Below are 72,089 nucleotides of genomic sequence, written 5' to 3' on the forward strand. Positions count from 1 at the left end.
GTCGCACAGGCTCAGTGGCCATGGCTCACGGGCCCAGCCGCTCCGCAGCATGTGGGATCTTCCTGGACAGGGGCACGAACCCACGTCCCCTGCATCGGCAGGCGGACTCTCAACCACTACGCCACCAGGGAAGCCCACCAATGGCATTTTTTAACTAGAACAAAAAATCTTAAAATTTGTATGGAGACAAAAAAGACCCCAAATAGCCAAAGCATGTTTGAGAGAAAAAAATGGAGCTGGAGGAATCAGACTCCCTGACTTCATTCTATACTACAAAGCTACGGTCATCAAGACAATATGGTACTGGCACAAAAACAGAAATATAGATTAATGGAACAAGATAGAAAGCCCAGAGATAAACCCATGCACCTATGGTCAACTAATCTATGACAAAGGAGGCAAGGATATACAATGGAGAAAAGACAGTCTCTTCAATAAGTGGTGCTGGGAAAACTGGACAGCTACATTTAAAAGAATGAAATTAGAATACTCCCTAACACCATACACAAAAATAAACTCAAAATGGATTAGAGACCTAAATGTAAGACCGGGCACTATAAAACTCCTAGAGGAAAACATAGGAAGAACACTCTTTGACATAAATCACAGCAAGATGTTTTTTGATCCACCTCCTAGAGTAATGGAAATAAAAACAAAAATAAACAAATGGGCCCTAATGAAATTTCAAAGCTTTTGCACAGCAAAGGAAACCATAAACAAGACGAAAGACAACCCTCAGAATGGGAGAAAAGATTTGCAAATGAAGCAATGGACAAAAGATTAATCTCCAAAATATATAAACAGCTCATGCAGCTCAATATTAAAAAAACAAACAACTCAATCCAAAAATGGGCAGAAGACCTAAATAGACATTTCTCCAAAGAAGACATAGAGATGGCCAAGAAGCAAATGAAAAGCTAGTCAACATCACTAATTATTAGAGAAATGCAAATCAAAACTACAGTGAGGTATCACCTCACACCAGTTAGAATGGGCATCATCAGAAAATCTACAAACAACAAATGCTGGAGAGGGTGTGAAGGAAAGGGAACCCTCTTGCACTGTTGGTGGGAATGTAAATTGATACAGCCAGTATGGAGAACAGTATGGAGGTTCCTTAAAAAACTAAACATAGAATTACCATATGATCCAGCAATCCCACTACTGGGCATATACCCAGAGAAAACCATAATTCAAAAAGAGACATGCACCCCCATGTTCACTGCAGCACTATTTACAATAGCCAGGACATGGAAGTAACCTAAATGCCCATCGACAGACGAATGGATAAAGAAGATGTGGTACAGGGCTTCCCTGGTGGCGCAGTGGTTGAGAGTCCGCCTGCTGATGCTGGTTCATGCCCCAGTCCGGGAAGATCCCACATGCTGTGGAGCAGCTGGGCCCATGAGCTATGGCCGCTGAGCCTGCGCATCTGGAGCCTGTGCTCCGCAGCGGGAGAGGCCACAACAGTGAGAGGCCCGCGTACCACAAAAAAAAAAAAATAAGAAGACGTGGTACATATATACAATGGAATATTACTCAGCCATAAAAAGGAACGCAGTTGGGTCACTTGTAGAGACGTGGATGCATCTAGAGACTGTCATACAGAGTGAAGTAAGTCAGAAAGAGAAAAACAAATATCGTATATTAACGCATATACGTGGAACATAGAAAATGGTACAGATGAACCGGTTTGCAGGGCAGAAATTGAGACACAGATGTAGAGAACAAACGTATGGACACCAAGGGGTGAAGTGGTGGGGGTGGTAGTGGGATAAATTGGGAGATTGGGATTGACATGTATACACTGATGTGTATAAAATGGATGACTAACAAGAACCTGCTGTATAAAAAATAAATTTAAAAAAAGATAACTAAATTTTCTGTTTAAAGAAAAAGGGCCTGTTTTTTGCATTATATGTGTACTATCATTCCACTTGTGTAAACATGTAGACTTTTATAAATGTTTACAATACAAAATATATTAACGTATGGTTTTACATAAATATAATTTTATAAATATATATGCTAAATGTATGTTATATATGTATACACATGAACAAATACATGCATTTGCTTATGCATAGAAAGTTCTCAAGCCGATGTGTTACATCTTTTTCAAGTTATGACTCACATAGCAAAAAAATTGTCCTATGCTCTGAGACAAACTAGAGAGGATTTAGAAGCATCTATGTGGAAGTTGGTAAAAAAAAAAACATGATGTCTTCTTTATAGTACAAAATTATTATAAAATCTATACAGTATTTGGAATGACATTAAATGCTAAATTTAAGCTTCCAAAAGTATTTTCAAATATTTAATGTACTTCTAAGTTTTTTCCTGCTAATATAATTTTTTAATACAGGACTTCATACTTGAAATGTCTATATGCAATCCCTGATCAAGACCTTTAAAAATGGTTGAAGCTAATTCTTGATGACCACCATTGATAAAAAACATATTTACACTAATATACAAAATTTTTATTGCTTTACAACTATGCACAGATTTTAACATAAATGAAAGTCTGTTTTCAATTTTAATGTCTTTTTCTTTTCTTTCATTGATAAGTGTAATGATAAAATTTCTTTGGTGACATGAATGGATTTCCAACTTAAACATTTCCATAACAAGTATTTCACAATCTAAATAATCTCAAATTTGCAAAAAAGTGTGGGCCTGTTAGAGCAATCATCTTCGAAGTGGTGTGGATGCCTCTAAGAGGGCATGTCAGCCCCAGGTAGGCAGAATTATATATGTGGTGTACTGGGTTGAATAACGTCCCCCCAAAATTCACGTCTACCCTGAACCTCAGAATGTGACTTTATTTGGAATAAGGTCTTTGCAGATGTAATTAATGTGAGGTTCAAGATAAGATCATCCTGGATTAGGTGGTCCCACAATCCAGTAAGAGTATCCTTAGAAGAGACAGGAAAGGAGAGGACACAGGGACACAGAGAAGAAGGTGATGTGAGTACAAAGGCAGGGACTGGAGTGATGCACCTACAAGGCAAAGGACAGAGAGGACGGAGGGCCACTGCCGGAGGCTGGGAGAGAGGCGGGGAGTGGATTCTCCCTCAGGGCCGCCAGAAGGAACAACCCTGGGGACACCTTGATTTCTGGGCTCCAGAACCATGAGAATACATTTCTGTGATCGTAAGCCACTCAATTTGCAGTAATTTGTCATGGCAGCCCTGCGACACTGATGTACACGGGTGCCCACCGAGTGCCCCCCACTGGGATGGGACGGCGCCTGGCCAGGCTGCTCCCCAGCTCTCTGTGCTCCGGGGAAGATGGGATGCTGAGAAAAGCAGCCTGGATGACTTAGGGCTGGACTCCCCCCCGCCCCCGCCCAGGAGCTGGGGCTGTGGAGAAGGAAGCTCCCTTCCCTCGAGGTGAACCAAGATTGCAGTTTCAAGATGGAAAGTCCATGGGACTCAGCACCGCCCAGGCCTTAGCCGATTGATCTACGCCCCCAGCAGCAGTTCCAAAAGTGCCCTGTCACAGCACTGTAAATCAGCTCTACTCCAATTTTTTAAATAAATAAATAAGAATAAAAGGGGAAAAAAAGAAAGAAAGAAAACACCCTGCAAGTGAACCCTTGGAGGACCACCGAGGAAAACAAGGTCCTCCCTTCATACTCCTGTTACAGTGCAGTAAAACATCTGACACTCAAGAATGAAGAAAGCAATCAGACCTTTTCAGAGACACCAGCATCTTCAGCAGAGAAAGGTGTGTGAATTTCAAGAAAATGTTAAACACACAGTGAATGTGAAGAAAGGATATATGTGAAAAATACCTTCAAGAGTATCAGTGCATGGCAATCTCAGTCACTTGAAACTGGTCAGACCGTGGGCTCCAAAATGATTTTGTGTGAGAATCTTCCCAAACAAGGAGTAATTAATGAAGAAGTAGAGCAGCTGGTACCTCAGGTGTTGCAGTCAGGTATTCTGAGGAAACAAGAGACTCAGCCTTACTCACTTGATAGACTCCTGTGGGTTAGATGATAAATGCTACATTATAACTGAAAGGAAGATGAAGTTATAGGTGTTTAATTCATAATTGTTTCTCCAGAAGATCTTTGAGAATGACAGTTTAATTAAAAGGTACTTGTACATTTTAAAGGGAAGATATAAACCCAGGGCTTAGAGAAGGGTATCAATTTAGGGCACTCTGTAATATAAGTATAAACTAAGTTCTAAAATGAAATTTTGGTATCTGGGGTAAATTTGCCCTCTCCCCAAATTGACAGTTAAAGAAATGCGGGGGAAATTATGTGTTTAAAAAATAATTTGCACAATTCTGGAAGTCAGTTTTAATACACTGCTTTGTTCTTGTGGTAAAATGTTTTATGTTAAATGTTAAAAAATAGTCCAATCTGGTGAATGTCTAAACCTAAACTGGTCCACAAGTGTCTGCCTTGCTTCTAAGTTTACGACCCTTGTTTCCATTCCTTCACCGCGTTTTTCCATCTGGATGGTCTAGCAGGTAATTAAACTCCTCTGCCCAAAACTGTAGTAGTAGTAGTAGCAGTAATAATAATATACATGGAGACAAAACTGGGGCCACAGCATGAGCCAATAGCCTTCGCCTGCCCACGCACCCCTGCTCTGCGCATCCTGCATCAGGCCCTTTGGAAACAACTGCTGCAAATTTCACATCAGCAATTCTCTCTCTTTCTTTTACTAAACTCAACTTTATGTTCTACATAAAAAATAACCACAGTAATGTATTTAACCTTCTCTTAATGTATATACCTTATGTAACACTTGTATCCCTGAGAATTCCACCTTCTTTTGTCCGACAAAGATTGAGAGGAAGCTGGAGCCGGAATCTCAAGTTACAGCTCAAGTGTGTGGGCTGGTGCGCCCTCTGATGGACATTATTCGCGTTACACGTGCTTTTTTGTTTTGGGGTGTTTTTTGCACTGTTGTGTTTTTTTAAGGCAGGAGCACTTCATTTGCAGGCCAAGAAACATCTCGTAAAGCCAAGAGCAATCAGGAAGTCATCTCAAATGATCCCTGAATGATCCAAAACACACGAATCTTATTTAGCTGACTGGGTTCACCAGAGTTCTTGTCAGGGAACTTGTTTAACAGAGGTGGCTTGATAATAACTTGGAATGGCAGATAAACTGCAAGGGACTGATCAGCAAGAATTGTTTTTTAAAATGTGTGTTCTGATTGATAAAGGATGGGGAGTTTGCATTTGGGAATTGGAGAGGGAGAAATTGCACCCTCACCCTGGGGACGGGGGAGCACGGTAGAACAGACGCAGAAAATACATGCGAAATAAGGAGAGTTCGCTTTGAGAGATCTAAGATGCTGAGCTCCGACCCAGACCCTCCAAATCTTCAGCAAAGAAGATTGGTCGGCCTCTTGCGGAAAACGGTAAAGAAGCTGAATTCTATGTCCTGGGTGATTTGGGGGGCTGAGGGGGGCAGGAGCCCGCGAGACACAGACCCAGAGTCTGAAGGCACAGCTGAATGTAGAAACCCAGTGTTCCAGGAGAAGCACCGCGGTCCTTCACTGGAGGGCTGCGTAAATTCATAAAACTCAAACATCTCTGAGTCAACACTACAGCAGTGGTTGAAAAGCGACAAAAGCAGAGCTATAGGTCAGTGTTTCCCAGCAAGGTAAGCACAGCAAGTAGTGACATGTGCGTAGCTGGCTGACAGAGGTGCAGGGCCTCTGGCCACCCCAGAGCTTGTGCTGTTTCCCAAGAGTTCAGAGGTGTCAGTATCTCAACACCTGTGTGGCCTCCCGAGGGCCCACGGAGGAGGTTCTGCTGTAGGTAGGCTGCATATGGGCTGACGCAGTGCCCAAGACTGGTCAACAGGAGTGACGACCACCCCTAGACAAGGCCACGGTCTCAGGCCTGCACCTCGTCCTCCTGGATGTGTCGTCAGGTCATACTGGAATCTAGTCCTTCACTGAACGCTCCCCGGCTAGCCTCCGCAGAGCTGCTAACTTCTGTGCGTTTACTCAACTGCGCTATTTTTAGGCACAGGTGAACAGCACTTCACTGCTGCAATTTCAGTGGCTGTTACTCTCTAGTTTTATCCTTGCTCTACCTGGTGATGTTTCCCTGTCTAATTACTTCACTAACAAAGGCAGTAACGTATCGCAGAGCTGAGAACCGGGAAGGAAGCGTGAAGGGGGAGATGCCTGTGAAGAGCAGAGCCCGTGCGTGAGAGTGATGCTCTGTTCACATAATTCTGAAGCCACTATCTGAGAACAGGTCTAAGTTCTCTCACTGCGATGACAGAGGGAAGACCTCGGCGGCTTTAGACATAAAAAGAACAGCTTTCGGGGAATTGTGCAGTGATTATTACACCACTGCATTTTCTTAGTTACACTTACTAGTCCACTGTACTGTATCTCCGTTACAATTTCGGAATGAGATGAAAGGGACTGTTTACTCCCAGGACCAGTGCTTTAGAACCAGTGCAGGAAAGCCTTGGGTGCTCCCCTGCTCTTAACTTGTGAATCACACTCAAATAGTCATTCGTGTGATCACAGCTCCAGCTCTCCTGCATCCCCCAAGTCCTGGACAGTCAGGCAGGGCCTCCGGATTCGCTCTGGCCAAGGACACATGAATGGGAGCATCACGTGCCAGGTCCAGTCAAAAGCTTTAAGACCTGAGCATGATTTTCCAAATGTCCTTCCCCCTGTGTGACAGCAGAGACTGTCCCAGAGGGTGGAGGTGGCATCAGTCTGGGTCTCTGAGCGAAGCTATCATGAGACAGAGACCGTCCCTATTGACTCATTGTCACCCCGTGGTCTGTAAGCATCACTGAGACGTGTGGACACTTTGTCACCCGAGCAGTGCCTTTCCTGACTGATGCGTACACATATGCTAATTGTACATATAGAAGAACCCCCGTATCGATGGGTATTTTATCTTACATATAGTCATAAGAACTTAGATTATCTAATACTCAAGATTATAGTAAAATAAAAGGTTGTTACTTCTATAGGTAGATCTAATATTTGTCTTTAAAAGGAACAGCTGGGGGAAAAAAGAAACAGCTGGTAGATAAAGAGAATACAGCTGACCGTTGAACAACACAGCTTGAACTGCCCAGGACTGAACTTGGACGTGCATTTTTTTCAGCAAATATGTACTACAGTACTACACAATCTACGGTTGGTGCTCAGGTTCAGAACCACAGATACAGAGAGCTGACTGTAAGCTTCTGGCAGGTTTTCAACTATGCGGAGGGTCGGCGCCCCTAGCCCCCATGTTGTTCAAGCATCAATTATACATATAAACATAAAAAGCAGAGGAGAAGCAATGATACGATCGGGAGTTATTATCAGCAGGCCACCAGCCCCATCTACCACAGTCGTCTCCAAGGTGATCAGTGATGTCATCACGCTGCTCCTGGACCATCTGAACCCAAAATCTCCCATCAGCAAAACCCGTAGAGGTGACTTGACTTCTGTATTCTCTTAGGTCAACCACAAACATTTAGATTCCAGAACATATAAATGTCCAGTCATGCTTTTTGGAGATATTTTTTAGAAGATGCTCAACTTTGGGAACAGAAAAGAGAAGCAAATCGAACGACAGAAAAATAGAGGCCTTTACAATAAACCAAAGGAAACACAACAGACATACACTTAGAGCTTCGATGTGCACCTTCCTGACATTCTTGAGGAGAGCGGAGGGTGAGGTTAAGTCAAAGAGGCTGGCAGCATCTGCTTTGCATAAAGTCATTGTGGCGTTTAGAAAAACTCTTTTTATGTTTCTACAGAGTTGAAGGCTTCCTGAATACATTTAGTTGAAAAGATTGGATCCTGGGCTAAGAGTAAGTCCGGGAAGTGAATTCACAACTCTGTAGATGGTGAGAGATCCAGAGAGACAAGTCTGGAGGATCTCATGGTACCTGTCTACACAGGAAGGGAAACTGAGGCCCAGGACTGAGGAGACAGCTCTGTGATCTGTAATTTGAAAACTTCCATAAAGAAAAGTCTAACCCCAAATGCCTTAACTAATAAGTTCTACTCAGATTTAAAGAAGAAAAAACCACCAATGTAGGAGAAACTCCTCCATGGAATTAAAAAAAGTGGGAATACTTCTCCATACACTCAGTGAGGTCAGAATAAATTTGATCCCCAAACTTAACAAGGACATTACAAGAAAGAAAAATTATAGGCTCATATCATTCATGAACATAAATGCAAACTTCCCAACAATATTAGCAAACTGAGGTTCCATTTCCAGCAGTGACAGAATAGGTTGTATCAGACTGATCTCCTCCTAATATTAGTTAGAATTTCTGGACACAAGCATGACCAAACACAGGCAGATGTCACAGGCGATCTCAGCCTTAAAAGAGGGGAAGCAGGCTGGGTTGATCTAAATTTACTGACTTCTCATCTAACGGCTCCACTACCTGTGCTGCACACAGGAAATGGAGCTCAAGTAGAAAGGGACAGGTTCGTCAGGCCAAGGATTCAGAGGTCAGAGTTCGGGGCTGGGAATTAAGAGGAGGAATCCTAGCAACGAGGCAGCCAAAGGAAGGGGTCCCCAAATCTGTGCAAAACTCCTCTCAAATCCTTGACTAGCTCCTTAACTGTGCAGACCTAAGCTGAGAGTCCAAGAAACAGAGCAGAAAGCAGAAGGTAGAGCCTAAACGACCTGGGCAGAGATTTCAGCATCTTTCTCTTCTTGAGAGGCAGCGTTTGGAGTTCAAGTCATGCCAAATGAGAGGGAACTGGTAAATACCTTGGGTTTTCCATTGAGTACCAGAAGAGTCACCATACAATAAAGGGCCACATTTAAAACTAATGGCTATGTCTTAGGACTTACTGCCTACAACAAAAAAACAACACTTTTCAGAGAAAGATGAAAGAATTCAGAGCTCCTATAATGTAGCCTTTACAATACTCAATATACAAATAAAAAATATTAGCTATGCAAAGAAGCAAGAAAATGTGACCCGCAATTTCTGAACAGTTAAAAAGCAGTTATTATAAACAGGCCCTGCAATGACCAGATGTTAGAATCAGCAGTCAGGGATTCTTAAATAAATAAAAGAAATATGCTAAAGAATCTATAGGAAAAGAGGGATCTGATGGGTGAAGAGGTGAGGAATTTCAGAGAGAAAGGGAAATTCTACAAGTAAACCGATGGAGAGTTCCAGTCCAAGATGGCAACATAGGAAGTTCCTGAATTCACCTCCTCCCATGGACACCTCAAATCTGCAGCTCCACACGGAACAATTCCCTCTGAAAGAAATGCAAAAACTAGCTGGACAACTCCTCCACATCAGGCAAATGAGAAAAAAATCCACATCAAAATGGGTAGGAAAGGTTGAAACTTTCATCAGAAACCCCACCTCCGGTGCAGTGACATACAGTCAGGAGGGAACTCACAACTCCCAGCTTCTCCCTGGGGAGCAAGGGGTTTCGACCCAACATCTAGTGCCCTAGCTTTTAAAACGTCCACCTAAGGGATGGGCCCCCAAAACACCTAGCTCTAAAAGCCAACAGGGCTTATGGTACAAAGCGAAAGCAAAGACAGAAAGAGTTGTTAATGGGCTTGTGAGGACACTTCATGGCTGCCCCCCAGTGCTAAGTGCGGAAGCAGCAGACAGAAATGCCCACCTCCTCGTTTTTACCTAAAAGAGGTCTCTGCATTCCTTAAAATCTGCAGCCTGAGGGTCAGGCCCCTAATTTAGCACATGCCTAGGGGCCACCTGCTGCCCCCCATGGAGACTGGGGAGTCTGGTAGGGGCATCTCCACCAACTCCCTAGGTCTGCCTCCAAGTCACAGTTTTCTCCCTGGAAGGAGCCTGTACGCACATCTGACGCCTGGCTTTTGCAGATACAACCCAGGAGATGCACCCCTTGATTGTCTGGCTCTGGGGACCAGTGGGGCTTGCATTTGTAGGACCTATCAGACAGTAGCAAACAAAGAAACAGCTCCTAACTGGCTGTCACCCCAGGGCTCAGTGCAGAGGGAGCATACAGAAATGCCCATCTCCCAGTCTTTTCCCGGAAAGAGGTCTACTTACAGACTTCCAATTATAAGATAAGGTCTGAGGAGCTAATGTAAAATATGATGACTGTAGTTGACTGTGTTGCATAATTGAAATTTGAGACTCGAAGTTCTACTCTAAGAGAGTAGAAGTTAACTGTTCTCAGCAGAATAAAAGGAAATATGTGAAGTGATGGGTATGTTAAGTAACCAGATGGGGGGAATCCTTTCACAAGATTTACATGTATCAAATCATCACACTGTACACTTTAAATCTATTACAATTTTATTTCAATTAAAAGAAAAAGAATGTGTACCATGTCAGTGCAATGAGGGTGAAGAAGAGATATTTTGGAGGAGAAATCAAAAGATTTGGTAAACAATAAACTGTGAGGTTAAAGGAAAAAGAGGAATTAAAAATGACTCTGGGGACTTCCCTGGCGGCACAGCGGTTAAGAATCCACCTGCCAATGCAGGGGACACGGGTTCGAGCCCTGGTCCGGGAAGATCCCACAAGCCACGGAGCAACTAAGCCCGTGCACCACAACTACTGAGCCTGCGCTCTAGAGCCCGTGAGTCACAACTACTGAGCCCACGTGCCGCAACTACTGAAGCCTGTACTTCTAGAGCCCGTGCTCCACAGCAAGGGAAGCCACCGCAAAGAGAAGCCCGCGCACCGCAACGAAGAGTAGCCCCCGCTCGCTGCAACTAGAGAAAGCCCGCGCGCGGCAACAAAGACCCAACGCAGCCAAAAATAAATAAATCAATAAATAAAAAAGACTGATTTGTAGCTTATGGTAAACGGTAAGAAACTTTAGAATGAATAAGTTCCATGATTCTCAAACCCCCTCAATCACTTTGAGAATATAAAATAGTAAGAAATGGAGGGGAAGTGAGGTACTTGTGATCATTTCTTTGGAGAAGAATGGGAAGAGGTACTATAGCTTCCATCACAAGCTAAAAAGAGAGGGACTGCCTGTCATGAATGTCACCAATGTCGGTTGATACTTTCATTCAAGTTAAGATGTGAGTGAAACAACACAATATACATAGTAACTCAATGACATGACAAGAGCAGCTACTTCCTTCCTGTATCAGTCAGTCAGTTTCAAATACTGAAAGAATGCCCCTTTTTTACCCCTTTTGCTATTCCCAGTATAGCAGCTACAGACACAGAACACTTTTAAGTCTTAACTGCCTTGTAAACATTTTCTCCACCACATTCTTAAATTCAGAGTAGACAATGAACAAAATAATAAATCAAGGTCTTAAGTGTGGCATTTGCCAATTTCTGAGTTGTGAATACTCCCACCATGGTGAATTCCAAGCTACCAACATGTTGTCACTGAATGTGGAGTTGGGAAGAGGTATACCATAGCATGCCATTACATGGTATTTCCACCATGTAGATACAATAGCTGTATAGATAATAATAAAATATATTTAGAATAGGTAATAGATAATAAAATGTACGGCATAGATAATTATAAAATGTATTTAAATAATTTGGAATTGATTTTTAGTATTTATTACATTGGTTTTTAATATGACTTCATTGTAAGTTTATGTAACTTAACTTTTTTCTTTACTTTTTTATTGAAGTATAGTAGATTTACAACATTGTGTTAGTTTCAGGTGTACAGCAAAGTGGTTCGGTCATACATATACATATGTATATAGCTATATCCTTTTTTTTTAATTCTTTTCCATTGTAGGTTATTACAAGATAGTGAATATAGTTCCCTATGCTATACAGTAAATTCCTGTTGTTTATCTATGTATATGGTAGTGTGTATCTGTTAATCCCATACTCCTAATTTATCCTTCCCCCCTTCCCCTCCACTTTTAATAATGGCTGTGTTTAACATCTACCTGTAAAATTCCTGAAAATGTAACCACAGGCTCTCCCGAGCCAGGATAAGCCATGTCCTGCACACCTCTGACTTTAAGTACATCGAAAACACAGCTTTACTGTCCTAGCTGTCATTCTCAAACTGCTAAAATGTGGATTTTCCTCTCTATGAAATTCATAGTAAACTTGGTACAGCAGTCTCTGCTCTTAATCCAGTGGACACATTCCAGTCCTAATTTTTTTTTTTTTTTTTTGCCATACGCGAGGCTTGTGGGATCTTAGTTCCCCGACCAGGGATTGAACCCAGGCCCACGGCAGTGAAACCACTGAGTCCTAACCACTAGCCCACCAGAAAATCCTAATCTTGATTATCCATAGGAAACAACAGCATTGGTCTCCTGCTTGAAACCGCCATGTCGCTGGTTTGTCCAGTCTCTTGCCTTCACCCTCCCTCTCTGACTACTCCCTTAGGTCTAGTCTGAATGTTCTCCTTTCCCCACTGAGCCCTTCAGTGCTGGTTTTTCTAAGTATTCTTGGTGCTCACATCTTATCACATCTCACACTGTCCCAGGAAGCCTCATCTACCCTGCTATCGCTCATGGGCAGTCATCACCAAACCTATATCTCCAAACCAAGATTCTCTTACTTCCTAATATCTAGACCCACATTTGCAATTGCTCTGTGATGTATTTTCCCTCTAGTGTCCCACATAAATTTTGAATTCAAAATGTCATAACACTCTCTTCCCTTGTGATTTGATGACGATGTTTAGTGTTGTGTTTGGAGTCCTTTCTCTTTGTGTGCGTGTGTGTTTATCTATTGCAGAGTGTTGTTTCCCATGAGGTTTATATACAGCAACCTATAAATATACAGGATCATTTTAAGTTGATGATCTCCTAAATGATCTCTTTTATTATGTTTTGTATCTATACCATTTGATGGATGTTGACTAAACCTACTGGGGTAAACATTTCATGATGTATGTAAGTCAAATCATTATGCTGTACCCCTTAAACTTATATAGTGCTGTATGTCAGTTATAGCTCAATAAAACTGGAAGGAAATAAAGCAAAACGAAACCACAAAATGTCCACAGCAAACTCGTTTCTGTCTTTTCAGGTCTGCTTCTCCCTTTCAACTCAATAATTTATAGGAGGCGCCATTTGCCAAATCACCTAATGAAAACCCTCAACGTCAGCCTGGATTCCTCCTCCTTTCACATATTCCCCATGTAAGACTTCAGCGCCAGTTGGCTCTGGTCCTAATATCTCTACCAGTTACTGCTTCTCTCTTTACCCACTGTCACTGGTAAAACTTTATTCCTGGGAATTCCCTGGTGGTCCACTGGTTAGGGCCTGGTGCTTTCACTGCCACGGGCCTAGGTTCAATCCCTGGCTGGGGAACTAAGATTCCGCAAGCTGCACAGCGAAGGCAGAAAAAAAAACACAAAAAAACCTTAATCCTAATCACCCCACATTGTTGTAATAACCTTCTAATTTTGTAACTCTGATTCATCTTACACACTGATGCCTCTGTTATCTTTCTAAATCACAAATCACTTAATGCCTCCCGATTGCCTTAGACCAGTGGTTCTCAACCTTGGCTGCACAACAGAATTACCTGGGGAGGTTTTTTTCAACTAATTTTATAAATGTATGATTTACATATAATAAAGTACACCCATTTTAAGTATACAGCTCAATGTGTTTTTAACACATACATACACACACACAAAGTGTGTAATTATCACCATCAATAACAATGTAAAACATTTTCATCACTTCAAAAAGTTCCCACATATCCTTTTTCAAATTCCCCAAGCTTATCCTTCCCCCAAAGAGTTGACCCTAGGCAACCCCTGTCAGGAAAGATAAGTTTGGCCTGCTCTAGAATCTCGTATAAATTGAATCAGACAATATTTACTCTTTGACATCCGGCTTCTTTTACCCAAGATAATGTCTTTGAGATTCAGCCATGGTGTGTGAATCAGTAATTTCTTCCTTTTTACTGTTGAGTAGTATTCTGTGGTATGAATTTCTCGAAATGTTATCCATTCATTTGTTGATGGACATTTGGATTGTTTCCAGTTTGGGGCTATTATGAATAAAGCTTCTATGAACATTTGGGTACAAATATTTTTGTAAACATATGTTTTCATTCCTCTTGGGTCAGTATTTAGGAGTGTTATTGCTGGATCTTATGATAACTGAATATTTAACTTTAGAAGAAACTGTCTATTTTCCAAAGTAGCTGTACCATTCTCCATTCCCACCAGCATTGTAGGAGAGCTCCAGGCAGAAAGCCAGGACAAACATAGCTCATTTTGCTTGTTTCCCTTCTCTGGCATAGCACAGATCTGTACTGCCTGTAGTTCAATGTCTGAAAATAATCGTTTCATATATTTTGTCTAGTTTTTTCATTGTTGGGAGTGGAAGGGCAAATCCAGTACCAGGTACACTGTCATAGCCAGAAGCAAAGTCCACTTGGGGAGCAGCTTATCAAAACATGATGCTTGAGTGCAGCCCCATACTAATTAAATCTGAGTTCCTGCAGTGAAAGGATGGCAGGGGAGTTCTAATGTGCATCAGCCTTAAGTATCACTGGCCTGGAGCGTAATATTCAATCTCTTCACTAAGGCAAGACCGTTCAGCATCTGCCCTAAGCCTACATCTCCAGTCTAGATCCAAACCCACACTCTCCAACCCCCAACCATCTTTTGTCATTTCTCCTAAGGCTCTGCCATGCAGTACTTTATCGGGATAAACATGGTATTTCAAACCCATGCCTCTCCCGGTGGTCGCTTGTGGTCCAAAGTTTACCAGGGGTACTTATCCTTCAAGATTTGACCAAATGCCTTTGGCTTTATGGGTTATAAAGGAAAGCCCGGGATTTCTAGGGCAGAACGTTGTACTCAAAAGAATATCTGGACAACCAACAAATGCGAGGCTTAGGATCTGGTACCACCATTTACAACAGGGTGAGTTTAGTCGTTATTTGTCATCTGCTTTCCTCAGGTATGACACGGTAATAACAATACTTACCTGGCAGAAGAACAGACGAGATTACACATACAATTGAACGCACCTAGCATGGTGCACATAGCGGGTGCCAACAGAATACTCCCCTTCACACCCCACATGCCACTCATAACGTTTCCTGCAAAGCTCTACTGCAAATGGCACTTCATTATCTGTTTATACCTCTCCGTCTCCCAATAGACTGTGAGTTTTATAACGACCAGGACCACTTCTTTTTACCTTTGCATCCGGGGGTATAAAAGTGCTTGGGATAAGACAGGAGTTTGAATAAATCTCAGATGAATTTAGAAGTCTCTAGTTCTCATCGCAAAGAAAGTTTACAGGGTTCTTCCTCCTCAACGTCAATTCACGCTTTGGGGGCGACGTACCACCCAGTCCTTAGCAAGGAAATGAGAGAATGTGACCGAGACTGGAAAAGGACGGTGGCACTTTTCATCAGATGAAACATCCAGGGGACGTTTTCCCTGTGGGGTTAAAAGAACACGAAAGTCCGTGCTGCCCTCCAGGGCAGCGCCCAGCAGCCTCCGGGTTTACGCAAAGGCTTCTTGGCGGGGAAATTCTGAGCCAACTTCCTTTAAGGAAAGAAGCGGGACCGCACAGGTGGGCGGGTGCCGGAAGAAGCGCGCACGGGGGCCGGGGGAGGCGGGGACGCGCAGGGACCGCCCCGCCCCGCGGTTGCCAGGCAACCGGCCCCGGAAGTCGCGGGAGACGCTGCGGCGGCGGCGGCGGCGGCGGCGGTGCCGGGAGCGAGTGAAAGATGGCGGAGGGCGGCGGCGGCGGCGCGGCGGGCGAGGAGGGGCCGAGGGCGGTGGGGCCGCGGCCCCCGAGCGCGCGGGACTTGCAGGTGCGGCGAACGGCGGGGCGGGGGCGCGGCGTCGGGGACGGCGCGGCCGGGGGCGTGTGGAACCGCCCTGGCCGCGGCCGAGCTTCCCCAGACCGGCTCGGGGACCGAACTGTGATTCCGGCGCCGCGGGTCCGCCCCAGGCGGCGCGCCGGGCAGCGGCGTCGGTGAAAACAAGTGTCCGAGCCCGGCTGTCAGTGGTGCCCCTGCCTCGTTTCCCCTCCACCCCACTTGCAGTTTAAGAAGCAGCTGCTCATGTCGAATGGCGTTTGGGGGGTTAGGGGTCAGTTGAGTGCTTCACCGGTTGATGCTCCGGTCAGACTCACTGCAGAAGAAAGCTCTGCTGTGGCCGTGGGGAAATCGAGTCACAGCGTGGGCTGGTTTGATCTTGTTTGTCTTGGATGCTGTTTGTGGCTCGATTACTTACGTGTAAAGGGGTTCCTTTTTATCAGATAGCTTTTCCCTTTTAAAGGGGTGAACTAAAAAGTATTTCATCCTACGGCTGCGCAGCCTACTTGTAACAGATTACAGTCTAGAAAACATTGCACATAAGAAACAGAGAAATAAAACTGCGTAATGTTACAGGACATTGACATTAGTTAACTAAACACCAGCGCACCAAATCTTGCCCCGCCAGCTGCGTCACACTACTCATTTTAGAGGTGGTTTTTTTTTAACTGTCTCTTTGTAAGGTCATTGATAAAATTCAAAAAGTAAACATCTGTAGGGAGCTATAATTTAAAATAAATGACATTCAATCCACAAGCCTTGGTAGAAAAGTTCTATTACTTCATTGTTACACCTTCATTCTATTTCTTTGAACAAACATATAATGACCACCTGCCATGTAACATACTGCTAAGCTCGGGAATGCGGAGATAAATAGGACCTCAAATCCACAGTTGGTGCTGGGACACTGTTGAAGGGCATAGAAGTATAAAAGACATTTCTACCTATTTTTTGCAGAAATAAGATACACATATATTTAACAGAACATTTTGAGATGGAGTATGAATTAGTGCCAAAATAAGTAGGGCATAAAATGACAAATTTGGAGAATGGAGAGATTGGTGTCAGGTTAGGAGATGAACTCAATGTAGAATAGTTCCAGTGTTCATAGTCAGTTCAGATGCAGTAAACAGAATCAAGGGGCAGGAAGGTCTCATCCACCTCGTATTTTCTGCTGAAGACCGGTATCACTAAGAGGCAGCATGGACTGTCAGGGAAAAAGTGGAGTTTCTGGTCAGAACAACTTCGGTTTGCATCTCGACCCTGACACTTAATAGTTATGTGAATATCGGAAAAATGTCTTAACCTCTCTGATCCTCAGTGTCTTTATCTGTAAACTAGAGGTCGATGGTGGTGTCAAGGATGAAATAAAGAAATGTCTATAAAGTGTCTGTTCAATCCCATGTTATCCTGGATCAGACTTGCTTAGTAAATAGTTGGTTCTTTTTCCCTTAAAGGAGAAAAATACTATAACTTTCACTGGTTAGTCCATGCTAATGCTATTAAACTTAAAACTATGTGACTTAATATCCTTTCTCTAATTTAAATCTATTTTGTCTTTTTATGTGAAAAATGAGAACAGCTTGGCTAATGATCACCTGATACTTGACAAATTTATACTTCATCCACTGGATTAAGATATGATAAATTGTTGGAGATATTGTGGTAGATGTCGCCAATTGTGAAAATTCCTTCCTTTCCACCATCAATTAGAAAATAGGGTTTTTTGGGGTTTTTTTAATTCCATCCCCTGTCTACTTCCCGGTAGGTAGTTTCAAGCAGATAACTGATTTTTTATGAACATGATTTGGAATATCAAATACACTAAGTATTCATAGTGTTTCCCTTAGAATTTAATAAGAATGTGAAGAATTTGCAGAGAAACCTGAAAACAACCAAGTGATGGCATGTGAAGAAATAGAGTATCAAAGATTTAAAAGAATTGGATAATGTCTCCCCAGCTGGTTTCTTGGATATTGATTATTTGGGGATTATTTTATTGTTTAATCTAGCCATGTTTATTTTAAGACTTACCCACTTGGTTCAGTTTTCAGTAGATCCTCCTTAACTTTCCTGACAACTCGCTCTGAGAGTCTTTCACAGTATAATTGGAAATAGCAAAAGTACCACTGAGTACCTGTTTCTTAGCTGCCATGCGGCGTAGGGTTTGTCGGCATCTACGTTAGGAGAGATTTCCTCATTCACCTCAAGAGGAAAGATGGATCGTCATCTCCCAAAAAGCTTCCCAGCACCGTGAGCCTCTGACCCACAAATTCAGAAATCTCCCATGGATCTCAAACTGAGAGTAGATCTTAGGTCCTTTCCTCCTCCAAAATTGGGAACATTCAGTGGGAAAGTTTGGTATAGGATTGTTAGTGACAGTACTCACCCCCAAAACCTCAGTGTCCGTTAGTGTTTGTGAACATTTTCAGAGCCCTTTGTCTCTTCTCATGCCCCTCAGTCCATCCACACAACGGGGTTAACAGTTAAGGTATTTGATCGTATGCTTCTGCCCCAGGTTTCCTCCAGAATGATATCAAAAGAAAAAGATTTCTGTTTTTATTTCTTTGTTTCCATATAGGTTGGAGTTGAGGAGACTTGGGGCTAATAACTTCAGTACTTCCTAGGGTTCAGAGTGGGCTTTGGATGGGGCAAAGAGGGGAGTTCTATCAGTAAGAAAAGTGTACAGATGTCTGGCACTGTGTTGCACTTGTCACAAGTACCCTCGTCCTGTTGATGTCACCGTCCCGTATCGTTGGTTCTCAATTTTAACATACATCAGAGTCACCTGGAAGGCTTGTTTAAGCACAGACACCAGACCCCACCCCTGATTTTCTAAATCACTTGGTCTAGGTTGGGGTTTGAGCATCTGCAGTTTTCAAGGGTCCCCAGGTGATGCTGATGTTGCTTTTCTAGATTGAAACATCTGTGTTATACCTTCTGGCAGTTGTCCCTCTAAGACTGGGAATTCCAGTACTTTTAATCTTTTGCTGTATATTTGATGTTCTCACCCACAATTTCAGGTTCTTTTCTCACATTCTTCTCATTTCAAATTCTAGAGAAAAGATTATCAGGGCTTACATACTTTATTCTCTCTGTGTAATTGAAATATCTTCATAATCTAGTTGTTTAGCTCATGGAAGTCTGTCCTGGTAATTCACAGTGCATCTTTACTTCACAGTGCACACATTTTTATCTCTTTATTTGACTGAGATTTTGTTGTTGTTTTCTACTGGTTTTAACCAGTGCATCAGTTAATTTCCTCTCTGATGTGGTGTCATTTGCTATGTCAAATAATATAGATTAACTTTATTTAAAATATTTACTTATGAATTTATGCCATATGATGCTTCAGGTACATCATGGATCCTGGCATTAATTCCCTCTAAATAGCATTCATTTTCCTCTAAGTTAATGATGTACTGGTGATAACTTGGCCCTTTCAGCTAGGTGGGCTCCCTGCTGTAATGTAATTTTCTCCATATTCCTATTTTGTTAATATATATTCCGCATTCCATGGAGTCAAAAGGCATTGTTTGCATTATTCATTTATTTTATAGAAGAAGATTATTTGATTTACAGGGTTTATTCAAATCATCTTAAAGCAAAAAAACAAGGTCCAAAACTATAGCAAATACAATCTCAGTTTTTAAATCTGTAACATTATCTGTGTCTCTTTATGATTCATGTTGAGTTGTAGTCTACATAATTCAACAAGAATTTGTTGGGTGCCTGTCATGTGCTATGTTAAAAACAATTTGGGAAACCTAAATTATAGTAGGGGGGATGAAATAGTAAGAAAAGTACACAAGTGATGACAATGTAATGTTTAATATAAATGTGCTATGAGAATTTGGAAAAGAAATACCACTTTAGTTAAGAAAATTAGAAAAGGCTTCTTGAATGATGGCTGAAATGGCCCTTTGACATACAGATAACATTTTCATTGATGGGAATAGGAATAGTATAAAAGTAATTCATAGAGCAATATTATCAGCTTATGAGGAAATCCATAAAGGAATACGGTTTTGAAGAAATTTCAGGGAGGTAAAAATTTCTGAAAACTTTGGGCCGAAGTAGTCAGAGTGTCTGTCTGTCTCTGCCTCTGTCTCTTCTCATTTGTTTTGTGGTGGGTTTTTTGTTTTGTTTTGTTTTCTCCTTTTGGAGAGGATAAGTAGGAAAAGACCATAGGAGATATATAGATAACACTGCAGGAAGAAAAGAAACCTTGGGGAAAATGAAACACTGACACAATCATTGCTGAGCATTTTTTGATAATATCTTCTCGGAGCGCTTGCCTTGTGCTTCACATACATTATGTAACACCGCTAAGGTATTGTTTTAATAGGCATTAAAAGATGAGGGAACTGAGGCTCAGAGAAGTTAAATAATTTGCCCAAGCTCACACAGTAAGAGCCTAAGTTAGGATTTTAATAAGTCCTTTTAGGCTACATAGCACTTTTATAATTAGGATTTCCTGCAAAATTGCCATGTTAGAAATATGAAAGTTGACATATGTGTATGGGGTGGAGGTAAAAAATTAGGTGGGAAAAATAAAGACTCATTTTTGTTTTCTTGTATGCATATCTTGTATGCAAGAGGTTGATTAATGGAATCTTCAGAGAATTAACTTTTCCCCAGTTCCCTATTTTTCTTTTCCTACTGAGGAAAGAATCCCTGGAGATAGTTTTTATATTTCTCATGTTTCTAGAAGGAGCACTTCATCTGGGTTTTGGGGGGATTGGGGGATTTTTTTTGTCTTTTTTTTTTTTTAATTTTCCAAAGATTATGGTCATGCCAATTATAATTAAATAGCCACAAGGGGCATAAAGGAAAGTTTTTGAGTTGTCCAAGAAAGCCAGAACTGGGAACAAAATAACTTATATGATAATGAAATATTTTGATAATTTCTTAAAATTCCAGTTTCAAAAACCATGCTTTGTTTATTTCATTTTGAAGCTATCCAGCCATATATCTATAAAGCATAATTTGGTAATATTGCTTTCTGAAAGTTATGTAAACTGTATATATCATTCATTGAAATGAAGCTCATTTTCCTAAACTTGATGAAATTTATATGTCTGGTAAACTTTTAAGTAGAATAATTTTGGAATTGTTTCATGTACTCAGATTTTGAAAACTTGAACAGCTAAGTGAAATATTTTTATGGGATCTGATGAGAGCAAACTGACATTAGTGTGAAACATCTTCAAGTATTTTTAAAAGAATTGTAGGTCCAACTTTGAAAATGATCTGTTACCAAATAGTTTTTGAAACTGTTGAATAGTTCATTGAAAGTAATTAAACAATTATTGTAACTTTAATTTATTCTACTATATGTGGCATTTTTGGTTCGTTTTATAAATGAGAGATGCAGCAGTTTTATTTTGGAAGGGAGTCATCTTCTGAAATGGCAGCCTTCATTTTTCATTAGACATCTTCACTACTCAGTTACAAGTTAATTTTCTACTCATAACTTGTCATTGTGTAGAAGGGTTTATTTCTAGTGTTTTTATACTTTATGACAAATCTGTTATTCTATAGTTGGCCTTGGCAGAATTATATGAAGATGAAGTGAAATGCAAAGCTTCCAAATCTGATAGACCTCACGCTACAGCCTTTAAAAGCCCACGAACACCACCTCAAAGGTAAGTTTTGTTTTGGTTTTTAAACTTGTATCCCTTTTTAGTTCACTAATCCCACGTTATTTTAAATGGCCCTGGGAATTTATTTTTAACTATAACTTCTTAAAATAAATGTTTTTTAGATACTATTTCTGAAACTTTAATAGTCAGAAAGCCAGAAGAAACTTATGGGAAAATTATCTTAAATACTTAATATTTTGATAGACATTACATAGCATAGTATACTGAATAGTATTTTTCTTGGGCACTGTGGTTCTTTTTTGAGTCATTGGACTCATTGAGGATCTGATGAAAGCCATACCCCCTCTCCCCCAGAGCAAGACTTATGTACAATTTTGTCAGTCGTTTTTAAGGGTTTGTGTGTTTCTTAAAGCCCATCCATGGAGTCCTGCATTTAAGAATCTATAACTTCAGGAATCTGTCTTTCCTTCTGTTGGGTGATGACCCATCTAATAGTGATCTTCTAGATAGTATTTACTATTGTTAAAATCCCTGAACTATAAAAGCAACCAACAGTGAAGTCTTAAGAGCTGAGAACCAGGTATAGTTTATTGTCATGAGTTTTCTTGTTTCCAGGAATGTTTTCCTCAGTGTCCCTTCCGCACTGCAAATCTCATTACTGGGGAGAAACTTGAATTTTCCCATTATATCTCATTTTCAGAAAGTCTGTTCTTTTATCAAAAGTTGAAAAATTCACTGGAAGTTATTCTTTCTTTTTTCTTTGTCACTAGTCTACCTTCTTTCTTTCTGTAGGGGAGGTACAATGACATCCCTTTCTGGACCTGGATGGAAAGAAAGAATAATATTTATAATTTTCACCCCACCTTTTTATTTTACAAATTTTAAAATCCATAGATAATCAAAGATAAAGACAATGAATATATGCCGTGTCTGCTCCGATATTCACCAGTTGTTAACATGTTATATACAGCAGTACATTGGTGCACACGCTGTCTTTTACTCAACCATCTGGAAGTAAATTACAGCCATCATAGCATTTCATCCCGAGAGGCTTCAGCCTGCACCCCCTAAGAAGCCCACACTCCTTTATAACCTTGATAACATATCACACCTTAGAAAATGAGCACTAGTTGCGTAAGTCATTTAATCCGTAGTCTATAGTCAGGTACTCTTAGAGCCTTTCGGGTTTAGGATCCAGCCAAGGGCCATGCATTCCACTCATGATGCCTGTTTGGTATCTGAATCCAGAGCACTTTTCCCAGCCTTTCTGTTGTCTGCATTTAGCTCATCTATATAATCTAAAGCTTATTACATGGACTTTGAAGAGCCGGGGCCAGATGTCTTTTAAAATGTGCCACATTCAGGGTCATTGTTTCCTCACGATTAGATTCTTGTTAAACGTATTTGTTAAGAACACTAGTTAGTGATGTTTTCTGCTATGTATTATATCACATCAGGAGCCATATGGTTTCAGGTTTTCCCACTATTGGTGCTATGTTCACTTGGTTAAGGTGCTGACCACCACCCCACTCCGTCGGAAGATACAGTTTTTCCTTTATAATCTGCAGGTTGGTATCTTGGCACTGTTTGAATATCCTTCCCTTTCATTTAATTCTTATTTAATATGTATGTTTGTGTATGTGTGTATGCCTATACACACATACATAGACATATATATATAATATTTTGTATTTTAACTGCTTCCTTAATCTATACAGTCTCTGAAATTTTGAAAGAGCTCAAAATATTAATGTACCAAAGTTTTACTCATTAACTATTTGGCCACTGTTCCCCAGTTTGAACAGATTTTGAATGACTTAATTTGTTGGTATAACAAATCAAAATATTTGACTTCTTAAAATAAGATTAGTGTATTAATATTTTCCTTGCTCTTCGAATATAATCCTTAAGATATTTCAATGAGTGGTTTTTTCTCTTTTATTTTATGCTATCTGAAACACTGTTGCCATTAGCAGTTATAATTTGATAATGCAATTTTTAAGGACTTTGTGCCTCAGATTTGACTTCTAGAATTATTTACATATCCAAAAAGAGGAGCTGCCTTAAATATATTGGTTGATGCTTATACTATGTTCAATCTGCTTAAAATACAATGTGAAGCAGATTATTGGCAATGTTTTCTGCTTGCAAAGTGTGATATTTTCAAATGCTAAGTATGCAGTTCCCTTGACTTCACATTCAGCATTGACATCTGCCGGGTTTCATTGCATGTCTACCGCTCTGTCTGGTACAGAAAACAGTCTTAATTAATGGTCCACCTTCTTGGACAACATTAGATATCAAAACATTCATCTGTTCATTGTCATTTTAAGTCACTGTGTACATAATGTGAAACTTAAGTACTCTAGACGTAGTGTGACCTATTTTTAATTTACAAGAGGAGGGGCAGGATCTACAGAAAAACTCACAGAAGTTAGCCTGACAGCTGCTTTTACATATTCATCCACAGAAGCTTCTCTGTCACAAATAGAACTTTAAAAATGTGAGTCTTCTTGTCCAAAAATGTAAGAACTTAAAAAAAAATGTCCCCTACAAGTCATGAGACACTAGTATGGTTTTGAGAATCCAGTAAGTCTATCAGATGTCTAGCACAGTGTCGGTACCTAGCTGGGGCTTAAAAGGTTATTAGGATGTGGGTAGGCACAGAAGACAAGGAACAAAATAGGCCCAGAAGAAAAAATAATAAAAATGCCAAGAGCGAGCCAGAAAGGAGCAGCAGAACTTGAGTAGCCTCGCGGCAGGTGAGGCTGGGTGGGCGGGGTGCCGCCATGTGTGCTTCGTGCACGTGGAGCCCCAGCCTTCGCCCAGAGCCCCTCTCCGGGAAGGGCCGCGAGCTTGGTTTAACGCTCTGTATTACTGTCTTGAAATTCTCAATGCACTTTGAGCAAGGAGACTCCTACCTTCATTTTGCCGCCGGCCCACACATTATGCATCCAGCCCTGCATGCAGCCACATCACGGCCAGCCTTGACAGCCAAGGAGAGCTGCTCTTGTGCGCAAGGCGGGGGAAAGCCAGTGTATGTTTTTCACTGTAGCTTTTACCATAAAAACTATAGTAGAGCGGTAGAGCTTTGATTCTAGACATAGACACACCTCAGTTTTCTATCTTTTTTTCTCTCTGTTCTGATAAGGTTTTGCCTGTGGACAAGTGTTTTTAATTCCCTAAGCTTCAGTTTTCTTATTTGGAAGGTGGGGATAATGCCATTGTTATGAGGATTAAATGAGCAGTTGATAAATGTTGGTTATTATTATTATACTTCTGGTAAAGTAGGTCTGGCAGTACCGTATAAGATAAATAGCAATGGGAAGAACAAACTATGGAGACAAATCAAGAAGACAGCTGCAGTAATCCAGAGAATGTGGGCATGAAATTTGAGGTTAGGATGGTGTCAGTGGAATGGAGCAGAAAGGGGTGAAACTGGTGTGGGGTACTTTCAAGGAATTGATTGTAGAAACGTGATGACGTGGAATATAGAGAGTAAGTGAACGGGAAAGAGGGAAGACTGAAAGCTTCTTAATCTGGTATCCAGGGAAAATGTGATCATTAATGGGAAGAGATTAACTGGATTCAAGTAGGTGCTTTTCAGTTCAGCACCGGGCCGTAAGTAAGAAGGTCTAAAGACATACATTTGAGAGTCCTCTGTATAGAGGAGGTTGCTATCTATGGGAGTGGACAAACGTTGATGATCAGATGAATTTAAATAGAGAAGGAGAGTCAAGTATATAGGCATACTTATGAAAGAGGAGAAGGATGGATTGTGGAAAACAATAAAACTTCTAGAAGAAAATAGACCCTGAGGTAGGCAAAGATTTCTTATATCGGTAATAAAAAATCAGCGACCATAAAGAAGTTAGTAAATCTTTTCCTACGTCAGGTTTTGCCTGTAAGGTCTTTCTCACCAAGGCTGAGAAAAAGGAACTCTATCGTTGTACTTTGCCAGATCAGGGACAGGAGACAGGAGGGAAGGGGCTCCAACAGGAGGAGCTGCAGCAGGAAGCTTTGCTTCCCCTCCCCTCCCCTCCCCTCCCCTCCCCTTCCTTTCTCAGTGCTGCCATTTAAGGCGTCTGCTATCAGGCGCCTTCTAACGCTGACCCCTGTCGTAAGAGCCAGCCATGGCAGTGTTCGGCCTTGCTTGTCTGTACTGGGCCCTCTGAGTATCCGCTGGGCAGGAAGGCTTCCAGACGCTCCTGCTCTGGGTGAACTTAGTCCTCAGTGTACTTGACCAGAGCGCTAGCAGCTGGATCCATCCCACCCCACCCTCAGTAGTTGTGAGCTGGCCTGTTAGTGGAGTTCTGCTGGTGTCCATTGTTCTCCGTGTAGATCTTTCTTCCACTTACAGTGAATTGAGAGCTGAGCTGCCCTTCCCTTTCCTGTGTAGTTTTGCATATACTAATTTTGGGAAAGTCTTGAAGGTGACTTCTGTTCCTAGTCTCCAGTGCTGATATAATTTTCCCCCTTTGTTTTGTGAGTCAGTTCAGTGCAAACTAGGAACTGAATTGGAGGGTATCGGTAGTCAAGGATATGAGCTTTGATTGTCACCTTATTCTGGAAGTCTCCATGTTGATATTTCATTGGTTATATTTTCTGATATTCTTGATTGTAAAAAATCTTGAAAGATAAAATAGGTTACTAATTTATGTGAAGGCAATGTTTATATTCCCTAAGACCATTATGAAATAGAAAAGAAAAGAGAAATGATTCACTACATAGTTAACACTGAGAAAATTGTTTGTGGTCTAAGTTATTTACCTTTAACACAGGGAGGTTATAATTTTTCAACCAGAACTCTCTGAGGAGTAAACTCTATGTGTAGCCCTGTGGTCTAGATTTAGATATTTACAGCATCTAAATGTAGAAGTCTCTTCACTGACCAGGTCCTACTGAATGTGGATTCCTCCGGGGGGAGAGGCTTAGCTCCTGGTTGTCAGCTGTCAAAGAGATTCATGTGATAGATGAGCAGTTACAGAGGGTAAGTGAGGAAGAAACAAACTAGTTAGTGCTCAGGTGGGATGCTGAATTTGCTACCAAATCTCTGCAAACTGTTGATACTACTTAATTCCTTAATCCCATTTTTAAAATTAAATATTTCCACAAAGGCCTTAGAAATGGCTCTCTTTAAATAAAAGTCATTTCCTAAGACCGTGTAGCTTTTTGCCTTAAAGTAGTTTATGTTTGTATTCTGTCTTTATTCATGAACTGTAATGTTTAAAGGTTCTATTCAAGTGAACATGAATGCAGTGGATTACATATAGTTCGACCTTCAACTGGGAAAATTGTGAATGAACTTTTCAAAGAGGCAAGGGAACATGGGGCTGTCCCTCTGAATGAAGCCACAAGAGCTTCGAGTGATGACAAATCTAAGGTAAGGGCTGAATTTTTTAAACTAAATATGCTATTGGGACTTCCCTGGTGGTCCAGTGGTTGACTCCAAGCTTCCACTGCAGAGGGCATGGTCAGGGAACTAAGTTCCCACATGCCGCCCAGCGTGGCCAAGGAATAAAATAAATAAATAAAATATAAAAGCAATATAACATTAAAGTTTAAAAAAAAAACTAAATTTGCTGTTTATATATTTCATCTCCTAAAGATTTTTATATTAGTTGCAAACATTGTTTTTCTAACTGTATATTTGTTTCAAATATTTGTTTTATTTTTCTAAGTCTATATAATCTTTCTACTAATGGTCGAAAGTTGAGGCAGTTTCTTAACATTTCTATAAAACTTCTCTGTTTACCTTTTTATCTTGAAATAATTATAGAGTCACAGTAATTTGCCAAAGAATGAAGAGAGGTCTTATGCACCTTTCACCCAGTTTCCCCCAGCGGTTGTTACATGATTATAGTTCAGTCCCAAAGGTAGGAATTTAACCTCGGTGCAGGGTTTGTGTGTAGGTCTGTGTCATTTTATCACAGGTGTAGGTTTGTATAGTGACCTCCTCGATCTGGATGCTGTCCATCATCACGACAGTCTCCTCTTGGTGGCCCCCTTTAGAGTCACTGCCACCGACCCCACCCTCAATAGACCTCTGGCCACCACTAATCTGTTCTCCATCTCTGTAATTTTGTAATATCGAGAATGTTATACAAATAGAATCGTACAGTATGTGACCCTTTAGGAGTAGCTTTTTTTCCACTCTGCTTAAGCCCTTGAGATACATCAGTTATTGAGTGTATCAGTAGACCCTTCTTTCTTATTCCTGAGTAGCGCTCATGGCGTGGATGTACCACCGTTTGTTAACTCTTCACTTATTGAGGGAAATTTTAGGTGTTTCTAGTTTTTGGCCATTAGAAATATAGCTACTGGGACTTCCCTGGTGGCGCATTGGTTAGGACTCCGTGCTCCCAATGCAGGGGGCCCGGGTTCAATCCCTGGCTAGGAACTAGATCCCACATGCATGCCACAACTAAGAGATCGCATGCCTCAACTAAGGAGCTGGCACGCCGCAACTAAGGAGCCCACCTGCCATAACTAAGACCCGGCACAACTAACTAACGAAATGGATAGAAAGAAAGAGAGAGAGAAAAGGAAGGAAGGAAGGAAGGAAGGAAGGCAGACATATAGCTGCTGTGAGCACTCGTGTTTTGTATGTAAATTAGTTTTTATTTCTTTGGGATAAATGCCTAGAAGTGCAGCTGCCTGGTCGAAGGGTATGTATATGTTTATATATATACATACTGCCAAACCGTTTTCCACCGTGTAGGAGGGATCTGGTTTCTCCACATCCTTGCCAGCATTTGGTAATATCACTGTTTATAATTTTAGCCATTTTGATAGGTGTGTAGTGATAACTCACTGTGGTTTTGATTTGCATTTTCTTAATGGCTCATCATGTTCCTTTGCATTTTCCTAATGACTAGTGATATTGAACATCTTTTCATGTGTTTATTTGCCATTATCTTTATTATCCTCTTCAGTAAACGGACTTTTGCCCATTTTCTAGTTGGATTGTTTGTTACTGTTGACTTTTGAGAGTTCTGTATATATTTTAATAGGTATGAGTCTTTGGTCAGATATATGGTCTGCAGATAGTTTCTCCTGGACTGTAGCTTGTCTTTTCATCCTCTTACCAGGATTTGTTACGGAGCAAAAGTTTTCAATTTGATAAAGTCCAGTTTATCCTTTTTTTTTTCTTTTATGTATTTGGTATCTTGTCCAAGAACTCTTCATCTAACTATAGGTCCGGAAGATTTTCTTTCATGTTATCTAGAACATTTTTTATCGTTTTTCTTTTTACATTTAAACTTACGATTCATTTTGAGTTAACTTTCTATAAGGTTTACATCGAGGTTCATTATTCACCTTATGGAGGTCCAGTTGCTTCACCATTGTGTGTTGAAAGGCTCTCCTTTCTCGATTGAGTTGTTTTTGTGCCTTGAATTCCTATAAAACTTTTATACAGCTTTTATAACTATGTCAGCTGGCAGACTACTGGTATATCAAAGAAGACTTCAAGTATATTTTTGTGTATAATTGTCATATATTCTTATAATCATCATTTCCCAACCTGAGTTCCCTCATCAAAATCATTTGGGAGGTTTTCTAAACCACCATGCGGCCTCAGGGATCATGGCTCAGTAGGTGTCCAGTGTGCCTGGGGGGCCTGTCTGGTAATTGTGAGGGTCATCCACTGCTCAGAACCGCTTTTGTTAAATGAAACTTAAATTTTAGTTTTCATTTCGTTCTTTACCCACAGTTTGAAATTCTCTTTCAGTTAAGTCTCAGGTAATTTTGGTTCTTGCAAGTTCTCCAATGCTGTAAGAAAAATATAGGATTGATATAATTTAGTCTATAGAAAGGAAAGCAATGTGATGATTAATAGCTCATTTATGATATGAATGGTGATTAAAAGGAACAGCAGTTTTACCTCATAAGCTATATTACCTGAAAAATAGAAGACGTTGTAATTAGTATAACAAAACAAAAAGTACAGTCTAGTTGATTTGTCACAGTTGAATCAAAGCAGCTTAGAAGTATGGAGCTTTTCTTCAGGGTAATTTATACTCATTTATAAAATTCTTCCTTTCTCTATGAAACTCTTATTTACTTTGTGAAATAGGATTCAAGAATTATAATTATTATAAGACTTGTCATAAAATGTTAAAGGTGGGTTTTTAAAGTCTGTTTCTACTTGAAAATATTATTTCAGTGTATAAATGCATCTCTTAGTTTAAGATTGGCCTAAGTTATTTCAGCTTCTGAGTCACTAATGTTTTTGTGGGAAGAAATATAGTTTCTTACTAGAGTATACCTCTCTGTAATATAAGACCTTTATTTTAATATAAAAATTTCCTGCAAAGTATAAACCAGTTTGGCTAATTATAATTGATACAGTTTTAAAATATATTATCACACATTATCTTACCACTTTGCTTGATAAGCCTCAGTGGATTTTTAGCTCATTTGCTATGTGTGTGTTTTAGTCTTTTACAGGTGGAGGATACAGATTGGGTAATTCCTTTTGTAAGCGGTCTGAATACATCTATGGAGAAAATCAGTTGCAAGATGTACGTACAGAAAGAAAATGAAAAATTGTAGATTTTTGCCTCTAGTTACTACTGTTTGTTATAAAATTAATAATATAATCTCTTTTTGTTCTGTGATGTTTTGAAGCATGGATTAAAAGGACTTACAATCGTGTGTAAGTTTTCGTCCTTAAATTTTGTATTTTATATCTCAGTTGTGCCTTGCACTTAGAGATACGTCACTATTTGTTGAGAGAACGTATGACTCACTGTCAACATGAGCTTACATATATGTTACAATAATTATTATAAATGACGTACCATCATGATGTAGAATTAGCTGAGTTATAAACATAGAAATGCCTAAAGTCATTCTTTGTTTTTGCCTTTTGAAATTTCGGAGTTGTGTTTCATTTTAAACATGTATAGTTTAGCCTTGGAGGGTCTCTGGAGGTTCTGTCTGGCCCCCTGGCATAAATAGTTAAGCTCTGCAGCAGGAAAGAAGACGGGTAGACCAGCAATCCCACTACTGGGCATATACCCTGAGAAAACCATAATTCAAAAAGAGTCGTGTACCACAATGTTCATTGCAGCTCTATTAACAATAGCCAGGACATGGAAGCAACCTAAGTGTCCATCGACAGATGAATGGATAAAGAAGAGGTAGCACATCTATACAATGGAATATTACTCAGCCATAAAAAGGAACAAAACTGAGTTATTTGTAGTGAGGTGGATGGACCTAGAGTATGTCATACAGAGTCAAGTAAGTCAGAAAGAGAAAAACAAATACCATATTGCTAACACATATACATGGAATCTAAAACAAAACCAAAAAAAAGGTTCTGAAGAACCTAGGGTCGTCAGGACAGGAATAAAGACGCAGATGTAGAGAATGGACTTGAGGACATGGGGAGGGGAAGGGTAAGCTGGGACGAAGTGAGAGAGTGGCATGGACATATATACACTACCAAGTGTAAAATAGATAGCTAGTGGGAAGCAGCCACATATGTATATGTATAGCTGATTCACTTTGTTACAAAGCAGAAACTAATACACCATTGTAAAGCAATTATACTCCAATAAAGATGTTAAAAAAGAAAGAAGACAGAGATGATGGAGAAGGGTGGGTGTGGCGTGGCAGCTGGATGCTCTCAGGACTTTGGTCTTCTCAGTGAACCGGAAATAATTGTACTTCAAGGCGAGGGTCCAGCGATGGGACCTTTGCTATTTCAGCCATTGTCAGTTCATTAAGCTAAATATAGATCTCACACGTGGCTTCGTTTATACCTTTATTTCAGCTGAATAAAGAATGGTACAGGGCTTCCCTGGTGGCGCAGTGGTTGAGAGTCCGCCTGCCGATGCAGGGGACACGGGTTCATGCCCCGGTCCGGGAAGATCCCACATGCCGCGGAGCGGCTGGGCCCGTGAGCCATGGCCGCTGAGCCTGCGCGTCCGAAGCCTGTGCTCCGCAACGGGAGAGGCCACAGCAGTGAGAGGCCCGTGTACAGCAAAAAAAAAAAAAAAGAATAGGACAAATAACTCTATATTTTAAATAAAGTAAATCATAAATATCACATTTGAAAATTAAAATTGTTTAATGCAGACGCGTTCTTGTATTTCTTTTTTCCTACGCTCAAAAGGTTCAGATTTTGCTTAAACTGTGGAGCAATGGTTTCAGCTTAGACGATGGAGAATTGAGACCTTACAGTGACCCAACAAATGCTCAGTTTCTGGAGTCCGTTAAGAGAGGGTAAGATGTGTTACTTGGGTTCTATTTGCTACTGAGGGTGGAACTTCTTTTTCTTGTAAACAGAACGCTGTTCAGTAGTGCTCTACTGGTTTTTAAGAGTGAGATACTGGAATATATTCTGTAAGTGGTTGCTGGGGGGAAGGATATTTTTAAGTATATAAAGGACATGTTGCTATCTGTATGTCAGTGGTTCTTAACTTGCTGGGGGGGAGCAGTGGTCATTGGTCCCTTTTAAAATCCAGTGAAGCTATGGTCCCAATTCTGAGCAGAGGCATTGTAATAAATTAGTGAATTGATTAGCAGGTAGCTGCTCATCCACTAAGCCACTGTCCTGCTCACTACTGACAGGGGTGATTCATTGCATGTATGCCTGAATTTCAGCAACTTATGTTAGAAAGCTTTTAAAGTGGCATTACTGCTGGCAGAAGATTTCAAAAGGTTAGTTTGAAGTTATACTTTGTGAAAGTAAACCAGATTCACATCTAAAGAACATCATAACTCACCAGGCCTTCTGGCTAAAGGACGAGGAATCAAGTGATTTTGCTACGATTATAAAAGCTTTTCTGCATTGTGCTTTCACTAGCTGACAGTGTGATCATCCCTAAGTAGAAATACAACTGAAGAAAGGTGTCAGGCTGGCCATGAACTGGGAGATGTAAGTAGCAGTGAAGGGGCTGGAGCAGGAGGTTACACTCCATCCAGGAATTGAAGGTGGGGCTTTTGCAAGTGAGGAAATCTGTCCCAGGAAAGTGGCTGAAGTGGAGTGGAGATGGGAACTCATCGGAGTTGAGGTGGGCAAGGAACTCGAGAGGAAAGGCATTTTAGAACTAATTAGCATGGATTTTGTATTTGAATTCTACAAAAGTAATGTCAGAATACCAAAGAAAAGCAAGAAATGCTGTAAGCGGGAGGGAGGTCATTGAGAAAGGTGGGAAGCTGACCCGGGAAGCAGTGTATGCTGGTGGCAAATAGAAGGGTAAGAGTTGAAGTCAGTGCTGTGGACTTGGAAACCTGCAGAGTCACTGGGCAGAGCTTGGGAGCCACTGGGTGAGGGAAGTGCTCATCTACTGAGTAAAGGTCAACATGACTGCTGAAATGACGCTTACTTCCAGATGGAAGAAGAAAAGAACATGATGATGAATGTGCTATAATATAGATCAAAACTAATTTATTATTAAATGAAAATACTCGACGGACGTTGTAGGCTAGTGGTCAGTCATGGTACACTAAGAATTTTTTCATTTGAGCTACACCATATCCTCAAGTACAAATTATGATCAAGAACGATTTTAGAAACGACTCCTTGAAAAAAATGATCGTCAGATAGTGGATGTCAGCTGTATAATCATTGTTCCTTTTTTATAACAAATATTTTGTAACACTATCTTCACTATCCTCAAAGAAGAATTTATAGATAACATAATCTGTGCATATTATTTCTAAAAACATTCATATAATTCATCTAAAATATGGTAAAAAAGGAAGGTAATTTATCATAAAACTAAACATATTTCAACGTCTAATGCCTAGGTATGATTACACCAGAAGACATAACAAAGTAGACAGATAGACTGACCTAGACTGCACCTGTGTGCAGTCTAGCACTTTTCATATAGATACAACACACAAAAAACAGAATAATGAGGTGTGTGACTTTGGCAACTTAATTACTATAAGTGGCATTGCAGTCAGGCACTTGGTACAGTTCCAAACAAGACAAAGTGCAATGTTCCTTCTGTTTATATGGCAGATGAGTTCCTGAAAAGTTCAAAGCATATTTATACAATACCAAAAAAAAAAATTTTTTTTTTTTTTGCTTATATGTAAGATAGAGCCTAAGCCTTAGGTTTTAGGCTCGGGCGTTATAAACAGCCTTGTCATCCACATGACCCCCTGGTGGGACCCTCAGTGGTTCTGTGGAACCCCCGACAAGTCTTCATTGTGTAAGTTGAGACCCCGAGACAGAGCATCTCCTGCCCTGATCCTGACCCTAAGGGAGGGCAGCATGCGTGAATCACATGACAATCAAAATCACCCCTGTCAGATTTCCACACTTCCTCCAGGGTGTTTAGAAATGAATATTCACATTAACTGTTATGTCCTCATCCGGATTTTCTAACGCCGACTTAGGTGTAAATTGCTTCCCTACAGTTTGGCCTTCTGTCAGAAGCACTCCAGCCTCCCTGTGATGACAAAATCCCTATGTTGAGAATCACTAAGGAATAATATGAGGCACCTTTAAGGAAGAAAGATCTATGAGAAGCAGTCAATCATCACGGAAATTTTTAAATTATAAATTAAGCAAAAATTGCTGTTTTCAAGTTCACAGCTTAACTGTCACAATCTCAACAGTGTAGACTCATTTTTCAAAAGGTTTACTAAAACCTTTTTCCTTTTTTTTTATTTTTATTTTATTTTTATACAATTTTTAGAGGTTACCTTCCATTCACAGTTACTCCAAAATATTGGCTATATTCCCTGGGTTGTACAATACATCCCTGTAGCCTGTCTTACATCTAATAGTTTGTACCTCCCACTCCCCTAGCTCAATATTCCCCCCAACCCCACTGGTAACTACTAGTTTGTTCTCTATATCTGTGAGTCTGCTTCTTTTTTTGTTGTTATATTCACTAGATTGTTGTATTTTTTTAGATTACACATGTAAGTGACATCATACAGTATTTGTCTTTCTCTGACTTATTTGATTTAGCACAATGCCCTCTAAGTCCATGCGTATTGCTGCAAATGGCAAAATTTTATTCTTTTTTATGGCTGAGTAGTATTCCGTTGTATATATGTACCACATCTTCTTTATCCATTCTTCTGTTGATGGACACTTAGGTTGCTTCCATATCTTGGCAATTGTAAATAATGCTGCTATGAACCTTGGGGTGGATGCATCTTTTGGAATTAGTGCTTTTGTGGTTTTTTGGATATACACTCAAGAGCGGAATTGCTGGGTCATTTGGTAGTTCTATTTTTAGTTTTTTGAGAAACTTCCATACTGTTTTCCACAGTGGCGGCACCAATTTACATTCCCACCAACAGTGCACAAGGGTTCTCTTTTCTTCACATCCTCGCCGACATTGGTTAATTTGTGCTCCTTTTGATTAATGCCATTCTGACAGGTGTGAGGTGGTATCTCACTGTGGTTTTTCTTTTTTTAAGAGAGATTCCCCTGGAGCTTCAGCGGCTGGTTCACGGAGGCCACGTGAATCTGGATATGGAGGATCATCACGATGAAGAATACATAAAACCTAGACTGAGGTTCAAGGCTTTCAGTGGAGAAGGACAAAAACTTGGGAGGTAAAGCCCTAAAATGAGGAAAATGCTTGTCTTTGTTCAACATGAATTTGCTTTGAGATCAAGAAAAGCAAAGTAACCTGGGAAGTAAAAACTAAAATATAAACCGTGAAGACCTTGCTGATGGAATTAGATGTGCCAATCTGGTGATAATATTAATAGGTGATACTTAGATAGCAGTTACCACATTCCTGGCCCTCAGAGCACGTTTTTCCCCCCCTTTTTTTTTTTTTTTTTTTTGCGGTACGCGGGCCTCTCACCGTTGCGGCCTCTCCCGTTGCGGAGCACAGGCTCCGGACGCGCAGGCTCAGCGACCATGGCTCACGGGCCCAGCCGCACCGCGGCATGTGGGATCCTCCCGGACCAGGGCACGAACCCGCGTCCCCTGCATCGGCAGGCGGACTCTCAACCACTGCACCACCAGGGAAGCCCCCCTCAGAGCACTTTTACAGTCATTACCTCATTTCATCTTTACAACAGCTCCTTGGCGTAGACCCTGTTATCACTCCATTTGCAGATGCAGCAGTTTGCCCAGGGTGACTGAGCGAGGAAGTGGTTAGTGTGTGAGCTTCAAACTGGGCACTCTGGCCCCCAAGTCTGTGCTTTTTACCACTGTGCCATCCTGCCTCTTTCTGATTACGATTACGTGGGTTCACAGGGGGAATTGTTGATTAGATAAAACAGTAGGTATCTTAGATCACAGCTGTAAGCATCATTGTCTGCCATAGGTAATTGTTAAGCTGTTGAAGCCAAAGCAGTGGGCTTAAGTTGGTTATTTTCGATATATCTTAAGGAGCCAAACTCTTTCTTCAAGTTATGGGAACACATAGAGAACTCCTCTTATTGCAGGAAGAGGGAATTGCCTCAGACATTTCCAAAGAACCCTAGGACTTTGCCGAGCACAACTTAGAAACCAGTGTGCGTGGTATAATGTACGAGTGGACACCTTTATAATAGCCATGGCTTGCCTCTTCATAAAGCTTGTTACATGTGCTGGTAAACATGACCCTCCATTTGTCCACAGGTTACTGCAGGTGGCATGCTGAATTGCGGCCTTGGCCATGTTTCCAACATACCCTTTTGTGCACCCTTTGTTCCTTTTCATGTGATTCCTTCCCTTCTGAGTTCTTTTCAGTTGCCTTGTGCACACCGGTTCTCTCTTCCCCTCTCATTTCTCAACATAGGAAGGAATTCAGTATCAGCTCTCTGCACCTGTCTTTCATTTCTCAAGTCTCCCTTTCTGCATCCTCTTCTCCCATTAGAGGCTTATTTCTGAGACATGTGGAGAATACAGGAACATGTGTTGACCTTGCTCTTTTAAGGACAGGTCTGCTTGGAAATTCTCCCTCATCTCTCATTACTTTCAACACAGTCAGGCTTCTCCTGAATTGTCCTATTTCTTCCTGCCTTTTTTTTTTTATAACTACAACCCCCAGATAGTTTTTTAATATTTTCTAGCACTTCTCATTTTTTACTTAATATTTATTGAGATTATGATTTTTAATTAAAACACAGGTTAAATGCCCAGTCATCTCTTTGTTTCATATGCTTTCTTTTTCTATTATTTAAGTGTATGACCAAGAATTAAAGTTAGAATGCATATCTTTGTTAGTAGAAGTGCAGTTGACCCTTGAACAACACTGGGGTTTGGGGCGCCGACCCTCCAAGCGGTCGAAACTCCTCATATAATTGGCTCTCTGTATCCACGACTCCCCATCCTTGGATCGTGTAGTACTCTATATTATAGATCCTGTAATAGTGTTTGCTGTTGAAAATCCATGCGTAAGTGGACCTGCCCAGTTCAAACCCGTGTTTTTCAAGGGTCAGTTGTATAGTAAACCTAGAACTGAAATTGAAGAAGGTTGCCTAAAGGGAAGATAGCTAAGAAGACCCAGTGATTATAATTGGCAGTTTGAACTCGTGAAAATAATGATTTATTATCTGATTGATCATAGTATCTTACAAAGGCCAGCCTTTTTACTTATAAGGGAAATAACTAGAGAAAATGACAATAAAAAAAGGAGAAGATGATGAAGGAAGAATGGCAAAGATAAGTGGTGATAATGCTGTGTTAATCATTAGCCATATTGGTCAGGGTTTTCGATTATGGAAAACAGAATCCATTTGCTAGATTAAATAGTAAGGGTTTTCTTACAGAGCCTTGAATAATTTATAGAATTTCTGGAAGAGATAGCAAACCAAGCTTTCCTTAGACAGGAGAAACAAACAGAACTTTCTAGAGAAAACACCTCCTGTGCCCCATCAGTTGCTCAGAGCCTGTGGAGCTGGGGCCCAGAGCTAGAACACCCCATCATGACTGCACTGGGAGAGTCAGATGCCTCCAGGACCTTGGGGACCAGAAGAGCTGCATCATCTCCACGCCATGGTCTTAACTTTCACCGTACAAGTATGTATTTATTTGCTTGATGGAAGGGTGGAATCCTACAAAATCCTAGCTGCAAGGGAGTCTGAGAAATGTAGTCTTTAGAGTTTCCAGCTTCTGACGCACAGAAAATTTACACAGGAGATGAGCGTGGTGGTGTGAGCCTGTGTGATGTACATGGGTCCAGATGCGGAATATTTGGCTATGTATATTCTAGAAGGTGAAGGATTGCACAGAGCATTTTAGAGGGCTTCACGTTAAGAAACATATTAAAACATAAAAGTTCTAACAGTCAGCCTTTTTCTATTCAGAAAGTAACTTTATAAAATGGCTTGTTTCCCAAGAGCTCCAGACAACTATTTACTGAACAGAGAAGTAATTAAAAAGAAGTAAACAAAACAGAATGAGAAATGATTCCATTGTCTTCCATAGTTGGCAGTCTAATTGCAAACAAAACTTTACATAGGTGGAAATTGACTTATTTGTAGACCACAATAAAACGGGGTAAACCTACATGCGATAGAAATATTACCCAGTACCTTCACGTAATACTATAGGAGCAAGCAAGCCGTAGGTGTAAAACCACAAATTTTTGATGGTAGAGCAGCAAGTTATTTACTGAAAGTGAGCTGGCGAGCCAGGCAGAGCCAGGAAACCTCAGCAGCGCTTCTGACGGCAGGGCCGGCACTTCTGACACACGCTCACGGTAGGCTTCTGAGCTGGCGTGTGTGATGATACGGATCGTGAAATGAAGTAAATCTCTCTCTGCTTCAGCACAGTCACTGCCTGTCTGGCACACTGCATCCACGAGCTGCCGTTTGCCCCGAGTCCGGCCACTACGCCTGAGGTGTGCCTGCGCCTTGGTCCCTGGGCCCTGGAGGGCCCTCTTCTCTAAGGTCTCACAGCCCCTTCCTTCCTGCCTCTGCTTCATTCTCTGACCAGCGGTTCTGCAGCCCCTTGCCTGACTGCACAGCCACTGGATCTGTCTGCCCTGTGCAGTCGGTGCTTCTGGGGACGCCCGCGCGCCCGTGGTGGGCAGGCGGGCTGCCCCTCTCCTGCCCCCGGACGGCTGAGCCCGGACGTGCCCGGCTTTCCCACAGCGCCCGTTCTACCCCTGCCCCTCACTCGCAGCAGCTCTGCTGGCAAAACAGAGCCTGACAAGAATTAGCTTTCTTAATACATTCCTCTTAGCCTCTGAGTTTATTACATCCATCCCCACCACCCTCCTTTAAGTCTGAAGAAGATGGGTCTGAGGGAATCACTCCCCTTACAAGCTACATCCTTTCCTCCAGTTTGCCTAGAAAGCTTGTTTTGTCAATTAACTTTCTTCTTTTCCTTTTTAAAAAATTTTTCTTTTTAATGTTAATTCTTGAAACATACATACAGTATATTAAAAATGTCACTATGGCTTGAATTGAATGATGAGGAGAAAGTTTGAAATAACACGCAGCCGTGACTTTGAGAGCTAAATGTTAAAGTTAATATGACTTCTTGTTTTCATTATTCCAAATTTTTTTTATTTCAAATTCATTGAAAGAAATAAAATTATATTTTAAAAAATGGAGTGATCTCACAAACTGAGGAGAGCCAGGGACAAAAAGAACAGGTTGAGTACTTTTTCCTGAGAGGCAGATCTAACAGCTATAGAATGGTCTTTCTTCCTTCCTAGCTTTTGTCAACACACTAACCAGCTTGTTCACTGCCTGTCTCTCTGACTCTGAGGGTATCTTTCAATCTCTGTGACTCAGTTTTCCTTTCCTATAAAATGATGTGGTTGGCCTTAATTATCTCGAAAGGCCATTCCAGCCCTTGAGCACAAAGAGGTTCGGTGACTTGCCCAGAGTCACACGTCTAATAAGTGGCAGAGTCAATCCCAGAGTCGGGCCCCTGCATCCGTGCTGTTGCCCACTAAGCAACAGTGCCTCCCTCACTCCAGGATCTAAATGAAATAGCAAATGCTGCAGAGGCTGTGCTGGTGGTGGTGATGACAGTGTGTAGACCTGGTTATAAGGATGCAAAGGGAGAGGGAAGAGGCCCTTTATGCTCACTGACTCCCGTCCCCTCTTTGGGTTTCATCCCCCTCCCTGTGTAAGGGACACTGGACCGTTGCAGAGTAGCCCCCCTTGGCGGTGCAGCTGTTTCAGTCCTCAGTTCCAAACTTGAAAGGAAATTCCTTAATACTACATTCTGAAATTAGTTCTAAAATATGTGTCAGGAAGTAGCTAAGGAAAGGCGAAGTGTTAGCAGTAAGTACCAGTTAATTTTACCACTTTGCCAGACATGCTGAGAAAGTTTTTGGGTGGGAGTTGGAGTCATGATGAGCTAGGTTTACACTAGACTAAAGCACAGATGCTCATAGGACTTTTTACTGATAAATATATAGTTATTTTACTTTTTTCAAAAGACAGTCATTTATAGGGAGCCATGAAAGTCCCAGTATTTGAGAGAATCAACATCAAGGCTATCAAAGAATCCCGCAGGATGACTGAAAGAGGATTAAGATTTGATGTCTATGAAGAATTTCTAAATTTCTTTTAATTTGTTTTAATTGCTTAATCAAAAGAGCACTCTATTTTTGAGATTCGCTTTCGGCTTACAATGATGGGTCATCCTGCTAGCGTTAGAAGGCACTACGGTCACTAGTAACCAAGGTCCAGTGGTAAGATACTGTATCACACAAGGTTCATTATAAATTCATCACCATCTATTAAATTTCATTTCTCACTCACACTTAGGAACTACTCTCTTGTAAAGCAGTAACTACTTAAAGCAGATTTTTAAAGTAATATCAACTAAGTTTAAGTTGATAGCTTAGTGCTGATGATAAGTACAAATATAGCTGATACCTCTTGAAACACTGTTCCAAGCACTATATGAAGGACTTACTATAACAGACCTACATGACATATTATTATTCCCCCCCCCATTTTATAAATGATAGAACTGGGATTCGGAGAGATTAATTTAGGTACTGGAGTTCACACAATTGACAAAGCTGGGATCTGAAACCAAGTCTGTCTGTGCTCATGGTCAGTCTTGGACGTTAACTCCAAGTTGCTCCTCAGGTTTCTGACTGAAGACCATTGTGCTGAACAGTCTCATGAAATTTCAAAGGGATTGGGGAGGAAGGAATACAGAGTTAGGCTTTCAAAAGAGGCTGGATAAACTAAATCAGAATCATAGGACCCAAGGTAATTTTAATATCATGAAAGAAGGTAGAATAGGAGACCCCAAGGAAGCCATGTCCCCACTGGGGCAGAAGCCACGGCGGGATGACTGGAGGTCAGGTGCAAGTCTAAGTGGTGGTTCTGCTGTCTTCGGGTTGTTGTGCACCTTATGTGTTCAGATTCACATTCTGATTCTTCAGTTCTTCTTTCTTAGCCTCACACCTGAAATAGTCAGCACGCCTTCCTCCCCAGAAGAAGAGGAGAAGTCACTACTTAATGCAGTTGTTCTTATTGATGATTCCGTGCCAACGACCAAAATTCAGATCAGGTTAGCAGATGGGAGCCGTTTGATACAAAGATTCAATAGCACACACAGGTAAGCTTGGGGTGACTTATCTTTGTAAAACTGGATGCAGCTTGAGTAATGAATACGAAATTCTTTACATTTACTTCTGAAGTAAGTTTTTGACAGAAAACAAAAATTTTAAGAGAGTAATAGCTGTGTGTAAGAAGTGAAGCACTTAGTACTTAAACATCCTCTGTAAACTGTCCAAATACTGGTGCAAATGCAGATACCACTCAAAAATAAAGAGAATTGTTAAAAGCTATAGTTTTGCACCATTGCTAAAACCATGAGAAGTTGAATCAGATTTGCTTTGCTTTAGTAAAACCTGATTTGGACTTTACTCCTTTAAAAGTTTATGATAACCCTGATTAGGATTAACTTTCTACATAGCAAATTCTTTATAACATAAATTTATAGTGTAAATGAAGTTTAATTGTACTCTTACCAAGTACTTCAAATAAACAGTTTTAAATGCCATTTTAACATTCATTGTACATTTGTTGTGCTAATAACACATTTGTTCATTGTATCCCACTAAGAGATACATTTATGATCTTAGTTGAGCTACTGTATATATGTGAGAGTACTTTTTTTAAATTATTTTTATAACTTACACTTTTCATAGTTATAGACTCACACTGACACAGGCTCATCTGAGGTACCTTTTTCTGGGTCATGTGCTGCTAAGATATTTTATACTCTGAAAAAATAGGCCCTGTAGTGTAATAACATTGTTGACATTTCTCTGATGCATAACTCACCTAAAGACTGTGTCTGTTTACAGTGAGAGTAAATGTCAGGTGCGCTCCAAAGTTAATGCTCACATTTTACCGTAAAGCCAAGGTAAATCCATCCATTGAAATTAAATTAAAGAAGGTTACAACACATTTAAGTAAGGATAAGAATTGTGTGATTTTTTTTTTATTATCTAGTTTTAGCTAAAAGCTTAACTGACAATAAAACTTTTGTATCACAAATTATTTTTATCTTATTTCTTCAGGATCCTGGATGTTCGGGACTTTATTGTACAGTCCCGTCCTGAATTTGCAGCTCTTGACTTTATTCTCGTGACTTCATTTCCAAACAAAGAGCTAACAGATGAAAGCCTGACACTACAAGAAGCAGATATTCTTAACACTGTGATACTCCAGCAACTAAAATGATGTTGCTCCTACCCATGCAGTAGCATGTAGGAACGGTAATGTGCCATGTTAGTGAGGAAAACACTTAGAGCGTAAAAAGTTATTTTTATTATTTATACAGATAAATTTTGGTTTTATTCTTATTCTGTCTTCCAGCTTTAGTCTAGACACATTTGGAGTAGGAATAGATCTCGAGAAGTATGTTTGAGGTTTTAGCTGCAAGGGCTGGCTTCTGTTGATAGCTTTTAAATATTCAGGCAAACCAATTTGATACATGATCAGAGTTAATGCAACAGCATTTGTTTGCAGAGAAAATGAACAAAACCCCATTTTGATAAATGCATTTGGTAAAATCTGCACTAAAGTTTCTCGATGCTGCATTGATCAACAGCCATTAAGAAATCTTCTGACCAAATGCTTTGAAAATTTTTCTGTAATGTGTACCGAAAAGTATCTGTATCTGATTTTGAAATACTTTGATCATACGATAATTATTTCTCCTATTAAGATTTTACACATCCTTTTTCCTTGCTGATTTAGCTGTTTACTCATGTCAGAAAATACAGTTTAGCCTTGTATTTTACAGGACTCTGACCATCCTAAACTAGAAACAAAGACAAAGGTCAGCAGTTCCTGAGGAGATGTGTCCACCAGCACTTTAGAGTAACTCCAGTCCCTCGCAGAGCCTGTCGTGACCACATTCACTTATTCATTCAGCGCGTTGTTCTAGAGGACCCATTACATATACTAAACACTGTTCTAAGTGTTCGACCCAGAATGTAGTCTATTGCAAGACAAAATGAGTGTAGAAATACAGGAATGTAAATTCTGTCAGCCAGACTGGATCTGAAGAGTTACCAGCGTAAACGTCTGCGTTTCTGCTGATGCCACATATTTCCTGAGTGAGGGAGGCTACAGCAGGATGAGGGAAAAGCTTTTCCTTCTTCCCAGACACCATGTCATCTTTGGTCACCCCTCCTGGTTAGTCTTTTATTGTAGTCTTTTATTGCTGCTGTAACAAATTACTACAAATTTAGTGGCTTAAAATAGCCTAGGTTTCTTCTATAGGTGAGATGTCTCACTGGGCTAAAGTCGGGTGTCAACAGGGCAGCATTCCTCTGGGGAGGCTCTAGGGGAGAAATGTTTCCTTGCCTTTCCAGCTTGGAGAGGCCACCTGCATTCCTGGGCCTGTGGCCCTTTTCCATCTTCACGACCAGCAATACTGTATGTCTCTGGCTCCAGTGTCATCACATCTCTTTGAGGACAGCCGGGAAAGAGTCTCTGCTTCTGAGGACTCATGTGATTAGATGGGTCTGCCAGATACTCCAGGATGACCTCCCATCACAAGGTCCACAGTAACCTTAACCGAATCCTTGAAATCCCTTTTGTCGTGTAAGGTGACCTGTCACAGGTGCCTTCTGCAGGCACCAGGGGTGGTCTCTTCTTCGCCTCATCCAACTTGTAGAGGCGGGTGGCATCCCTTCCCTTGCGGCCGTATCCCTCCACGTCTCTGCTTCTGTCCTGACATCATTTACTTCCGACTTTGATTCTCCTGCTGTCTTCTTACAAGCACCCTAGTGCTTACATTAGGTTCACACAGATAATCCGGGATAATCTCCTCATCTAAGGTATGAGTGAGCATCTGGGTGTGCGTCCTGGGACACAGTTTCTCTCCATCTGTGAACCTAGAGACCCAGGTATCTGCTCCCAATATAAGGGTTAGACAGGCATAGAATAATCGTTACAAACCTTCCTGTTCAAAAAAATAGAAACTGGAAGGGAAGGAGGAGGCAGCAGTGCCAAGCGATTTAGAAGTTCAGCCAGGCACAGTCCGTTAGGTTTCGGGGCCTGCGAGTACCTTCTGTGGCTCCCAGCAGCATCCCACAGACGTGTGGCTTTCCCTCAGGGTCTTTCCTTATACATGAAAGGTAGCAGGTGTCTGCAGCTGAGTACTTTGGTCAGCTTGTTTCTTGCCTGTGGAATCGTGGGAGGTCCAGCCATCTCTTTTCTTTTCATCCTGTCTCTGTCCCTTTTAGTTTAAGACGGCAGTGTCTGTGGTCTTCTGTGCCTGTTACAGAAGTTGCTGCATTAGACGGGAGGCTCCTCCCCAGAGCTTTCCTAGATAATCCAGCTCTCTTTCTGGCCTCTTCTGAGATGGCTGAGGGGCTCTGTGAGTCACACTCTTAATCTCTTTAAAGAGCCTTTGATGTGACCTTTTTTTTTTTAATCTTTCTCAGGTATTAGCAAAAAGTTATAGGCCACAATCTCATCTCTTTCCTTAGAGCCGTCTTTCCTGACAGTGAATCTCTTAATGTCTTTGCCGTTCGGGTAAACTAAGAATTTGCAAGTCATCAAGTCCCGTTTCCTTCTTTTTTTAACAGTCCTTCCCTCAATTGATCTGCTTCCTCTCAAGTTTTACCATAATCAGTAGGGAGAAAGCAGGCTGCGCCTTCCCCGCCTTGCTTGGAAGTCTTTTCAGCTCGGTGTCCCGAGTCTCCCTCACGCCTCTGGCTGTCCCTGCGGCCGCACTGCAGCCAAGCCTCCTGCCGCTGTGTCGCTGTGTCGCCGGCATCTCTTTACCTTCCGCTTCCCGCAGCACGTTCCGCCTACCCCCCTGAGCCCTCACTGGCCGCGCCTTTCAGGTCCTTGCCGCTAGTAGGCGTGTCCTCCCAGCAGCCGCGAACACCCATTGCCTTCTCGGAGCCCGGGCTGGCTGCCGTCCGCAGGGCTCAGGGCGGCCTCGGCTCTCTCCTCCCGCTGCCCGGGCGCAAGGCCACCTCTGCACTTGTAGGTCTTTGTTACAGCAGCGCTCGCTGCAGGGTGTCTGGCAAAGCCCACTGTGCCTCCTCGCTGCCGCCTGACTGGAATGTGCCAGGAGGAGCTTTGGACGTGACCTTTCTCCGGGGCTCCCCTCGCTTCCAGGAGCTGAACTTACCCGTGTGAGGGGCGGATACCGCGGAAGTGTTGGGCTCAGCCCCGCAGAGAAAGCTTGTTCTCGGTGTCGTAATCCAGAGTAAGAAGCGTAGTCCTGAGTCTTCTCAGGATGGGAAGCTCTGTTCCTTTCCGCTAATTGAAAATAACCTGGAGAATATAGAAATGACAAAAGTCAGCTTCTGTTCAGAAAGGTTACCAGGGATAAACTGCATTTTCAAGGGGCAAAGCCGTATTCCTGCAGAAATAATCTATTGAAACAAGTTAACATCTTAAATAGAAGGGCATTGCCCTGTTTTGGATTAACAAAATGGAGAAAACAATTAACCAAACCCTGTAAAATTATTTGAAACGTTATGCTTGTAGTTCCTTTTTAGTCCGTTAGATGGAGTGCCTGTAGACGCACATACAAAAAAAACGACTGCCGTTTCTGTATATAATGGTTCCAAGATAGATTCCCACCGGGAGGGAGGATCAAACATCCAGAGGGGTGAACAGTGCTTTCGTGTGTTCTACAAAGTGTTTTGCCTCGTTTAGAGTTTTCCTGAATTCTTTGTACTGTTGCAGTCGCTGTAACTTTTAAAATTTATAATCCTCTCAGAAGAGGTTGTGTGACGTCAATTGTTTTGCATGACGTGTGTTAAGGACGTTTTCACGCACCAATAAAGAATGTTTTCACTGAAAGTGATTGAAAATCCTTTTCAGAATTCCCTTTGATTTGCAGCTTTTTTTGAGTGGCCTAGTGGAGCATTGTAAGGGTAACATTTCCCGTGGTACGTCTTTTTGATGGGCAGAAGGATCTGAGCTGTAGCAATGTTATCTGTTTCCCATTACTGATTCTGTTTTTATTCCACCAAAATAAAGGTGCAGATTTTTCTTCACTTTGGCCACACTGGATCTCTTGAAAACCTTGTCACGACATGTGTTGTTGATACGGTGCCTCATGTTCTCCACTTAAGAGTTTTTGTCCCTCGTCAGCGATGCACATAAATACATATGTGTCCAGTGTTGTCATAAAGGCTAAGAAACACTTTCTATAATCCTCTATCTAACTTTAAAGTATCTTTTAATTCCGAGTAAATGTTTTGTAGAAGGAGCCCCATTGCATATGTATAACAGTGTGCGTGGTGTTTGTACGGCACATATAAATTACTCATGTGGCCCAAAACTAACACCTAACTGTAGTCTACTTAGCTTAATACTTAACAATTTGGCCTCTTTAGAATTTGGAGCTATAAGTCTCTGAAAAAATAGGAGGACGGGGAGCTTTTTTTAGAAAGTTTGAACTTGATGATTTATTTTCTTTTAGATAAATGTTTCTATATTGTTAAAAACAAGACTGTAGCCCAAAACGGGGCCCCTAAATGCCAAGGCCCACGTCACCAAACCCTGACTTAGACTTAATTACTGCGTGGGCTCTCCCGGAAATGGAATCTTAAGCCAGTCAATCGACAATCTGATCAGCAATAATTAGGTCATCTGTCTGATAAACCCTTGCCACCCCCTAAAGGAAAGTGACCTTTGCCATAAACACCCTGCTTTTCTGCCAGTGTATCTTCCTGTTCCCACCCTCTTCTGCCTAAAAAAGTCTCGGCTTGACCAGCTACTGGGAGCTCGTTTCTATTTGCTAGATTGGCTGCTGCCCATTCGTGAATTGTTCAATAAATTCAGCAAGACGTTTAAAATTTATTCATTTGAATTTTTTTTTTTTTTCACACTATGAAGCAAGAGACTTTCAGAATCATTCTGGGGAGCTGCAACCTTACAACTTCCTGAGTCCTGACTAGGTGATCTCAGATGGCTTCTTGGGCTGCTCAGAGGAAATCTACAGTAGGAAAGGTGGAAATAATTCCATTCTGTTGAGTATATCACAACATTTCTTGCTTTCTTTGGAGATAATTACCAACTTATTAGCATGGACTTAGAGACGTCATACAATCAGCAATACAATAGTTTTTCAATTGGCTCCTGTCCACTGAAAAAAAAAAAGCACAACATGGGAGTTATGAGTTAAGTTTTATTTGGGGCAAAATGAGAACTATAGCCCTGGAGACAGCATCTCGGATAGCTCTGAGGACCTGCTCCAAGGAGATGGGGGAAGGTCAGTGCTATACAGGATCTTAGTGAAGGGCGGACGTGCACACACGTGGAGCAGATGTCACCGTTTGTGATTTTAGTGCTCTTCTAGATACGAGGAGATGCAAGAATTTGAGCTCATAGAATCTTCTCTTGAAAATATCTAACTATCTGAAGGCCTGTTCTGCCAGTTTTTCCCAGAGCACAGATGCCTCGCTCCTGATCTCCACCCCGAACTCCTTTCAGGGGACGTTGAAGGTCAGCAGCTGCGCTGGCTACGGACTTCATCCTTGTCGAGCCAGGTGGCAAGCGACAGGTTTAGTTGGCACTCCTTTTGAATGAAGTTACGTGTGTTAATTAGGCACCAATAAAAGAGGTCCATGAGATTAAAGGCAACTGCCTTCTTTCCTCCGAAAATTCTCTCCTGCCCTTTACTCTCTTGAGTGTAAACTCTCTTAGCGCTGCTGTTTATTCGTGTAGATGTCAACACAGACGTATGTACAACAGTGACTTTCCTTGTCTAACCCTGGGGATAGAAGAGTACTTAAAAGGAGTAGATGTCCTTTGATTTTATGCCTCTGTGTCTGCTTTTTGGTTTGTATTTTTCTTGTCTGCATGGGGCACCTTTCAGTGTCCTTTTTAGAACATTGTTAAGTATAAAAGGTCCGACATGGTAGTTTCTGTAGTTAACATTTTTCCCGCTTTGTTTTTCATTTTTGTCCCTGTGGGAAAGGCTTGTTTCTTCTGTTGTCAACAGATTTTATCATTTTTAATCGTAGGATCAAGAATGGTAGAAAGTATAAGTTCTAGTTTTCTGTCAAAATCTATGTTGACTAGGAAGTAGCAACAACAAATACTACAAATACTCAGAACATCAGTAGGCTTGGAAGTGAAAGCACGAACACAGCTGATACAAGTGGGCGGTCCTGCCCCCAGCCTGGGATTTTTAACTGGGTCTGGGCTTTTGAGCACAGGAGGGCATAGGACGAAGTAACATCTTCGAGAAAGAAATGTTCATCCTTCCTACAAATCAATGTCAGATTTAACGTTCCCTGAGCTGAAGAGGTCACTCTTATTAATGTAGTGAACTTATATGCAAATGAAAGTTTCATATATGCATGTTATAAATACATGATAATAACACCAAGGCTGAGAGGTGGGGTGTTTTTTTTCCCTTGAAAACCTATTATAAATGTTTGTAATGGGAGTAAATGTTACTGTTTTTTTTTGGGGGGGGGGGTTATTTATTTATTTATTTTTGGCTGTGTTGGGTCTGTGCCGCATGCGGGCTTTCTCTAGTCGCAGCGAGCGGGGGCTACCCTTCGTTGCAGCACGTCGGCTTCTCATTGCGGTGGCTTCTCTTGTTGCGGAGCACGGGCTCTAGGCGCGCCTGCTTCAGTAGTTGTGACACGTGGGCTCAGTAGCTGTGGCTCACGGGCTCTAGAGCGCAGGCTCACTAGTTGTGGCGCACGGGCTTAGTTGCTCCGTGGCACGTGGGATCTTCCCGGACCAGAGCTCGAACCCGTGTCCCCTGCACTGGCAGGCGGAGTCTTAACCACTGTGCCACCAGGGAGGTCCCAAACGTTACTGTTTGAAGCAGTGTGTACAAAGGTGTTCGACGGCTATTCAAACTAATCTGACCTTCCATTCTTTACCAGGAAGCATGTGTGTGATTCATTTGTGATAAACGTGCGTATGTTGGAGTCGGTGCTGGGGCTCAGCGTTTATTGCGGGCTCACTCAGCGCAGACTCCTGTACCTGGCGGGCAGCATGTCACTTGCGGTCAGTGTCACCCTGACCCCAGCCTGGATGTGATTTCTCCGGAGAGCCCCCCACTCCCCAGCCCCACTCATGCTTTGGTCTAAAATCCTCCCTTGTCCACAACTCTCAGTCCCACTACCCTGTTTACTATAGCATTCGCAATACCAACATTGCCTTGTCCATTTATTTGATTTTATCCCTACTTCCTAACATTCGGGCGCTCTTTCCTGTTCCCCCTGACAGTAATAAAACTAAAACGATTCGGTGATGAGTTTGATGTCCTTTGTCCAAGAGAGAACAATCCATGGATTGGGGAGTACAGCGCCCCACAAGCAGTGAGGGAGGTTTGGGGTCAAGAGTGAGTTCACAGAGCTCAGAAGAGGCAACCTGGAAACAGGGCCTGACTAACTAGGAGGCGGGGGGTTTCCTTACGAGGCTGGCAGGGCCCATTTTCTAGGGTGAGGTGAGCTCACTAAAGCTGAATTGGAGGATTGTGATTGGTGGGTGTTAAGATTCCTTGTCAGGTGTTTCCCAGAAATCAGGCTGGTTGAGGTTTAGATCTGTGGCATGGGCAAGCCCCTAGGACAGCCTCCATTATTACATGGGTCTCCCTGAATGAATTAACTTTATCACCCCAGATTCTCAGAATGTGAGTCTGTGAGAGCAGGGGTTGTTTTTAACCTACTGCTGTGTCCTTAGAGCCTAAAACAATAACCTGGACATAGGAGTCACTCAGTAAGTGGTCCATAAGTAACAAATCAGTGAATTAAGATTGGGGCCCTCTGAACGTTGGAAGAATATATGCATTCATGTTTTAAAAAGGAGATTCCGAATAGCGCCAATAGAGTCGATACTGGTGACAGAAAACATCTGTATATTTTGTTTGGGTTTAAAGGAAGGAGGAGGAGAAAAGTGATCTAGAAGTGGTGGCCTCGACTCCTCCCAAGGGTGGGAGCATCTGTATCTGTGAGCGGGTGGTCCGGCCGTTTCCCCAGGTGGAATTGGGGCGAAGAGGGCTGAAGAATGTGCTCCTGAGAAGCCTGCCGGAGGTGAGATGCCTGGGATTGTCTGAAAGCCAGTAGCAGGGGCTGGGATTCTAGTTTAGAGATGAGGAAGGACAATGCTCTATAAAGACCTGGTAGAAACCCCTCAGAGGGCTCAGCTCTTTTTTTTTTTTTTTTTTTTGATGGTTACTTCTTTAATACGATAAAATGTGTTTCAACCCAAAAGCCAGCATTTTTTAATGACATATACTAGAAAGATGTCCACTATCACCACGATATTTTTAATCAATTCATATTTATATTTTAATAATTAGCAATGACAGGACTTACACTTTGGCATTCCGAGTTACAAAGGAATGGAGAAAATAACCCCCCTTAAAATGAAATTGACTAAGGTTAAAGACGTTTTGCAACTTTTTCAGGAAGGAGAATATAAATATAAACAATCCTCTTAAATGTTCTTGAAGGTGAGTTTTTCCTAGAAAAAAATAACATGGGACCATGGGAGGCCACTGCTGGCTGTTACTCGGGGCAAGTCAAAGGAGCAAAGATGGCCTTGTGGCCACACCACCAATTTTATTTTTTGAATTTTATTCTATTTATTTTTTTATACAGCAGGTTCTTATTAGTTATCCATTTCATATATATTTGTGTATATATGTCAATCCCAATCTCAGTGGGCTCTGTTCTATTTGCTTACTCTAAGTACAGCTGTTCTTATAGATTCGATCTTCATGTCAGAGTTAAAATATTGCTAGTCTTATAATAGCTATTTAATTTATTAATATCACACAATTTATATAAAATGTTTAGCCCTTGATATTTTATTTTTGAATGTAATACCCCATCCTCATTTGTTACTTTAATACTGATACCCCAAAATGTGAAAGTTGATTTAATGAAATTTAATCACAATAGGTTGGGAGTGTGCTAAAATATATGGCAACACTCTTGTTAACTGAAAAGCTGCAGAAACTCAGATGACGCTAAAGGCTGTAACCACACATCGTGCCTTTGAAATCAAACTAGTTTGTGGAGTGTTGACTTTGGCTACGCTCTCACTTTGGCTGAACTTATAAAGAAAACTCACGAGTCATTATATATTGTTCTTGTTCTCCAAATTAACCCCATTACCCAATCTTCCACGCAAGCAAAGAAGGCAGAAATGACCTGGAGTTACAGATTTCCAAATAACCTTTATAAACAGAAAAGGATGATCTCTGCAAACATGTATGAGTTTCAATGTTCTTCTTGGAGTTATTTCTCAGGAAGAATGATGTTATAAAATTCTCTTAACTTTGATATTCCTGAACAGCACACTTTTATGTAGGTTAAAATACTCAACCAGTACTTATTTAATTTGCATGTTTCTCTTTTTTAACATAAGTACAAAATCTTAAGGATTTATATTTGACATGAGGAACGGCACTAAAGCTTATAATGATAAGTGAAGTAGGTTCTCTATGTGCAGTCCTGGAAATAAGAAATGACTTTTAAGAAGGAATGGTATCCATAGGCATCTTAAACCTTTGGTTTTAGATGTAATGAAAAGAAGGCTAGATTTGATTCCAAGTCACACCTGTGCCTCGGTGAGTGCGTGGCACACAATTCATCTGCTCTCATCTCCCCAGGTGCAAAGGACCACGGAGCGATTCACAAACTGTATTTTTTCTTCCTCTAAATTATTTTTTAAGATAAGAGGATCTCCCTTAATCTATTAATGAAAATAAAATTGTAAGAGATGTTTGCCTTTCTAGAGGTTTTTATATTTTATGACAAGTTTTTGTTTTACACCTACAGATAGGTCCCCTAACTCCACTTTAAATGGATGGTTGTCCAATTGAGGCTAAGATTTTACCTAAATAATTGCATTTAAGTGTATGCAAAAGTGTGAGTATTCAGCACTTTAATTTTCAGCATATGAAGTAATACTCTAAAGGATATTCAGCTAATATGGTAACTCTTAGTTTCACCACCAGAGACATCCTCAGGTGAGATGTTAATTTATGATGATTTGGTAATTTTGGTTGCATTTAACTCTTGCGTGGAGTACTCTAATGCACTTCAATGTTTTGTTATATTTTTCCTCAGTGTGTTTGCCGTCTTCCTAGCAATTTTATTACGTCAAGACTGATGTAACAGAAAAAGCAAACTATTTGAAAGGGTCTGACACTTTCTAAAAGAATATTATGTCTTTATTTTAAAGTGGAGATATAAATATCAAATTCTTTTTTGCATTGATCTAGTACAAGAATCTAGTATTCTTATACAACTATAAGCCAGAATATCTTGAAAGAAAGCCAAAAAGATTAATAAACTTAGAACTCTGAAAAGTTCTTAATGCAGCCCTTCAAAAATTTAATGGATTAAAACATGGGGGAGCAGGGGCAGAGAGACAACGTTTGCTACAGCAGGTATCATTGCCTGGCAGCATTTAACGATATCAAAAATGCTGTTGTTGATTACAATTTAACTTCTTTCACGAGGTGACTCCAATCTTAAAATTAACAGCCCCGGATGTCAGAGGAGAAAGAACTGCATTTCTTCCCACCAATACATATGTATGGAGAGGACCCACATGGGGTCGAGTGAAGAAAAAAAATTTTTCATATGTCATCATCTGGCAATAAACGTCTAAGGCCAAAGGCCCTGTTAACCTTTACAAAGATCAAGGTGTTGCTGATAGTAAAACAGAACCCTTTAGTTGCCTTTGAGAAGGTAACATTAGGACATCCGTGTGCGAGATGTTGGCTACTTATTCCTCCAGCAGACGGCGTGCGGGCCCTGTAAAAGAATCTCATCATTTTCTTTCCCTCAGCTGGTTGGGCTGTTGGTTTATTTACTGACGTATAGTTGCCTTAAAATATTATATTAGTTTTCAGGTGTACAACATAGTGATTTGATATTTTAATAAAATAAAGAGAGGATGCAAGTTCGTTGTTAAAAACTAAGAATTACGCCAACATCAATATCATTTAGCACTGCTTTTTTCTGACCTTTTGCAGTATAGATAAGGAATACTTGGCTAAATATAATTAGCATCTTTAGAAATGTAACAAGGTTGAATCGTAAAAATATTGCTAGTGTCAATGTATTGGGCCTTGGGTTTTTCAGTGCAATATTGCCCGTTACACATGGCCCAGATGTCCATCACTGGTGTCTCACCCACTGACCGTTCTCCCTGGAAAGCATTTAAAATGCCCCACTAAGGTCTCAACTCTTGATAAGACATTCTCTGTATGTAATGCACCGCCATAAACTGACTTCTTAACTCTTTTCCTGTGTTGGTTTTTCTTTTTGGTTTTTGGGGGGTTTTTTTGTTTTGTTTTTTTTACCCACACCACATCCCCTCCTGTTTTCTATAGCTAAATTCTGATTACTCTGATTTCAGTTCTTCATTCTTTTTTATCTGCAGTCACCAGCTCTCACCACGGTAAATTCTATTTTGATCTTTGCCTTTCCCTCTTACAAAACTGTGCGTGCACGTTCACAGTCCGCAAGGCCACTAGCAGAGACATGAGTAGCAGAATTGTAAATGAAAATGGAGAGAATTGGCATAGAGGTGGACGTCCTGAATTCCTCATCACGCCTCCACCACCAACTCTGTGAGTCCCAATTTTCTCATCTCCAGAACCAGGAGGTCAGAACACCGTCCTTCAGTTCTTAATTCTGATTCTTTTCCACAAAATTAAGCACTGACCAACATAACATGCCTACAGATGTTACCACGGAAGTAAAGATGGACAAATGATGCCCAAAACGGAAACCAACAAGTAAATCCAGAGAAAATATAACGTGTTGTTTATTCTCTTCCTTTTGGATTGCTTTTCTGGGACTGTCTACTGGTAAGAGAATTTGAGAATTCTTATTAAAAACATTTTAGTCTAATAATATCTGTGGAATAGCTTGGTAAAGGATAGCATTAAGCAACAGGTTAAAGACAGAGAAAATTTTGCAGGCCAATACAATTTTCCTGGGCCTAATGCTTAATAGCCTTTAAAAAAAAATTATGTTAGAATCTAACGGCACAGACCTATTCAACAAAAATTATGGTTCCTTCATAGGACACTATTCAGTCTGTTGAAAAAATGTCTAGTAGAATAATGATGTGAAAAAATTTACGATAAGTATAAAGCTGTTAGAAAAGATTTGCCATGGGATTCCAGTGTAGCTGAGGGGTGGAGGAGGCACTGCTTACCATTTCTAGCCCAAATTTTGGTCTCTCATATCATTCCCGACTGAAAATAACCAGAGCCCTTTGAAGAAACGGTTGACTCCAGGTTAGGGAAAGGGAAACACAGGGTGAGCCCAGGTTATCTGGGGACTAAAAGTAAAGAAGCTTTCAAAGACCAATGGGGTCGTGTCAAAAGGGCACAAAAGCCAGGTTGATGTAGTTCTCACCGGCCTAATTTGACACCATTTGAGCCCAATTACCAAGATCGTAGTTAACTGAAATTCACTGGGTCCATGAAAATCCGTAAGTCATTCGTGATTATCAAATGAGTCACTAAAACCACTTTGTCACCAGTGGAGGTAGCCATTAAACCAACCCCTTACTTCGAAAACTTTATGCCTTTATTCTGCCTTTCCAGGAATACCTTTATTTCTCGAAACCAGTAGCCCTCGTTGATAAGGGAAAGCTGACTTAAAGAAGAATACCAGCTAGCAGAGGTAGATGGTGACAAACAGAAATGTAAAATCATCATTTTGCAGCCCCCAGTGAAATCACTGACTCAGACACGGATTATCAGTTGGTATTAAAATTATTAGATGAGGGATGGATGGGGAAGTGAATTTTGTACGTGCTTTGCCCAAATAACATCAAAAAAGATCACACTCATGACAAGGACGAGATCTTAACTGTACGACGGAGGAGGAGGGAAGCTAAAATTGTACAATATGAAGAATAACGCCATCTTCACACTAATTCAGTGACCAAACTTGGCAGCTCTAACGGTGGAACAGCCAGGTACTGTGCGTCCCCAAGTGGACTGCCTACGTGTCTACACATCACCAGGGATGTATTCTCAACTAAAGCATTTAAGTTGAATCTGTCAAGCCTGGTGTAACTTTCAGTTTACAGGAAAGTATGTAGAAGAATAAGTTAAAAGCTGCCACAGAGAAATAATCAGACAAACCCAGACGATGAAACATTTTACAGGACAGATCAGTGTCATGAAAGAAAAGACTCTTCTAGATTAAAGGAGAGGTAAGGAATACAACTAGGCTGCTGTAACTGGAACTGGATCCTGATTTGGACAGACCAGACCATCATATTTTGAGGACAACTTGTGAAATGTGCACTACGTATCTTGAAAATTGTAATTAATTTTGTGAAATGAGATAACGTTTTTAACCATATAGAAGGAAATATTTAATGTGTGCTAAAGTAAAATCTTCCAAAACTGTTCATGCTCGTTAATACAAAAAAAAAAATCAATCGTGGTGAAGTGTTGGCTTGGAGACAGGCCTGGCTTTGACCCCTGACTTCATTTATCAGCTGGTCAAGGCATTTAAACTGTGTGCCTTAGTTACGTCTTACGCTATACCTACCTTTGATAGGTAACGGGAACTATATGAGATATGCACAGTTTAACAACTAACTACTGTACTTTTCCCATTAACCTCCTGCTGCTTGACCTGTTTGTCGTCTTCTACATTTTTAAAACTCTCTTCTTTGCTCCTCGCTGTTTTAAGCTTTCGCTGGATTTCATTATTTCCACGGATGATTCTTTCCATCTGTGTACTAGGAGCATTCAGTGTGAAATTATCCCTTGTTATCTCTGTGCTGTTGAGTACTTTGATTACATAATTATCCACTTCTCTTAGGTCTTTTGTCACTAGAAAATTCACAGATCTGTGCCACGTTGTCACTTTGTGAATCAGTCTTCACTTAGGACAGTATCTGTTTTTCTTATTGACTCTTCATAACCTGCTTCAGTGTTTATCTCCTAAAAAATAATACTCCCTCCCTCTCTCCCTTCATTCCTTCCCTCCTACTCTCTCCCTCATTAGAGACAAAAGGGAGAACACCTTTTCTCCCTGCATGTTCCTGCACTTTGCATGTCTCCACGTCTCCTGTATCTCGCTCTTCGTTGGAGTCCGAGCCAAGTTTGCCCCTGACGTGCTCTGCTGACCCCTGAGCTGCTTCCGTGTCCACCCTCCAATTCTCCAATTCCCGCTCTGACCTCTGCCACCCTCACTTGTCAGAAACAGCTGTGCTGAGGTCTTCCTTAACCTCCTCTTTCTAAACTGAATCCAAAATCCTCACTGTGATTGTTAACACTCACATTTTTCAGCTGCTTGTGATTAGCATCTGATCTCGCCTGTAACCATTTACATTTAACTGGCTTTCTTACTTTTCCAGTAATTTATTGAACTCTCACATTTAATTGCAGCCTACTTGTCCCTTATTTGCACATAATGAATTCTTCCCCACGTTTTCATCATATGTACTTTCCAATTCCTACAATTTCTGTAAAAAAGAACAGAAGCATTCTATTTTCTGGAGCAAATTCACCCAAGAAGACTGACTCTGTTGAAGAACCAATGTTGAAAGATAAAATGAAATTGACAATAGGGCAAAGGTCATTTGTTCCTTTTAAATCTCCTACCTATCTCCTTAGGGATCTGAATATACAGATAAATAAAGGGAGTCACTAATATACAGACAAGAGCTTTTTAGAGCAGAAGTCAGCAGAGGTCCTCCCCACCCACAGGGTAAGTATGCTTCCCAGCAGTTCCAGAGGTCCTTGTCACCTTCGTGTAGCCTGGTGGAATCAACATGGCCCTGGAGCCAGATCTCAGTTTAATCCCTGAGTGGCCCTGGAAAAGTGACTCCGAGCTCTCATGTCTTCATCTATAAAATTAAATGCACGGTTTCACCTTAGCATCTCCCAAAGGTGAGAAAATTAAAAGTTGTGTCGAGATATGTATTTGTTAACTACCCGCTTCCCAAAGAGAGAGAGAAATACAGGCAAAAAAGTACTTCTCCCAGTAGCAGCTATGGTTTCCCTTCCTTCTGGGTTCTGGGGGAAATTGGCTCTGACTTCCATTCCATGTCCATGAAGTCAGAACCCCTTGCCCCAAGCTCCTTGCTTCCATTTAACTAGTTGGATTTATGAACAGTCACCCCACTGCCCCTCACGTGAGGTTCCTGTCCTGTACTACGTTGACACCGATGTCAAATTAGACAGTGGTTTCCTCACCCACCCAAACCTCCCAAAAAGCAAAGCTCAGCAAAAACCAGACTCCCCACACAAGGCCTGCTTTCTTCGGCAGCTGACGCTGATAAAAGGAGATTGCAGGGAAAGGAGAAGGAACTAGTACAGCAACACAAACAACTTCAGTCGAACGCTCAACAGTTCTGTCTTCGAAACTCCTTTCCCCGTCATCCCTTTGGCCACCTTGTTCCATGCTGCACCCCCAGGCTTAGGCCATCAGGCCAGCTACATGCTCCCCGTTCGGAGGTCAGTGCTCCCTGGAACTCTAAATTCTCTAGTTAGTGGAGCCAGTTACCTCTTCTCTGTCTCTCGTCCTAAGCTTAGCCCCTCAGCTGAACCTGTGGAGGTCCTCGCAGAAAACGGTGGGCAGGTCATTCAATGGGATTTGACTTCCTTAGAAGTTGTGACGAGCATGCTCCCTATCATTACATAATGGTTTGGGTTCTCATGAAAGTGCGGCTATAGTATCTCAGTCTATTTATTTGTTCTTTAATGCCATTTACCTCGAGTTCATAGAGCTAAGAATAGAGCGCTACCTCAGCGTAAACGTAAGAAGTAGAGCGCACAAATGGTCAAGGCTACGTGCAAGTGCAGTTTGGGTTCGGTGTTCTCAGAGAGCTGTAGTGCTTTAAAAAAAAAAGGCCTTAGTAAATACTGTTCAAGGTCTCCTGCTATCAGTAAATGGCCTTGATCTTGGCTGTTGGGTTCAGAGTTGAGAGTCTCCGTCTATAACCTCCCGACTCCTGTTGATTTTGGAGGTTTTACAGTTCAGGGCCAATGCTTGCCATCTCTGAGCTTTCTAACCTACACACAGATGCACGCTCAAGCTCTACTGTGATTTCTGTCCTTCACAGATATAGGTGTGAGTTTACCTCTTTGTGTCAACCTATTATTTGTAAGCTTTGAAAAGTGTGCCATGTCAAGGTGAACCAAAACAAAGAGAAGAAAATAATCCTAAATTAATGAACACATCTCAATAGAACCAACTTTGCATCCTCCTGCTTTATTTGAGATAGGTATTTTTAAACACTGGTCGCACCTAGTGTGTGGCCCATATAAGATGAACCCGATGTGAACCGGAGGCTGGCGCATGGAGAAAGTTCTTTCTTTCTTTGCGCTTCGGTTAAGCAGCCAACAAAAACAGCATCTCCCCTGATTTCATTCAGCTGCTTGAACCAGCTTTCCAATTAAGTTTTCATAGATTAACATCATGGCAATGGACTCACTGGATTACGTGTTTGAATTCGTGTATTTCTCAAATGCCTGTGTCTCCTATGTGTTTCCACAGGAGCTGGGTGGTGTAGAGAGGCAGCATGGCTCAGAGGAGAGAACGTGACTATAACCTGAACCCTAGCCTTTATTCCCCACTTACCGTCAGTGAGACCTTGGACGAATCGCTTCCCTCCTGCAAAATGTTATACAACATAATAAATTTATGTTGCATCTACCATCTTTTGATGTAAGGCTTCCTTGCTTTGCTCATTACTACCTGTAAAGTAGGGATTATACCTTTTAGTTGTTCTAACATTTGTTTATGTCATAAGGGCTCTGTGCTTTTTAAATAATCTGGAATTTGATGAAAAATAAAGTCACTCTCTTGGTAGCTGTTATGATCTTATTGTCATCCCCCAAAGTCCTCTCAACATATGATCATAATAATCACAAGATGACTCAGAAGCCTGCGTATTTCTCCCAAAACAGGAAATCGGTGTTGATCAGTTCTTGGAAGATTCTTTCAACTTTCAAACGCTTTCAAGATTTCTTGAGGATTGTGGCCATAATGGAAAGAGATAAAATATAGATGTAACGTGTTAGTCATTTATGCCCTTAGTTAAGTATTATTTGAACTTTCTTTGGATGAATTAACTTACATTTATCTTAGGTTAACTCCATCCATGCTTTTCTCCCCATTTTGCCAGCTTTGTCAGAAAAGTCTGAATGTTTTTTTTCCTGTTTTAGTTTTGAACTCTAGACAAAATTCTCCAGAAATCAGTTTGGTTTACGCATATCCAAGCTCACAGATGGACTTAACCGGTTGTATGCAGAAAGCAGGATTTCTATGAGAGCAAACCTTCTTCTAACCCAGCATTTTTTAATGAGCATCACTTCTAATCAGACAAATCCCAGAGCCCACCCCAAGCAAACGGAGGGAAAATCAACCCTACTTCGCAAAGGCTGGAGTGTCACTTTTAGTCTGCCATATTTCATCTTCCAGAAACGCCCATCGGGAGTGTCACTTTTAGTCTGCCATATTTCATCTTCCAGAAACGCCCATCGGGAGTGTCACTTTTAGTCTGCCATATTTCATCTTCCAGAAACACCCATCGCAAACATTTTTACCTAAAGTGTCATTTCAAAAGGCCAAGATGGATTCTAAGAGTGACAGAGGCAATATCTGACCTAAGATACAGAGAACTTTTTCTTTGTTTGTTTTGGAAATAAGTACACCCACATGTAATGTAATATGTAATGATACAGCACAATTCCAATGACCTATTTGGGGGATTTACTGATATTCTCCTTGTTATCTGGCTGCAGAAAATACCCACTCCAGGCTAGGATAAGTTATTTCAATAGAATTTGTGGCTGGTTGGATAGGGAGAAGATATCATTCTTCCAAAAGCAGTTAATATTCATATTCGTATTCAAAAGTAATACAGAACTCTGAAAATAATTTCTCAGGGTCTGGCAGTTGTGCTTTACCTTAATAAACAAGTAACACTTGTTCTTATTTTCAATCCAGCATCTCAATTAACATCTGAGGACCAGCTAATAGCAGCTAATAGCTGCCAGTGAGTACACATGGCCTGTGGTATTCAAGGCTTTGCAGATAAAATCAGCTACAAAACAACCACCTGAGCAAAACTGCTGCACCTTTTCAGACTATAGGTTACGCCACTTGCTCTGTCAGCTTTGGAATCAAGCCACCGACTGAGGTCACGATATCACATGAACAGACCCAGTGGATGGGAGCTTCCCAGCAGGTGTGCGTGAACAGATGCCAGGAGGGCAGAGAGGGCCAGCGCCTGGTGAGTTGGTTGGGTCCTGGGACCCTTGGAATCCCTAGACCGATGACCCCCAGCTTCAAGCAGGCCCTCCAGTTACCCCCGTGTGCCAAAATAGAATGATTTTCCATGTGTCCATGATGGGAGAAAAATAATGGATAATAAATACAAATTTTTAAGTATTTGCGGTGGAAGGTCATCTAGTCTAACATCTAGACTAATTTATCAACAGCAAGGTTTCACAGCATTGATTTTACCAGCTGATTTTTTCTTGCGGTGGTAAGTACACATAAAATTACCATCCTAACCATTTTGAAGTGCACAGTTCAGTAGTGTTAAGGACATTCACACTGCTGCGCAGCCGATCTCCAGAACTCTTTTCATGTGACAGAACTGAAATTCTGTACCCCTTAAACAAGAGCAATCTCGCAATCCCCCCTGCTCCAAGTCCCTGGCAACCACCGTTCTCCTTTCCACCTCTACAAATTAGACTACTCTAAGTACCTCATGTAAGTGGAATCATACAGCATTTGTCTTTTTGTGACTGGTTTATTCACTTAGCTTAAAGTCCTCAAGCTGCATGTGTGTTGTAGCAGGTGTCAGAGTTTCCTTCCTTTTCAAGACTGAATAAGATCCCATTGGGTGCAGCTACCACATTTCGTTTAACCCATTGATGGTTCTGGATGTTCTTATCATCTACACAAACTTACTTGACCTTCTGGAACAAAATCAGGGTATCTAGAAGGCATTCATTATGATCCACTTTCATTTACTATCCCTACTAATTAAATGCATCTGCTCATAAATCAGCCACAACATTTGATCTATTTGCCTTGAATGTTATATAAGCAAAATGGGACAAAAATGATTAGAACTCTAGTCTGGGCCAAAGCACTTGTGTGTGACTCTGAATGGAATACCTTTCATGCTTGGATTCATCACACGACTGTATGAGTGAGGGCTCTTGGTTGCCAGGACGCAGCCGGAATCTAAAGAGAATCTAAGGCGTAGGAAGGTCTAAAGCTGCTGCTCTTCGGGTTCTGAGAATTTTGTCTTCCAGGACTTTTCACGGTGAGATGTTGGCTTTTCCATCCAGTCCAGCACTGCCTTTCATCTGAGGCCCTTCCCATGAGAGGCGGAGTCTGTGCTCTGCCATTCTTGATGTTGAACCATCTTATTTTTCCTTCGGTACCATCTCTCTGTGGATAATGCACTTAAATATATTGCCTACTATGTAAACTAGTACAGAAAGTTCTCATTTTTATCCCCAGAACACTCTGAAACCAAGGGCATTAAGCAAACCCTTGTAATAATAACTAAAACTTCTGTAAGGCTTCCTTTGTGCTATGCAGTGTTTTAGACACTCATTTGCTCCTCATAGCAGCTCTATAAGGTTGGCGCTTTATTATCACCTTTTTAGAGATAAGGAAATTGAGGCGCAGAGAGATCAAGATTATAAGGCAAGTAAGTAGAAGAGCGGAGAAGTGAATGCGGCATCCTGGTTCCAGAATCCAGGCTCCTGGCAGCTGTGGTAGGCAGCCTCTAAGATGGGCCCAATGAGCCCTGCCTTCTGGTATTCATGTCCTTGTGTGTGGGCTGAAATTTTTTTTTAATTCAGATATAGGTGATGTACAACATTATATAAGTTACATGTGTACAACATAGTGATTCCCAATTTTTAAAGGTTATACCCGATTTATAGTTACTCTAAAATATTGGCTATATTCCCTGTGCTGTAAAACACATCCTTGTAGCGTATTTATTTTACACATAATAGTTTGTATCTCTTAATTCTCTACCCCTATCTTGCCCCTCCCCCTTTCCCTCTCCCCACTGGTAGCCACTAGTTTGTTCTCTGTATCTGTGAGTCTGTTTCCTTTTTGTTATATTCACTAGTTTGTTGTATTATTTAGATTCCACATATAAGTGATTTCATAGAGCTCTTTCTATCTGACTTATTTCACTTAGCGTAATACCCTCCAAGTCTATCTATGTTGCTGCAAATGGCAAAGTTTTCATTCTTTTTTATGGCTGAGTAGTACTCCATTGTGTGTGTGTGTGTGTGTGTGTGTGTGTGTGTGTATGCTACATCTTCTTTATCCATTCATCTGTTGACAGACACTTAGGTTGCTTCCATACCTTGGCAATTGTAAATAATGCTGCTATGAACATTGGGGTGCATGTATCATTTTGAATTAGTGTTTTGGGGGGTTTTATGGATATATACTCAGGAGTGGAACTGCTGGGTCATATGGTAGTTTTATTTTTACTTTTTTGAGAAACCTCCACAGTGTTTTCCACAGTGGCTGCATCAATTTACATTCCCACCAACAGTGCAAGAGGGTTCCCTTTTCTCCACACCCTCTCCAGCATTTGTTATCTGTGGTCTTTCTGATAATGGCCATTATGACAGGTGTGAGATGATATCTCATTGTGGTTTTAATTTGCATATCTCTGATGATTAACGATGTTGAGCATCTTTTTATGTGCCTGTTGGCCATCTGTATGTCTTCTTTGGAAAAATGCCTATTGAAGTCTTCTGCCCATCTTTTAATTGGGTTGTTTGGTTGTTGATGTTGAGTTGTATGGGCTGTTTATGTATTTTGGATATTAACCTCTTATCAGTCATATCATTAGTAAATGTTTTCTCCCATTCGGTAGGTTGTCTTTTCACTTTGTTGATGGTTTCCTTTGCTATGCAAGAGCTTTAAGTCTAATTAGGTCTCATTTGCTTATTTTTGCTTTTATTTCCTTTGCTTTAGGAGACAGATCCAAAAAATATTGCTACAATTTATGTCAGAGTGTTCTGCCTATGTTTTCTTCTAGGAGTTTTATGGTTTCTGGTCTTACCTTTAGGTATTTAACCCATTTTGAGTTTACTTTTGTATATGGTATGAGAAAATGTTCTAATTTCATTGTTTTACATGTAGCTTTCCAGTTTTTCCAGCACCACTTATTGAAGAGACTCTTTTCCATTTTATATTCTTGCCTCCTTTGTCATAGATTCTCCCTTCCTTCCTTCCTCCCTTCCTTCCTTCCTTCCTCCCTCCCTCCCTCCCTTCCTTTCTTCTTCATCTGTGAGTGTGTCTATGTGTGCCCGCATATAGAAAACCCACTTGCAATCTTCTCATCTGGCACAAATACACACTCTGACCAGAAACCTTTTTCTTAGATTCCCACAAAATTATAAAATTATTTTCATCCGGGTTCAGTATTTTTTTTCCAATATTTTTCAGTTTAGCTTAGAAATACTGAGGAACTACACCCACCTTGTATATTTTATGAATAAATTTGAGCATAAGAACCTCTTTAACAAATTGGTCAATAAAAATCGAGGCCAAGCATGTATTTGATCTGTGAGTCAGCACCCTTTCTTCCTCAAGCTTTTGCCCTATCATCAGGAGAGCGTTCCTTAGACTCCTCCTTTGAGGAGCCACCACAGTTTGGGACATTCAGGAAGGTCCAGATCATTTACTAATTTGTGGGTTTTGACATCTGATATCTGTGCACAGGATTGAGACCCTCACCTCGCGAGCAGACACCTGATCATCATCCCAACATCAGCATCTTAACTCCATTCTTCGTGGCAGGCATATTTTATGGAGGAGTTGTATGTTACGGTGGTATTTGTAAATTTAGATGGTCTTAAAAATACATCTCTAGGTGCTGAGGGGCCGCTCAATCTGTTTGTTTTTATTTTGTTTCTTCTCAGAGCTCCTTGGCTTGCATCATTTTTAGTTTGCCATCTGGTTTCGAGTTACTTCACGATTTCATGATTTCAAAATACTTTTTCCCTGCCCTTATTTTATATAAATGCAAAGTATTACTTAACTGTGTGTATGTGTGTGTGTGTGTGTGTGTGTGTGTGTGTGTGCGCGCGCGCGCGCATGCACACGCGCATTTTAACCAGGCCATATTTGGGCAAGAGTTCAGTTTTCTACGCTTACCAATCAGCCTTGCCACTGCCCTTAAAGGACTTTAGATTCAAAGGCTACCTGACTTACCAAAGATACAGCGATGTTTACATCATTTCACCAGAGGTAACCAAGGTGAATACTTTGCAAACAGCTATTGACCATAGGTCCCCTGCCAAAGTTTCAAAGACCATGAGACAGCATTGGAAGAAACCCAATGAGAGTTTTTAGTTTGGAGCACTGAGCCCCAAGGTTGTTTTGCAGGATTTATAATGGCACACAAGGGTTGATAAGGGCAAAAGAACTTTGATGAATAAAGCAAACAGCTTCCCAGAAACCAACCCCTTAGTGTTTTGTAAGTGAACAGTCAGATAGAAGAGGCAACCATATTGTCCCTGAAACAGGGCCAGTGCCAAAGAGCGTTGTCTCCAGGCCTGACAGCATGATTTGGGGAAGACATCTTCACCCTTCTGGGACAGTGGCCACCCATCTGCCACTTCATCCTCTAACACAGGCTGGAGTCTGTTCCTTCTGCAAGTAGAGGTGACACTTTAAATACCTCCACCCCTCCCCAAAAAAAGTACCATGTTATTTTAAATCCACCCTTAGGTGTGTGTGGTGTTCGAATTAGATCCATCAGGGCTTCTGACATGATTGGACTAGACTCCAAACTCCTTGCGGGCAGGAACTGAGTCTTTTCATCTCTGTAAATCACCATTCCTGATGCCGTGGGGGGCGCAGCCGGAGCCCAGCAGCCCTTAACTCTTTCATGCATATGGAAGATGGATACTGTGAGATGAGGAAGGGGCCACCAAAGATACACCTCACTTCCTAATTTTGCTTTGCCTTGTTTTCAAGTGCTGCACTCGCATAATGTTGGGTTAGTCCAGCAGTTCAAGAGGGGTCATTCTGGTTGCATGAACGCTACAGGCTCTGGGTAGTTACAATATTTGTTATCTGTTAGCACCTAAGGGACCCACCGCCTGCATGTAAATACAAGGTACCAGGGGAGGCTGAGGCTTGGTCTGTGGTCCCTTTAGTCCTGAAATCACGTGCTTACCCGTGGAAACGGGAGTGGGGAGGGGCCTACGTGTATATAGATGCTTATGCTCTGTTTCTAAGTCTCGGGTTGGAGTGAATGAAGGGGTAAGTTGACCACACAGCAACAAGGATGAGGTTGAGACCGAACCCACGTTCTCACAGGAGAGCTAAGCTCCAAGGGCGAGAAAGGGCTGTTAGCAGTGGTTCTCAGCCTCTTCGTTCTCATCCCAAGCAGATCAGCTGGGTCTCAGGGCTGTAAGCTTCTTTCCTTAGAAAGCAGTTCAGCCGTTTCTGGAATGTGCCCCTCCTCATACCTGCATCACGAACAGCTCATCAAAGCATTCCTGAGAGAAGTTTTGGTAAATACAACTTTCTTCCCTCAATTGCATTGCAACCCCCAAGGGTTGGCGCCCGGGGCAGAGCTCAGCCAAGCCACCCCTGGTCTGACTTTGATTCTGACGCAGCTGCACACAACACGGGAGAGCAGGCTGAGGTCTAGGAAGCAAAACCTCGGATCGGCTGCTTGAGAAGTTGTCCAGGCTCTTGAAGAGCAGCAAGCTGTGTCGGGGGCTGTGAGGGGTGAGTGAGCACGCGGGACAGGCTGGAATTTCAAATGCAGAATCTTTATGAAAGTAAATATCAAGGAAGATCTGAAGAGAAGTAAACAAGGAGAGAAAAATAAAAATAGTGAGGCAATGTCCGCGTTAGAAAGGCTGGGATGCGCCAGCGTTTCAGTGACTTAGCATGATGCCAATTTCTTTCTCATGGATGCAACCTCTAGGTGGCTTTTCTCCGTCATGTGCTTATCTCTGACACACCACCTGAGGTCACCATGGCAAGAGGAAGGAGCACCGCGGATTCTGAAGAAGGTTTTAAAGGCCAGGCTGTGAGTGTCCTACAGCACTGTGACCTTGTCCTGTTGGCCAGAACCCAGACATGTGGCCCCAACCTAACTGCAAGAGAAGCAGGACTGATAGGAAGAGGATGATGAGATGGAATTGGATGAAACCATATCATTGTCTCTACAACAATCCGCCCTTCTGATCACCTCAGAACAGTTCCCTTCTTCTCCTCCATAGAACATATTCAGGCCCTTCCTGAAGGATTCCCCCCCACTCGACAGAGCCATCAGTCTGGGGTCTTTGGCAGAGACCCCATCAAGTCAGAGGTGCTTCCTCTTGATCTAGAGACCCATGAACTAAAGAGCCATGCACTTGGCTGAGGGACCGGGGCGGGGAAGGGGCAGGGCAAGTGCAAGGAAAACGCTCCCGTTCAGCACGGGTAAGGGTGGTGGGACACAGCAATCACTGCTCTGGGGACATTGGGAAACTCCCCCGTGAGACGCAGTGAAGACCTTCCAGCACAGGGCGAGGGGGTCCTTGGCTCGTCCTGGGTCGCGCTGTTTAAGAGGGATCCCTCGGCCATGGGTCTTTGCTCACCGTGCCTGAAGTGGGCGCTGAGAGGGGAGTCCTCCTTGGGGGCTGCACAGCCATCTCAGCCAGCGTCCTGTTCAAGACCTTGAAGATGGGATGAAAGTGCCCGTGATGGAACCTGTGTGTGATGGCATTGGCATTTAGCGCCCCGAAGGCAACAGTAAAATTCATGGGGATGAGAATCGAGGCCCCTAAGTCACCCCCTAATACATACACACACACACACACACACACACACACACACGCACACACACACACAAGGAAGGGTGGTTGAGGCTGACCCAGGAGCCCTGCCCCCCTCCACCCCCCGGGTGAAAGCCCCCAGCTCCGTCCATCGCAGCCAGGGCTCCGCGGGCCCCCCCGGTCCATCTGGCCATGGGCAGCACTACGGCCTCCCTAACTTTCTTCTTGCTTCTTCTCCTTTCTCTGCTTGTCTGAGCTGAACCGCATCCTCCCAAAATTCACACATTGAAGCCCTAACCCCCAGTACCTCAGATTGTGACTGTATTTGGAAATGGAGATTTTAAAGAGGTGATTAGGGTTAAATGAGGTCATGGGGGGGTAACCTAATCCAGTATGACTGGCTCCTTATAGGCACAGGATGTGACCGCACAGAGGAAAGGCCACATGAGGACACAGAGAAGACGGCCGTCTGCAGGCCAAGGAGAGGCCTGAGGGGAAACCAGGGCTGCCCACGCCTGGACCTCAGACGTCCAGCCTCCAAGACGTTAAGCCGCCCATTCCATATTATTTTGTTGCGGCAGCTCTAGAAAATGAATACCCTGGTCTGTCCCATTTCTCAAATTCTTCTTTACGTCCCGTCAGCCTTCTCCCCTCCCCTCCCCACCATTAGTGACACAGCTAAACGGAAAGAAAAGAAAATGGACAAGCTTTGAGGTAAAATTAGAAATACCCTCCTGCCTCTTGTTTTCCTCAGCTACGAGCTGAGTGAGTATGCATAACTTGGAGATGCCGTGATTCTGCACCACCTCCTGTAAAACACCTCCTTCGAAAGCACTGAGATGACCCCCTCTGAATCGTCGTGTTCCATCTCCTATCCTCTTTTGAGACACCTGTTTTCAAGGTAAATTAATACCATTGCTTAGTTGATTTGAAATATTCATCTTTCAACAGCATTTCCCCCTCTTTTCTCTAGCATTGAAAAATTATGCAAAGCAGAATGACTCATGTGATGTGATGGATTAAATTAGCTTTTGTGCATTTCTCTGGGAATTTAAGTCCCACTTCTAACATATTTTCTTCAATAAAATATGTTCAGAGTTCCAAACATTCTATTCACAAGTGAATATTTGGAACATACTCCTTATAAACTGGGACTGTCTAAACATAGTTGAATGAAAGCAGTCATAAATCTTGACGGGTTTTTTTGGCAATAAGCTTTTATCATTATGAGACAAGCAGCTTGACCTAATTATGATAAGAGTAGAAATCTAAGAGGTGGCTGACATTACAGCTTCACCCTCCCGCCTAGAAAAGTGTACAATGTGTGGGTTACCTCACCAGGCCACGAGCAAAGGCCTGATTATAACCCAAAATAGGCCTAGCCCCTCAGCAGGCTGAACACCTCTGAAACTTCACTGAATAAAAAAATAGAGTATTAATATGGCGCATTCAGTAAATTAACAACTGAATCGGAGGACGAAAAGTTCTGTCCGATTCCCACCTGGCCTCTGCTCCACTTCTGTCCCTGATGCTGCTGGCTGGGCCCCCCTGCCCCTCTGAGACCCTCCACTGGATTTTAGCAAAAAGCAAACTGCCTTATCACACAGCGTGGGCCTGAGCACAGGCCAGCTGTGTTCTCAGTTCTGTGTGTAACTCTTGCCCAATATTTTAATAGACGGGAGATCAATAGAGAGAAGCAGAAAGGTCTGCTCTCAAAGCAGCAACACAAAGCATTTGCAACTTGTTGGTGCCTGGGCTCAGAAAAAGAGACACTGGAGTACACACCACCTCCACACAAATCATTCGTTCCCTTCGTCACCATCTTCAAACGTGTGTGCTCCTACTATGCGTGAGACGCTGGCTAGGAGCTTCTGTGAGCTGTACAGTTCAGCAGAATAGAACTACTCTCCATGTTGGGCTGGCGTTCCCTGGAATCACTCCCAAAAAGTGATGAAGCAAAGGTACTTATGGCCAAATTTCTGAGAAACTGACTGCTGACTCTGCTTGATGGTCAGGTTTCCATGGCCAAAGCACTCCCAGGAGCACCTGCCCTCTCTCGTCAGCAACATACCCAGGTCCCTCACTCCCAGGGACAGCCCTTGATGACAGGCTGTGTTACCTGGAACACTGGATACTTGAGGGGATGCTGTCACCAAGCTCTCTGGACTTCCTCCCTAATCACATTCTCAGTGACGCTCTAAGACAAACTGAAGAAAAATAGTTTCCCGTACCTATTTCCCTACATGTATATATATTTTTTAAACGATGGAAACCATTTATTAGAAAACAATGGTAAAGTGATAATTGAGTGTTATGTGAGTTTATTTTCCAGGTTCACGTTTTGAGCTAATGACAGTCATCTTGAATTTGCCCAGTTTGGGGAAAGGAGAGACCAGATCTAGTCATGGCTCTGCCATCACTTAACAATCGATGTCAATGACCTTGGGAGTGTCAGAGCCTCTAGAACTGCTGTTGGTCTGTAAGGCAAAAGGATGAAGTTAAGTTATTGCCATGGTCCTTCCTAATTTTTTTACTAATTATGGAGAGAATGAGCTAAAGAAGCAGTCAGAAATAATGGTGAGATTGCCAACATGGACATCAATTAGGTCACTTTGGAGCACTGGACTCTGTGTGAAGCTGGGGCAAGAATTTGACAAGCTGGCTGTACATTCAATGAGATTAGATATTGGAGACCTGCTTAGTACAGAGTAAGGACTTAAGTATGAAATGCATCGGCTGAACTGACCCGCAGAAGTCTGACCCACAGAAGTCACCAGAGACAGTCCGCTGTCTCTGGTTTGGATGGCGGGTTCCTTAATAGTAAATGTAAATGGGTTAATTTAGTGGATGCGTATTTGCTGGGCCAACAGGAGGTTTCAGACCCAAGCCTGCCCTGTAACTTGCTGTGCAGCCTTCTTCACAAAATCACTTCTCCTTCACCAGATGTCAATTTCTAACTAAAATGAGAGCTTAAACTGGTGACTTTGAATCATCTACGGTGCTCTATGAAGCATCAGTGCCGCTGTTTTGATGTCACTTTCTAGGTTTGAGCCTCTGACTTGGTATCAACTAAGGTGGATGGAGAAGGGGCTGGTGAGTATGGTGTTGGCATTTCATCCTCTATTAATGAGACTAAGGCCTTAATCGCAACCGCCTTGAAAATGTCTCACACTGATCCTGAGAGGAACAACGTGAGATTCCACAGTTAACAAGTCCAAGATGTTGGTGAGTGGGAAGAAGACCTTCCTGTACAAAGGGGAGCAGAGTTGAACACTGCGATACTGTACTGGATCGTGGTTAGAGTCTGTTGCAAGGTGTGTGTGTAGGGCGGTGGCATTCAGCATCCTGGCAACCCTGGACAAATTGAGCATGGCAGCAGCAGTGTCCTCACGCTCTGGCCAGATGATACTCCAACCCGTGGAGATTTTAGGACAGAAATGACATCGTTGTTCACGTGACCTATCTTCAATGACCTGAGACAAGACAGTCTGCCACTGGGACTTGGGCAGCGTGGAGAACACCAGCTCGAGTGGGGACCAAACAGCCTTGTATTAGAAGAAGATGCCATCTAGGATTTTCAAGATGCCGTAGGATTTTCAAATCCCAATACTCTGCTACTCTGACACTTGCCAGCCCTGTCACCCTGGGTCAGAATTTACCCTGCCTGGAGTTCCCTTTCTCCCCTGTAATATAGGAGCAAGAGTACCAGGCACCTCACAGGACTCTTATGAGGATCAAGTGACACTTCATGTGTGAACTGTGTGAGGCTGGACCCAGAACACAGTGACCCTGAATAAATTTAGCCATTAATATCTCTTTTAGGCTTATTTGATCTTTTTATTTATTTATTTTTAACATCTTTATTGGAGTATAATTGCTTTACAATGGTGTGTTAGTTCCTGCTTTATAACAAAGTGAATCAGCTATACATATACACATATCCCCATATCTCCTCCCTCTTGCGTCTCCCTCCCACACTCCCTATCCCACCCCTCTAGGTGGTCACAAAGTACCAAGCTGATCTCCCTGTGCTATGCGGCTGCTTACCACTAGCTATCTATTTTATGTTTGGTAGTGTATATATGTCCATGCCACTCTCTCACTTTGTCCCAATTTACCCTTCCCCCTCCCTGTGTCCTCAAGTCCATTCTCTATGTCTGTGTCTTTATTCCTGTCCTGCCCCTTGGTTCTTCAGAACCTTTTTTTTTTTTTTTTTTTTAGATTCCATATATATGTGTTAGCATATGGTATATATTTTTCACTTTCTGACTTGCTTCACTCTGTATGACAGACTCTAGGTCCATCTACCACACTACAAATAACTCAATTTCGTTTCTTCTTATGGCTGAGTAATATTCCATTGTTGTGCCACATCTTCTTTATCCATTCATCTGTCTATGGACATTTACATTGCTTCCATGTTCTGGCTATTGTAAATAGAGCTGCAATGAACGTTGTGGTACGTGACTCTTTTTGAATTATGATTTTCTCAGTGTATATGCCCAATAGTGGGATTGCTGGGTCGTATAGTTCTATTTTTTGTTTTTTTAGGAACCTCCATACTGTTCGCCATAGTGGTTGTATCAGTTTACCTTCCTACCAACAGTGCAAGAGGGTTCCCTTTCCTCCACATCCTCTCCAGCATTTATTGTTTGTAGAATTTTCCATGATGGACATTCTGACTGGTGTGAGGTGATACCTCATTGTAGTTTTGATTTGCATTTCTCTAATGATTAGTGACGTTGAGCATCCTTTCATGTGTTTGTTGGCAGTCTGTATATCTTATCTGGAGAAATGTCTATTTAGGTCTTCTGTCCATTCTTGGATTGGGTTTTTTTGTTTTTGTTGTTATTTTTTTGATATTGAGCTGCATGAGCTGCTTGCAAATTTTGGAGATTAATCCTTTGTCAGTTGCTTCATTTGCAAATATTTTCTCCCATTCTGAGGGTTGTCTTTTCATCTTGTTTATGGTTTTCTTGGCTGTGCAAAGGTTTTTAGGATTCATTAGGTCTCATTGGTTTATTTTTGTTTTTATTTCAATTTCTCTAGGAGGTAGGTCAAAAAGGATCTTTCTGTGATTTATGTCATAGAGTGTTCTGCCTATGTTTTCCTCTAAGAGTTTTATAGTGTCTGGCCTTATATTTAGGTCTTTAATCCATTTTGAGTTTATTTTTGTGTATGGTGTTAGGGAGTATTCTAATTTCATTCTTTTACATGTAGCTGTCCAGTTTTCCCAGCAGCACTTATTGAAGAAGCTGTCTTTTCTCCATTGTGTATTCTTGCCTCCTTTATCAAAGATAAGGTGACCATATGTGTGTGGGTTTATCTCTGGCCTTTCTATCCTGTTCCATTGATCTATATTTCTATTTTTGTGCCATTACCATACTGTCTTGATACTGTAGCTTTGTAGTATAGTCTGAAGTCCAGGAGCCTGATTCCTCCAGCCCCATTTTTCTTTCTCAAGATTGCTTTGGCTATTCGGTGTCTTTTGTGTTTCCATACAAATTGTGAATTTTTTTGTTCTACTTCTGTGAAAAATGCCATTGGTAGTTTGATAGGGATTGCACTGAATCTGTAGATTGCTTTTGGTATTATAGTTATTTTTCAC

General features: G+C 41.6%; 1 protein-coding gene across 1 annotated transcript; it reads left to right on the forward strand.

The window, feature by feature from the left end:
- The first annotated feature begins 15,616 nt into the window (after positions 1 to 15,616).
- Positions 15,617 to 43,233, forward strand: UBXN2B (UBX domain protein 2B). The gene is made up of 8 exons (XM_082858538.1): positions 15,617 to 15,721; positions 21,272 to 21,375; positions 26,566 to 26,716; positions 29,775 to 29,858; positions 31,460 to 31,569; positions 34,738 to 34,875; positions 40,637 to 40,798; positions 41,769 to 43,233. Exons 1-8 carry the CDS (start codon positions 15,635 to 15,637, stop codon positions 41,929 to 41,931), a joined length of 999 nt encoding a protein of 332 aa, XP_082714664.1. The 5' UTR covers positions 15,617 to 15,634; the 3' UTR covers positions 41,932 to 43,233.
- The last annotated feature ends 28,856 nt before the right edge of the window (positions 43,234 to 72,089 follow it).

Source organism: Leucopleurus acutus, assembly GCF_964270905.1.
Source record: "Leucopleurus acutus genome assembly, chromosome: 17".
Classification (NCBI taxonomy): Eukaryota; Metazoa; Chordata; class Mammalia; order Artiodactyla; family Delphinidae; genus Leucopleurus; species Leucopleurus acutus.

Coding starts and splice junctions, on each gene's coding strand:
- UBXN2B (XM_082858538.1), top strand. CDS start 15,635: ATGGCGGAGGGCGGCGGCGGCGGCGCGGCGGGCGAGGAGGGGCCGAGG. Junction 26,717..29,774: donor CGAGTGATGACAAATCTAAG/GTAAGGGCTGAA, acceptor TGTGTGTTTTAG/TCTTTTACAGGTGGAGGATA. Junction 29,859..31,459: donor GAGAAAATCAGTTGCAAGAT/GTACGTACAGAA, acceptor TACGCTCAAAAG/GTTCAGATTTTGCTTAAACT.